The 52619-nt window shown below is 36.1% G+C and overlaps 4 protein-coding genes across 4 annotated transcripts; 1 reads left to right on the plus strand and 3 right to left on the minus strand.

The window, feature by feature from the left end:
- Window positions 1–12906: 12906 nt before the first annotated feature.
- On the plus strand, window positions 12907–14496 carry LOC143532723 (F-box protein At5g07610-like). Its single transcript, XM_077027693.1, has 3 exons — window positions 12907–13060; window positions 13094–13889; window positions 13927–14496. The coding sequence occupies exons 1-3, from the start codon at window positions 13058–13060 to the stop codon at window positions 14223–14225; spliced, it is 1098 nt and encodes a 365-aa protein (XP_076883808.1). The 5' UTR covers window positions 12907–13057; the 3' UTR covers window positions 14226–14496.
- A 7836-nt stretch (window positions 14497–22332) lies between these two features.
- On the minus strand, window positions 22333–28422 carry LOC143532742 (subtilisin-like protease SBT2.2). Its single transcript, XM_077027705.1, has 10 exons — window positions 28163–28422; window positions 26777–26960; window positions 25927–26324; window positions 25760–25855; window positions 25464–25536; window positions 25098–25380; window positions 24603–24925; window positions 24084–24354; window positions 23538–23819; window positions 22333–22948 (listed from the first exon to the last, which is right to left on the minus strand). Exons 1-10 carry the CDS (start codon window positions 28405–28407, stop codon window positions 22545–22547), a joined length of 2559 nt encoding a protein of 852 aa, XP_076883820.1. The 5' UTR covers window positions 28408–28422; the 3' UTR covers window positions 22333–22544.
- Window positions 28423–34629: 6207 nt separating this feature from the next.
- On the minus strand, window positions 34630–46715 carry LOC143532701 (uncharacterized). Its single transcript, XM_077027678.1, has 20 exons — window positions 46673–46715; window positions 46428–46538; window positions 45409–45471; window positions 44985–45047; window positions 44824–44874; window positions 44551–44613; window positions 43363–43413; window positions 43110–43172; window positions 42739–42789; window positions 42511–42573; window positions 41938–42022; window positions 41786–41861; window positions 41538–41701; window positions 41246–41458; window positions 41126–41183; window positions 39749–40072; window positions 39287–39697; window positions 35370–35486; window positions 35197–35292; window positions 34630–35101 (listed from the first exon to the last, which is right to left on the minus strand). Exons 1-20 carry the CDS (start codon window positions 46713–46715, stop codon window positions 34850–34852), a joined length of 2418 nt encoding a protein of 805 aa, XP_076883793.1. The 3' UTR covers window positions 34630–34849.
- Window positions 36180–40126, minus strand: LOC143532743 (uncharacterized). The gene is made up of 2 exons (XM_077027706.1): window positions 39287–40126; window positions 36180–37094 (listed from the first exon to the last, which is right to left on the minus strand). The coding sequence occupies exon 2, from the start codon at window positions 37039–37041 to the stop codon at window positions 36298–36300; it is 744 nt and encodes a 247-aa protein (XP_076883821.1). The 5' UTR covers window positions 37042–37094; window positions 39287–40126; the 3' UTR covers window positions 36180–36297.
- Window positions 46716–52619: the final 5904 nt, after the last annotated feature.

Below are 52619 nucleotides of genomic sequence, written 5' to 3' on the forward strand. Positions count from 1 at the left end.
ACAAACTGACTGACTTATTATAAAACCTCTAAATAAGCAAACTAACATACATACTGATTTCATATTTTTTTTCTTTTTTTTTTCTTTTTTTTTTACATAAACGAACTACTGAATACATAACTGAATATAAACATACATCTTTTTGGCTTTTTCCTCAAGTTTTTTTTAAGCATAATAACGTGATGCTTAATAATGGAACAAATACAAATACAAATACAAAAACAAATACAATTACAAAAGAACCTAGTAAGCCGGATCGTCTCGTAACATAATGTCGGGGTTAAATAAATGAAGAATAAGTCCAAGAAAGGTTTTCTAAGGGACCGAACCCCCCGCCCCTCACATTAACCATCCTCATATGTATAATGTATGAGGTCCCAACCCCCTAGTACCCACACTCACTCTCATCCAGACGAGGCTTAACCTAATTGCCTCTATCATTTTTGCATTTTGCCAACTACGATCCCGTAATCCATGAACATCAATGAAAGCACTCAAATGACATGTGTGTACTATATATTATATGTGTATTATATATATTTGGGTCAACTCAAACACGTACCGGAGGAATAGGGTTAACGATATAAACTTGTGTACATGTCCCCATGATTCGTTATCCCCGCCTAAACGACCCAATTTTCAACTTCTCGTTATAAAAACATTTGTGAGTAAGACTAATGAGAAGCTGACAAACCAACCATGACCAGAAACTTATGACTTGGCATTAATGGCAATAATTAACAGTTAACAACTTTGGTTTCTGAACACTCTTCGAGGTACTATCGGGCAAAAATTTTTCAAATTTCCCCAATCCCCACACTTGAGGTTTACATTGTCTTCAATGTAAGAATACTTAACATTGTCCTCAAAGTTAAAATTGATAAAACGAGACATTTGAGGTACGGGGTTGAAATTGACTTTTTGACTAATAAGCAATTTTAAAATTCGGGGCTCAAATGTGGCGGTTCAGCTAACAATTATACAATTACACTTTTAGCGATTAAGTAATAAAAACAAAATATTATGAAACTGAAATCACCTGATATTATCGTGACTGGAGAAGGACCAATCGGCTCGTGAACTCTCAGAAACACTCGTATACTCTCGTCTCATCCAATTACCAACTGACAATCGAACCTGCAAACTCTCGAGATGTGTAGAAGCAAGCTTCTCACAAGTGTAAGACATAGGTCTTTTACGAGTTATGAAAATGAATTTTTGTTAATTTTATTAAAACAAATACCGAGCCAAATTAAATCATTCATAATAAATTTTGTTAAACAAGTTAAAACATTAAAAGACCTAACTCACTTTCGTAGGAATCACGATTGCATTTAGCATATGCAACAAGCCCTTTAAACCCCGGGCTACCCGGGAGGACGAGTGAGGTCTCATGAGGGTTTATAGTGAACTACACCCACAAAGTTCGGTTACAACATAATATACACGCACCTGAATTAACCACAGCAAAATGAACATGAAAGCACTCTGGGTCGCTTAACTGAAACCCCATTTTCGGAAGGAAAAAAAAACTTACCGAAAGCATCAAATTCCCAACTTTTCTTGTGGTGCGGTATACCCACACTTAGATTTTGCTATGATGGTACGCTTAAAATACAATTAGTAATATAAAACCTAAAACAAAATAGAAATTAAAAAAAAAATATACAAAATGTACAATTACCACCCTTTTAAAACTTATATGGCATTCAAGGTGGGCGTCTGGCCCGCTCCCGTGCAACCTTCTCATTATAAGCACGCGTTTCTTCAATCGTTTGTTGCCAGTCTTCCGATAGTCCAGGATCTAGCCCGAACATCCCCAATCTCCACTCTCGATCATTTTGGTGGGGTGGATGCCTAACCTTCTTCTTCCTTGGTCGGCTACCTTTCTCTTCCACCTTCTCACTATGTTGTTTCTCAAATCCCTTCTTATCTATCCTGCCAATCACAAAACATTCCTCTTTTGTGTGATCCTTGTCCAAGGATACACACTTGTCAACAAAAGGGTTAATAGCATTTTCAAACAATAATAACCGTTTATCACGGTCTCCACTCTTAATTCCCAAAACCCCATTAGCACAGTCAATTACCGCATGTGCTGTGGCAAGGAATGGCCTACCCAATATGACTTGTGGTTGTGCATTATTGACACGTTTAGCATAGTCAAGTACAAGAAAGTCAACTGGGTAGAAAAATTCATCCACCTGAACCATTACATTAGTCACCATGCCCCGAGGAAGTGTATGAGTTTGGTCCGCCAACACCACGGTGGTGTTTACCCTATCTAACGGGCCAAATTCAAACTGATCATATAAACTACCGGGCATGATACTAACACATGCTCTAAGATCTAGAAGTGCCCGATCAGTTTTAAATTTCCCAATTTGGATTGATAAAAGTGGCACTCCCGGGTCTTGGAGTTTACTTGAGATGGTATTATTCTCCACCTCCTCGTCTCTCATGTTGGTCAATTTACCATTTAAACATTTTTCACATGTGCAATTTTCACAAAAAGACATTTCATTTGTTTTTAGTTTTGATTCATTTTGGAAAATTGATTCATTTTGACCGACACGATCACTCTCATCACTAACATCTTCCACCACCCCCTCAACAAACTGTGGAGGTGAATCAACTTCAATACCAGAAATTTCAAAATGAGGTAAAAGACTTACAACATTGATGTGCACATTGTTTCCCTTCTTGGAGCTTGAGCAGTAATGGTTCGGGTTGACTGTAGTATCACTTGGGAGCTGACCTGCACTCTTTTTCAACTTTGCCATATCTGTTGCGAGCTGACCAATTTGCTTTGGCATTGCCCCTGCTGACTTATCATGTAACTCAAACTGTTTCTTCGTTTCAGCCTTATGATCTGTCACAAACTTCATCAATGCATCCAACTTTGAGTGCACCGACTCATCCGAATTTCCCGAGGACCCCCTCTGCGGGTCCTGATTACCCGATGAATTTCCACCTTGGTTACCGTCTCTGTTATACCCTCGATTCTGATCATATGAACCTTGCTGCTGCTGATAACCGCCCTGGCGGTAATTACCCTGCAATCTGTTCTGGCTCGACCCTGAAAGTTCGGGTTCAAATGAGAAGACGCGTTCCCGTAACGAAAGTTCGGGTGGTTCCTCAGGCCCGGGTGATATGTGTTCGAATTGAACCCTTGGCCTTTGGAATCTTCGTAAGCATAATTAACTTCCTCGGTGTCATCCTCCTCATCATCATAATACTCGGGGCAATTTTCTGCCTTATGCCCGAATTCACCACAATCTTCACAAACCGGGAATTTAACACCAACTTTCCCGACCTCTTTTTTCTTACCCTTTTTCAACTCAGCCAGTTCACGTTCCAACTCAGTAATTATTTCAGACTCACCCGCAACTGACTTAACTGACCTTGATGAATTACCACGTCTTCGTCTTTCAGCTGTTGCTTCAGATTTCGAGTCTTCACACATAAACTCTAGAAAATCCCAATCATCTTCCTCAGGTTGATTCAGCAACTGACCATTACACGAGGCCTTGAGATGCTTTCGGTCCTCGTATGTCAACCCATCAACAAAACACTTTACCAGTTCCCACAGTTCGATTTGGTAATGCGGGCAGATCATGTCTTTATACCTGGTAAAGGCTTCATGAAATAACTCACTAGATAACTGTGAACAATTGCGAATGTCTGAACGGGCCTCGGCTAACCGGAATACCACGAACTCTTTCGGGCCGTTCCGCCCGATTCACCCTGTCTCGACCCCTTCCGTTTATGTTAACTGGTTCAGCCCGTCCTCGATTAACCGGCTCTTCTACCTCTTCATCCCAATTATCACAACCCACATCTTCCTGCTCTAAACCCTCATTCTCGGACTCAACAGCCCGATTACCTCTAACCCATCTGTCTACCTCATTATCGATCTCCAAACCTTCGTTTCCATTATTATTTTCCCCCTCGTCTTCGTCTTCTGTCGGAACACTCGATTGAACATCATCGATATTTATCCGAACTCGGCGGTTGGGGTTATTATTTGGAGTGGATGGTCCAGCTTGGTCAAAGTTGAAGGTTAAATTTCTGTTAAGGTTTCGGTTTCGGTTTTGATTTCGGGTTCTGGATGCACGAGCTGAGTGATTTGATTATTTTGGTTATTGAAGTTTGGTGGGTCAGGTATGTTATCTGGGTGAAACATGTTGGTTTATGGAAGTGGATCTTGGTTTTGGTTATCGTTCTGGTTCTGGTTTTGGTTCTGGATCTGATCTTCCATCTCTAAGTTTCTATTTTGTAGTCGGTTCTGCTGAACTAACCTCTCAATTTCGGGCTTGTAAATTAACAGAGACTGTCGGCGCGAATGGCGGGTACGCATAAACCTGTAATCTGCACAAATAACACAACCCGCGTAAAATATAGAAAAATAAAACTAAAATTAAAACTAAAGTAAACAAAAAAATCAATTAACACAAAAGGCACTAAGCGCACTAACTCCCCGGCAACGGCGCCATTTTGATGACCGTCGTTTGAGTCAATCAAAAACCTAGTTAACCTAAGTATATACGGTAAATAAGGTATCGTATCCACCAGGAGTATGTGGTCAATGTAATCGTGTAATAAATTTAAAATATTATGAAGTAGCAGATTTTAGTGCTGATCACACAAGCAATTAGTTTTAATTTAGAATTAAGCAACGAACAAGTGAACAAGTTTCAATCAATTAATAAAAGCAAATCACAACCGGGACTTCAAGTAGGTAACTTACAGTAATCTCATGCAACCTAACAGATTAATCATTAACGGTTAACTACAGACTGATCAACTAGACAAAACCTTAGACATCAATAATCGCTTTACACATGGAACTGGTTATCAAACAGTCCCTGCCAGTGTGACTCAGTTAAGGGAAATCATATGTTTTATCGTATTCAACCAAATCAAGCAGTCCTATGATCAATTATTATAGTAACTGGTAACTAATCGTTCAGATCAACGTAAACCTAAATCGATTGAACACACAGAAATACTAAACATCAATAATCATAGATTAACCATAAACAATTATACATAAACGTTCTTAGTTACATGAGAAAACTGAAAATAATACAAACTTTACATCCCGGGTATGATTCGGAGAAGTTAGCCGAGCATCGACATCATGGAATCTTCAATTATGATGATATGGAACATGTATGTGATCTCGGTATGATTCGGAATTGTGGAATCGCCCTCTTGTAGCTCTGTAAACTGCTAGCCAGTAGTCTCTAATGAAACCCTAACTTTATCCTTATATAGGGTTTTAAAATAGCGACTCCTGGAGTTTTAATTTGGTCCAGCATGTGATACTCTAGCTTCAGCAAATGGTATATCTCAGCAAATGATACTCTAACTTTAGAGTATGATACTCTATTTCAGCATACCATACTTAAAAGACATCTGATGTACGCTTCCTCTTATGCTCAGCATATGATACTCTGTTTTCAGCAAATGATACGCTAAGCCAACTTTTACCCAGATTCAACAGTTTTGATCATACACTATCACACATCATCCTGGGTCTTCATCTCGTGCTCGTATAGGTCTAAATTAGGTACTTTACCGTCTATGACCTGAAATACAATAAACACGTATGAAGTATCGAAGTTCCCACAATAAACAGTTAAAACTAATAAATAAACGAATTTAATTATATACAAATTAACCAACCATCAGTAGACGGACCCGGTGTCAAACCCGGTTGTCACCTGCTCCGGTTCGGGTTCAATAGCACCTGACAATAAACTCGGTCCATTCTGGACCCTTTTCGCCCTCTTTTTTGTCAAGATCAGCCCACGCGTACCTTTTACACTCGTCAAACTTGACATCTCGCGTCACGTGTACTCGCCTTTTGATCGGATCAAACATACGGTAGGCTTTTGTTCCAGATTGAGTACCTACGTGAATCATCAAAATGCTTCGGTCGTCCAACTTCTTTTGACCGGTACAACGGACTTTTACAAACCACGTGCATCCGAACACTTTAATGTGTGAAAGGTTCGGTTTTCTTCCTTTAAAACGCTCGTATGGAGTCGAATCCTCCAACGATTTTGTTGGTGACTGGTTTAGTATGTCAAGCGAGTGATGAACCGCTTCTCCCCATAGGTCTTGTGGTAGTGACATCGCCTTTAACAAACTTCGAGTCGTACCAAGAATGGTTCGGTTTCTTCTTTCAACCACCCTGTTTTGATTTGGGGTGTACGGGGCCGTAAACTGATGTGCCACACCTATACTTGAAAAGTAATCTTCCAACACATGTGATGTAAACTCACCCCCGTTGTAGGTTCATATGGTTTTGAGTTTCTTGTCCGTTTTGCTATCCACCTTTTTCACGAATATGTGTAAGCCTACAACTTGGTCTTTCGTCTTTTTTGTGAAAACCCACATATAGCGGGTGTAGTCGTAAACAACTAGTAAAAAGTATCGGTTGCCACCATGTGTCTCAGGAGTAATCGTGCCACAAACATCGGCATAAACGAGCTCGAGCGGTACCTTTGCACGATAATTAGATTCTTTCGGGAAATTTGCATCGGGTGTTCGATTCTTGGCACTCCATCCGCGAGTTTCGAGAGACCTCGAAGGGAATCGAAATTCAAATGCCCCGATCGAGCATGCCATATCCATGCAAGATTTTGCAAATTGACTTGTACGCAAACCAGAGAAACAACCTTTAAATTAATTTTATAAACCCGGTTAAAGGAACGCGGTACCTTGATTAGAAGTCTTCCATGTTGTTTGAATATTCATAAGATACCGTCTTGGACCCCGATCTTGCATCCTCCTTCGTCTAATTACCCGAGACTTATAATATTATTTTTAAGAGATGGAATAAAATAAACGTCACTCAAGGCTCGTTGTTCTCCCCTTTGACCTTCTACTACTATCGTGCCCTGACCTTCGATTTCAACACTCAAACCATCACCGAAACTTACTTTACCGGTCTTGTTACGATCGATGTTGGAAAACCATTCCGGATTTCCCGTCATGTGGTCACTCGCCCCGTTATCAAGAATCCACGTGTTTTTATCACATGGGGTTGAAGCATATTGCTTTGGATCAACCCGGTCTTCTTTTAGAAAAAACGACATCTTCCTTACTCCGAGCTACCATCATCATGTTTAGCATCGGTCCGCCATCTTGAGCGAGGTTACTTTAATCGTTCGTCTCCTTGTTTCGGTTAGGACATGACGTGGTAAAGTGTCCTAGTTCATAACACCGATAATATTTAATCTTTGATTGATCCTTCTTATCTCGGGGTTCTTTCTTTTCCTGATCCACAACCTTACCCTTTCCCTGGTTCTTTTGACTTGATTCGTTTCCCAACTTGCCTTTCCCATAATGCCTTTCTTGATTGCTTTTAGCTTTCCATTCTTCATATGTATATAGGAGTTGTTCTTACTTACCAGACACGGATTTGTATTCATCTCCAGATCGTTCCTCAAACGCTTTTAGGCATCCAACGACTTCATGGAACGTCATGGTCTTTATATCGGCAAACTGTTCAGTAGTAGCAACAATCGCTATATACCTCTTTCTCGGAACGGACTTCAAAAAACTTTCTCACAATGGTCTTTTCTTCAAACGGTTCTCCAAGATTGTTTGATTTGGAAGCTATTTGGTTTATCTTGGTCGAGAAGTCATCAATCGTATCCGTTTCTTTCATCTTGAGTACATCGAACTCATGTTGAAGAGACTCAATACGTGCTTCCCGAACCCTATCAACCCCAACAAAACGAGTCTTTAGTGCATACCAAATCTCTTTAGCGGTGGAAAGGTGAGCCACTTGCATCACCAAAGCCTCCGGAATGGCTTGATAGAGATACACAATCGTCAACCCATCTATCTTTGGATCAACAACCGTTCTCGTTCTTGGTTCGATAGCCTCCAACAACCCTTAAACCTTGAAGATAGCCTTGATTTTTACCGTCCAAACAGTGTAATTGGTAGACGTAAGAATCGGAAACTGAATCGAGAGGGAACTCGGTTCTTTGGGAAAACCGACTTGATTACTTGGCATGTCTCCCATCTTTCTTCTTATCGTTGGTACTTCTTTTAAAATCTTGAATCGATTTCTTTTAACAAAACTTTATTGTCGAATAACTTGAGATCTTGTATACAAAAAGAACCTTAAATTCTTTCAAATATAAGAAATAATTATTTCTTTCTTTTTCGTAACCTTATGTGAGAAAAAGACTCCACAAGAAAACAACTTGATTGTAAACTTTACTTTTGTAGTTTTGTGGCCAAATAGAATAAACTAATTATAGAAAAACTTTCATGCTACGTTTTTGCTTTCCGCCGACAAACAAAACACTATTGCCGTAACCGGGGTTTTTTTTCACAACCGGCTTCACGTTCAAGATACTGTGATGTGCTCAAAACAATCAATTAAATATTAACTAAATTAAAAAAGTAATAAAAACTAGACCTAAGACTCAACTAAACAAAACACCGGCAAGTGAATCGGTCAATTGTACTAAAGCTAAGTAAGTCCGGAATATAGAACCCACATGACTCTATAAATTACGTAAATTAACTAATTAGACTCGACTTACGACACGACTATTTATTATTAATGTTTTAAGGGGGTTTTTAAACTAATATTAAACTAAGAAAATAAATAAACAAGTAAACAAGAAGCAAGCAACCAAACACAAGATCGAAACCAATAAGAGAAGGAATCTACCTAGGTAAGAATCCCATGCATCAACAATCATCAAGCAATGGACAAATAACATGATATGGAAACTGATTTCTAGAAATATTTATCTAACAAACCCTGAAGGACCCTTGACCGAATCAAACGAAATCCCAAAGAAAAGTTATTAGATTATTAAGCAATCAGTTGAATTGATTTCCTTACAGTCATCAATTAGGGTTAATTAATAGTATCTAAAGCAAGCAATCTCACAAAACACTAAACCCTAGATAACTTGATAAACTAAACACGACATCATGAACAAGGATCAACACAATAAGGAAGAATATTGTCACCAATCTATCCTAGCATGCAATTGACCAAGACACATGAACAACTCCTCACCTTACAGCTATTGAAATTTAGCAAAACATTCAAAATCCTAATCAACAATTAACAAGCTTCTATGATCTAATAGGCCTATTCAACCATAATAATCAAAACACTTAGTAATTGATTAAACATAAACCCTAAATCTAAAGAACACAATCAAAAGATAAAAGATCTATGTGAAGCAATAGTTAATAATCAACCAAGATACTAAACACTCATATGCATCATGAAAGCAAAATCAAGTCTTTTACTATTAATATAATGAAACCATAATCAAATCATTATCCAAAGCAAGAATCAAATCAACACGTGTTCATCAAACCTAGGTAGATATGGATTCTAGTAGAATCATTATTAAAAACAATCCTAAACAAGTATTAAAAACAAAGAAGAAAGACATGATAAATAATGAACAAGGAACGAAAGTTAGAGCGATAAAACCCTTTGCAATTGATTCTTGAACACTTGTATGAAAAAACTCTCGATCCCCCTTGGTTCCTAGCTTCAAAACACCTTCAAAACCTTGGTTCTCTCTTGAAATCGGCTGCCAATGAGTTTCGAATCGGCTAGGTTTGCAATCCCCTTTATATAAATCGATAACCGGGCTTGGGCTTTGCAAAAATTGGTTGAACAGTGGACCTAGGCGCCGCGTGACCGGGCCTGAACACCCCTGTCGTGCGGCGCGGCGTGCTCCTGGAGTGCATTCTGAGTTTTTGCTTGTTATTTGTTGCTTAATCATCTTAGATATCTTTCTTGAACTCCAAGTAACGCATATAAACTTCTAGACCTTCTTTTCCTTGACTTTCAAACCACCATCTACATGCAAACAAATCAAAACACTAAGTGGAATAATCATGTAATCATTAACAATCAAAACGAACTTAAACTTTTCATGAAAAGATAGAAAGAATTAAGTTTAACATGCAAGACACCAAAAGATATAAAACACGATAAACATATAAACTACTTGACTCAAAACCTTAATTAATAAAAGATCAATGAAACACGAACTAAACCGAACTCAAAACATTAAATAAACATAACTTTACAAGGGATTCAAAATGTATAAATAGATGTATATCATACCGAAACAGGTTTCTTGAAACCTACTGAATATTTTGTGTTCACCGGAGGTCGACGCGAACCGCAATAATTGCTCGCCGCCAATTAAACCTTGGTCGCCGGAATCTTGTTCTTCTATCACCGCTTCTTGATTTCCGATCGCAGCTGTCGCAAGCTCTTGCGGTTTTCACCGTCCTTACTTGCCTGACCTTCGTTGATCGGTAATCCTCTCTGGTGATTATTGAACCTCAACCGTGGCTCTTGATACCAATTGAAGACAATAAGGTTCAAGTCTAAACCTTTATTGTATTGATTATTAAGTTGTGAATACTTTATTACAAATAAACCCTATTTATAACCATACATTTACTTGTTAGACAAGAATAGGAGAAAAACTAACTCAAAAACCCCTAGGTTTGTAAGTACGACAACTAGGTCCCCGCACTTACGCAAGATTACACTAACAATATTAACAAAGCCTTTCCTCGCTTTTCTAAAAAGAAGTGAAACAAAAATGTTATGGTTTGCTTCAAAGAAAACAAAACGTATTCTAAGTTTCTAACTCCATCTTCTTTCTCAGGCTCAGATTCCCTTAAACAAAACCAAAAAAATTAAAAAAAAAAAACAAATTGGTTTACATCAAGAAAACGCCTGAGTTTTATCAATCGGGAGGAGGAATAAAACGTTAGTAGCGACGAGGCTAGGTTAAGAAGAACATATTTGAGAATTGGGGGCTAGTTCGACGTTGTTCCAGCCTTAATAAAATCGTCGAACAAATCGTCTCCGGCGTCAAGATCCGGGAAGACGTCAGCGATGGTGAGAACATGGTGTCAAATACGGCAACTCGGCTTTGACATTAACAATAACGTGGATAACATGTCGCCAGAGATGAGGTGGGTTGTAGAACACGTCGTGGACGACTTAATCTAGACAAGCGTTTTTGTCTGATTGGTTGAACCAACACGTCGCCTACATTCCCAACACATCATCAACGACGCAATAAGTATTTGGAATTTTTTCTCTAAATGGGTCATTTTGGGAATTTCCCCTTAAAAAAATAACCAAACATGTTTCAATCTGTCCTATTAAGAGGAATATTAAAGACCATGTGAACAACAACATATGTTGTTTCTAAACCCAACAAACAAAACTTATATAAAGAGCAACCAAAAGATAGCACATTTTTGTGGCACCGACATCTAAACATTTATCTATATCAGGCCCGGCTCCGAGAACGGTTAAAAATTTCTGGGCTGAAGACGAAAATATTTTTGGGCCTTAATAAAAAAAGGGTATCTTGTTGGGTTTACGATTTAATTTTTTTAAAAAGCCTTAATTTTTGGGCCTTATGACTTGGTTGTGTAAAAAAAAGTTTTATATAAAAATATAGTCAAAATGTCTTAAGTGAGGTTGGAACCCACAACCTTTTGGTTGAAAGTCATACCCATTTGCCACTAAACCAAGCTAGTGGTTGTGATATTAAGTTTAAACATTCTATATACATATTGTTTTTCATAAAAATATATATATAATTTTTAAAAAAAAAAATCCGGGCCTATCGAGGTGTCGGGCCGGGGTCCGTCGACCACCCGACCCTCCCTTATAGCCGGGCCTGATCTATATGGGTAATGGATTTTAACTCAATGGCAACAAGCGACATTTGAGGGGTGCAATGCAAATCGTCTATCGTAGACCAAAAGTGCACAAAATTGTCGAATAATTTAGTACTTTACTTTTAAAAATGTCACTTTCAAAAAATGGTTTTTAGTTTTCACACTAAGGTTATGGGGTATACTTTAACCCCTCTTAACTCTACATAAGCACCATATCACTTATTTTTCTTTCTTTCACTCCATCTCACCCAAAGGAAATTGTTTAATCCTTTTAACTTCATCTCACTCCTATTAATTGTTAATTTAATAAATTGTTCTTTGCCTTTTAATTCGTTAAAAACATAATCCATTGCCCCTTTAACAAGTATAACACAAGTGAGGATTGGTTTAATACATCTTTAAAGTGACATATCATCTTAATTTATGTTGGGGTTAGTGTATATCTCATGGCCTAACATGATTGCCACGTAATTCATGTTACATACTTAGGTTGCGTGTAGTGGAGGGGTTACAAATTGGACGATTTGTGTGTCATGTGGCGTCCATATAGTAAATGAGGGATTTTTATGTTAAGGGTGTAGTGGTGTTGTAGCCATGTGTGTGTGTGTGTGTGTGTGTGTGTGTGTGTATCACATACTGTTATAATGGGAAAATTCCCATAATGTCCCACTTTTAGAGAGAGATTCAAAATACGTCCCTCTAAAATTCAAATCCCCCATTTGTCCCTTTACTAACTCGTCTTCGTCTCTACGTTGGAAAATCGAGATGACATGTTTCTTAACTCGTCGCATCCCCTCCACATTAGCTCATAACCCTTCGCCTCCCCCGCCATGTTAGCTCAAAACTCATCGTCTCACCGTTGTGTTAGCTAAAAAATAATCTTACCTTATCTTTACTAAAACCATGTATCCAAAACTTAATTAAAAAATATTTGAATATTTTAAATTTTATTGGTTTTTAAGTTCTTGTATTTGAATTTTGGATATGGTTTAGAAAACTCATGCATATCATCAAATCATTTTATGTGTACCTTATTTAGATATAGTTTTTTAGATAACAAGATTTAAGTTTTTAGCTAACATAGCAGAGAAGCGATGAGTTTTAGCTAGCATGGAGATACGATGGGTTTCGAGCTAACATGACGAGGATACGACGAGTTATGAGCTAATTTCGCTAAGCTTAATCCCAAACTAAAAATAACTCAATAGAATGGCTAATCGATCAGGTCTTTAGGTTTCGGACTGGCAGGGCCCACTTTCTCTTCTTGATCAATTGACGAATATAATATGTCCCTAAATTGTATGTGCAGTTTGGCTTGGAAACCCTAATAATGGTGAGTGCAACAGACAAAACCTGCTTCTCGCAGGTTTCCACGGACCAACAGTCCTTGTCGGGAGCAATGGTGGGGTCCAGTGATGACCTTTTAACCGAAATCCTTGTCCGCCTCCCAGTTGCCTCCGTCCTTCGTTTCAAATCCGTATCTAAACACTGGCATTTGCTTTTGAGTCACAGGCAATTTACCCACCGGTATGATAAGCAGTTTTCGAATTCTCCTGGTATTTTTGCCCACAATATATATGTTCCATTTCATGTTAATGACCGAAGCCCTCCTCCGTTTACTAGTACGGATTCCCGCTTAAATAGTACTGCGTGTAGTGATAGAATCGGGCAATCGTGTAATGGGTTACTGAGTTGCAGTAGCCATTGGGGTAACAACGGTCGTCTTGAATATTATGTTTTTAATCCCACAACCAAGCAATTGTCATTCATCCTACCGGTCCCGGGAGGTCAGGTAGGTAACAGACGGATGGCTCTAGCATTTCATCAAACAGACTGTGTTCACTACAAAGTCGTTTGTATTCTTGTTTTGGATCCTCGTGAGGATCGGTTTCAGGTTCAAATCTACTCGTCTGAAACAAGGGAATGGAAGATTTCTATCGAATCATTCTCCGCACATAAACTTGTTTTCCGTGACCCGGTTTACTGGAATGGAGCTGTTCATTGGGCTCCCTTTCATGACAAACAATTGTACTTTAAAATAGACGATGAAACATTGCAAACATTGCCCTTTCCGGAGGGGGTGATGTGTTCTGAAGTATGGACGATGTATTTTGGGGAATTCAGAGGTCATCTACATTTAATATTACACACAAAGAAACCTCGTATTCTGAATCCGGAAGAAAATGGTTTGCATCTGAGTGTTTGAGATGTTGAGGGATCATAAGGGGTGGTTTGTCAAGTATCAAGTAGAGCTTGATGAGCTTCCGGATGCTTACCCTTGGATGTTCGATTATGAAAGTCGCTTTAATTCCAAAGTCATCGATTTGGTTAGAGGTCGAGAAGAAGAAGATACATTCATGGTGCTGAAAGTTGGCGAAAAGATTATAAAATACAATCTTGTTGACAAGAGTTTTAACCAGATATTTACTCTCCCCAGCGACTTCCATGAAGATGTGCCATGTTTTCATCGTTACATTGAAACCTTAACTTCTTTATGAAAGGAAATTAGGTTTGTTTATGTTTTTCATTATTTCAGTGTGTGATTTAAAAAATATTTGTCTATGACTTATGCAATTTACATCTAATTGTCTAAACATAACCAAATGCTATAATATCTGAGCAACCTAGATATATATAGTACGCTGCAAGCACTCCTTTAGAAGATGAAATGTCTAAAATTGTAACTTGTAATTTAGATTCACTAGAAAGGTTACTACAGATCCTTGTTTTCTTGCTGCATGGAATTGTGAAGCTGCTTGCTTTATCAGAGGCATGTGAACTTACCAACATCATACCTGTCAAAAGTTTATATATATTTGGTACTAAATTTAGGATTAAACTGGAGGATAAGTTAAGTTTTGTTTATCGACAAATTGAAAGTCATTTACTTGCAAATTTATATTTTGGCTTGTTTAATTGGATCCTGTATGTGGCGCATGTTAGTTTGTGTTTATTTGGAACGTCATGGTTTTTATATCGGCAAACTGTTCAATGGTAGCAACAATCGCTATATACCTCTTTCTTGGAACGAGCTTCAAAAGCTTTCTCACAAGGGTCTTTTCTTCAAACGGGTCTCCAAGATTGCTTGCTTTGGAAGCTATTTGGCTTATCTTGGTCGAGAAGTCATCAATCGCTCTGATACCAATTCAAGTCCCAGATCGATAATCAAACACCAACTAAACGAATAACTATTGTTTATATTAATCAGAAAATATAACTCAAAATACTGATTACAACTCTATCAAACCCTAACTCGGTTTGACTCTTGATGAACCCTAACTCGGTTGCATCTAAATGAACCCTAACTCAGTTACATCTCGTGTGTGTCTCTTAGATGAACCCTAACTCGGTTACACCTCTCACCACACTCTAATGTCTAACATAACTTGGTTTATATAGACCAATATAACTTGTTACCCAAGACATTACCTATTCTAATTACAATACAATTATGAAACATAACGTAATTAGGAAACATAACCAACTATGACCTACTTGTCATTATTGGTCCCTCAAGTTCACCAATTTGTAATTTGGAGTCTGAAATTACTTCCAACAATCACCCCCCTAATTTCTGACTCGAAATAGGTGGCTTTTCAACTCCAAGCATGTCTCTTTTGCCCTGTTGTTTTATTTGACCCATGATTTTGACCTTCTCGGCTTTCACAACCCTCTTGGTCCATGACTGTGTTCTTTCGGCTCTCCCGAACTCGACTACCTTTGTGACCATTCACTCGGCCGTATGAAAACGCATAACCACTCCTTTGGCTGCGATTCCGATCATCTAATTGAGCGAACATTAATATTCCTTGATCTTCTTTTGTTCCCGAATCAAAACACGAACACATATTTCAAATCCTTGATCAATACATAACTCGTTCAACCCCGTATAAAACCACACTCCGATTTAAAACTTGAACTTTGAATTGAACCAACTTGTCCAACCCTACCCAACCTAATATGATGTTCCGAACCATTTTCAAAACTAACCCCGTTTGCTCAAATAAACCGGTTATCGAATACCTCTTCAAAGAAAACCAACTTTGTGCAAAATCTTTAAATTAATGCAACAAAAATAATTATTGTTCTTTTCTTTTGTATCCTTCAAGCAAGATGTTCACAGAAGAATGTACTTCGGACTTTTATGACTTTTTCAACTTCCTTTAATTACAAAAACCAAGAACAGTATAAACCTGAAACACGATCAAAAAACCCTTCGCTGCCTCCGAACAATAAAGAACGTCGATCAACGGAATCTTCTGGTTTTTTTCGATCGCTAGTACTGGACGAGAACAAATTGCCACCACAGATCTGGGTCCTGCTGACCCGTTTGTGAAAAGAATCGTACTCCAATTTGGAAACCTTACTCGGTTCTGATATACGTGAATGATAGCTTCTCCTCAAGCTCTGATACTAATTGAAGACAATAAGATTTCAAGTCTAAACCTTTATTGTATTGATTGATAAGTTGTGAATAATTGATTACAAATACACTATTTATAACCATGCAATTATTTGTTAGACAAGAAAGGGAGAAAAACTAACTCAAAACCCCTTATGTTTGTAAGTACCACAACTAGGTCCCCGCACTTACGTAAGATTACACTAACAATATTGACCTGCACAAGAAAGTATCACATGTTTAAAGCAAATATAAAACAGGATCTCACAATATGTAAAAATCAGGGTCTTCAAATGAACCTATTGTACCAACATATACACCAATAATTCGTACACAAATATTTTAACGAGTACAAAAGTGCAAACATACGTAAAACATGGATTTACGCACAATGTCATGTATTTCGAAGAATGCAGAAACCTATCAAGCAAGTATGCACAATGTGAATATAAGCCAAAAAGTAAGTTAATTTAGTAGTGAATAACTTAATAGTTAATATACAAACATGGTTAATATAACTACATATAGCTTCATAATTACCTCACTCTTTGGCTTGAATAGTTGACAAAGCCATTCAAACCGCTCATCAGGAATATTGGCACGAGCCTCGTGAGGCATGTTGAGCCTTGACGAGCTACTATAGCTCAGATTGATAGCCTGCTTGAAATAAGCCGAGCTTTTTCCAGCTCGGGCCCATAAAAAAAGCTCGCTTAGTTATTGAACATGGGCACAAGCCTAGTGTATTTTTAAGTTTTACCTCTTTTGGACTTCTGCGTATTAGTTTTACACTGTACAGCCTAGCTCGAGCCAAGCTAGGCTCGTTTAAGGTTTTTCTCAAAATATATTTATATAATAAAAAACGCATATAAATTAATTAATAAATAATAAGCTAGCCGAGCCTAAGTTTGAAAAAAAAACAACTCACAAGCCGACCTTGAGCTCGATCTCTGACAAGTCAAAACAAGCTAAGCTCAGCTAGAATAGCTTACAAAACAAGCTATTCTAAACAAGCTATCTTTGATAAACAAGCTAAATGGGAGAAACTAAGCTCAGCTAGAAAATTCACAACTTCCGGGCCCGGGAAACCAAAGGTAAATGGGAGAAACACGTGTTGATTCTCGAAACAAGCTATCTTGTGTTTATCAACTTAACCTAATTCCGCATTCAATGCAGCTTGGCCCGCAACAAACTCATGGTTCCTAAGCCCAACAAAAAGGAGCACTCCCGTAAATTTCGCAAAAGTGTGCTCCCCCCTACCCACCCATTTTGTTATCTTTTATTATTTTTATATTTAGAAGAAACTTTTAAAATAAAACATATTTTCTTATTTAAAATAAACATATTTATTAATTAAAAATAAGTTTTTTTCTATAATTATTTGATTTTTCTCAAGAGTGTTTTTCAAGTAGTTTTTGAAGACAGTAACTTTTTAAACAAAATTTATATTATTTGTTAATTAGAAAAAAGGAAAAGAAAAAAAGAAAAAGAAATAGTGTATTTACGTACCAAGTTTTATGAATTGTGAATAAAATATCTAATGTTATGTGATACTTAATACTTTAACATAGAAATAGTGTTAAAATGGAGTAATATGTCAAATAAAATTGTTAAAGGAATTGAAAGTTCTCGGAAGAAAGTATGACAATGGAGGAGGCTACGTTTAGCTTAATTAACCTCAACCAAAATTGGTATCATCGGAAATTATTTCATCAGGCACGCTATTAATTCCGTTCGCAAAAAAAGGGTGACCTATTAATTTCTTTTTAACGTATTTAATGACGGAGTAAATAAGACATGTATGGATGAGATTAGTACCGTACATGTACATGTACCGAAAGTATCCATACATAAAACCACCGTATCAAATTTTCTGGTACGGTACGGGTGTTTCGATACGATACCGGATTTGTGACCACTTTACTTTTTTTCCCTCAAAATCTTTAATGATATTGGTACCGGCATTTAATAAAGCATAATACCAAAACCGTAATACAACACTAAAGCATAATACCAAAACCAATAAAACATAATATCAATATCAAATCCATTTGTAATCAAGTAACATAATACCAAAACATACAATACAACCTATACATATTATAAATGAGTTCAAAATGTTGAAATAACTGTATCGATACTGTTAGTACTGAATATTGAAAACCTGAAACTTTGGTTCCCCTAAAACTTTAGTACCGATACTTGTACCGAACAGTCTAAATTGGTACGAGTACGAGTATTTGGAAAAAAATTCCAACCTATTGTCATGTTTAGAGTGAATTAAGTGGAGTATTTTTTTTCCATTACCTAGTGGTGTAGTGATATGTTGTTTGCCCGGGTTCAAATCCTTGATAGTGTGGTACGTGGGTGTAAAAGAATTAACGTTAATGAAAAAAAAAGTGATGGAGTTTTTCAGTCACAGACGTGTTAGCTTACCAAAATTTTATTTCTGGAACTCGTGTTAAATCATTGGGCTATTTATGGCACTCGGCGCATAACCGATGATGTGTTAGCTTACCACAAATTTATTTCTGGGTCATGTTGAACCGTTGGGCTATTTATGGCACTCGGAGCATAACTAGCCAAATGGTGCAGTATGTTCATAAAATTCACGTTTTCAGTGCACGCGTCATTTTTTTATTAACAAAAGAATAACAAACCAAGTGATGACCCATATCCACAAACCAAACATTTTTTGGACTTTTTCGTAAAATTATGCAACTACGGACGAAATCTGATGGTTTTAGATCGAAAACATGATATTTCCTCATTTAGAGTGAGATGTCATATTCTGGCCAGTCGTATACATAAACGACTAAACGTGTACCTATTTCGAAAATAACATAACTAGTTGAGTAAAGTTTTTATTCAGATATATCGTTTACATTACAAATATCTCACTATTCATGCATGCAGAAAACACTAGTACCTTAACTAGGCAATAAAAAGTTGTAAAATTGTGTTAGCAAATGAAATTAACCTATTTTTTGTATGTTTTATCTTTAACGGGTCAACTTGGTTTTTCTAAAAGATTTGACAAAGGGATTAATCAAAAATGAAGAATATCTTAACAGCAGCCTCGCTTCCAAGCTCTTTAAGATCCTCAAACTACAAGACCTGCGTATTCTCGAGTAAGTTTTCAGAGCTTTAAAACTCTTTAGTCCCTAACTTATCAATTATTAGTTGATACTTTGTAAAATATTAAATTGAGGACATTTTGAAGGGGGGGGGGGACACAATAATTTAGTTAAACTGGAAGTTCGTTTATACTCGTTTATTTAATTAACGACCGAACACAAACAACATTTTTGTTTGACTTAGTTAAATGAACGAACATGAACACATGTCTAGTTCATTCATTTATGTTCGTGAATGCTCATTTGTTTACCTTCGTTTATGTTCGGTAGTTTGTATATCCATTAAAATTTAGTCTAGTTTTAAGAAATACATAAAACTAAAATATCATCCATTACGAATTAGTATATTTTTATTAAATTTTTAGGTGCAATAGATTAATGTTCATGCTTACTTTTAATGGTGCACCGTTTGCTCAATTATGTCCATTCGTTTACCTTCGTGAACCATTCGTCTATGTTGTTAACAAACGAACATAAGCGAACATGACCACAATCATTTCCTTCATGAACATGAACAAGAACACTATGTTCATTTAAATGTTCATGTTCGATTGTTTGTTTGGCTAAACTCAAACAAACGAACATGAACATGCCTCGTTCGTGTTACATGTTGAGTAAAGAAATCATACCAAGCATGAATCTTTGGAAGAAACTTGTTCTTGTTTCTCTGATAATCTTTCTCGCTCATATTTGAAGACAATAAGATTTCAAGTCTAAACCTTTATTGTATTGATTGATAAGTTGTGAATACTTGATTACAAATAAACACTATTTATAACCATACAATTACTTGTTAGACAAGAATAGGAGAAAAACTAACTCAAAAACCCCTAGGTTTGTAAGTACGACAACTAGGTCCCCGCACTTAAGCAAGATTACACTAACAATCACCCCCTAATCTTGTGACACCGATGAAGTTTCACATCTCGTTAAACTTCAACCGTGGAAACGCTTTTGTAAGGATGTCTGCTCTTTGTAAATCTCCACTGACATGCTCCACCTTGATTTGTTCTCTCTCGATGCACTCCCGAATGAAATGGTACCGTGTGTTGATGTGCTTGCTTCTACCATGAAAAACCGGGTTCTTCATCAAGGCAATAGCCGATGAATTATCCACCTTCAACGTCACGATCTCCTCCTTTTCTCCAGTCATCTCTGACAACAAACCCCGAAGCAATAAGACATGATATGCAGCCGATGTAGCTGCCATAAATTCAGCCTCACGTGATGATAACACCACTGTTCTTTGTTTCTGAGAAACCCATGATATCGGTGATGTACCATAGTAGAAAATTAGACCTGAGGTGCTCCGACCATCATCCATATCCACCGCATGACTATTATCACTATACCCGTGCAACATAATGTTTCCGCCTCTCGAGCAAGTAATACCAAAGTCTAGTGTACCTCTTAAATATCGGAGAATATATTTAACTGCTTGAGCATGAGCTTGAGTTGGTGATTGCATGAACCGACTTGCATAACCAACCGAGTAGCTCAAATCAGGTCTCGTATAAGTTAAATACCTTAAGCTTCCGATTATTTTTCTATAACCAGTCGGATCTACCTTCGGATTTTCATCTTCCTTTGACAACTTTAAGCCCATTCCATAGGAAATTGAGTCGAGTTGCAATCCCAAAGACTTGCTTCTTTTAGGATCTTCGTTGCATAACCGCTTTGCTTTAACGTTATCCCACGATCGCTTTGCTTCACTTCTATCCCGAGATAGTAATGCAACAACCCGAGGTCACTCGTCTCGAACCTTGACTCCATTTGTCTTTTGAAATTTGAAATTTGTTGCACACTTGTACCCGTGACTATCGAATCATCAACGTAAACTCCAACGAGTAGTAGCCTTTGACCGGGACACCGTTTGTAAACCGCTTGTTCTTGTTTACATCGAGTGAAACCGAGTTCCTTTAATGACCCGTCTAATTTAGTATTCCACGCCCTTGGAGCTTGGCGTAGACCGTATAACGCTTTAGCCAACTTGTACACTTTTCTTTCTTGACCTTTCTTAACGAACCCATCCGGTTGAAACACGTACACCTCTTCTTTCAAATCACCATGAAGAAACGCGGATTTTACATCCAAGTGATGAACTTCCCAACCTCGGTTTGCTGCTAGCACGAGTAAAATTCGAACGGTTTCGATTCTTGCCACTGGTGCGAACACCTCTTCGAAATCAATCCCATATTTCTGAACATACCCCTTAGCTACGAGTCGGGCCTTCTACTTGGTTATTTTCTCGGTTTCATCTCTTTTGATTTTATAGACCCACGTTAAACCTATCGGTTTTACTTTGGGTGGTGCTTCGACTAACCGCCATGTCTTGTTTCTTTCAATCGAGTCAAGCTATCTTGTGTTTATCAACTTAACCTAATTCCGCATTCTATGGAGAAATTTGAATATGTATATTGACTTTCAAGACAGAAAGTTGAATATGTATATTGATTTATGGATAGCATAGAATCAAAATCCTCATTTTCATCTTATGATTTAGTAATGAAAATCTAGCAAAAGCTTAACGGCTATCATTTCATATTGTACTCCAGTCATCTATATCTTGTAAGAAAACAAAAAAATTCATGTTTGCTCTCACCATTAGTCCCAAATAGTATTTTTCTCTTTTTTTTTTGTCTTTTAACATTCTCTTCTTTTCAATTAAGTAATGCAGAGTATGAGTATTTTTTCTTTATCTTTCACTCACAATCATATTCAAATATACATTAAAAAATTAACGAGAGTGAACAATGTCTTCCAAAATATCAAATAAACAACACTTTCACTGTCCTGCACTCACAACCACTCCCTACATAAACGTTCTTAACTTATTCACAAAACCTCAGCAGATACAACACATAATAACCCAAGATCCTGGCTCTGATTCCTCTGAAAGTGACTCCACACTCACATGTTAATTGTTTCCATCCCATTTCCTTTTGTTTTCTACTAAAACAAACATTAAAAGTTAAAACATACAACAGTTAATAACCATTTTTACTTAGTAACCTATTATAATGTTCATTAAAATTTAAAACTTCTAAATATTAACTTAAAGAAGATTAGTTGGACCAAATTAAAGTCTTTATATTCATCCCAAAATCAAAGGTCAAAGGTCAAAAGTCAAACAACTTTTAATCAAACTCTTACAAATGGATTAGCCTCATACCAATACACTACATAATTTACACACCAAAAACTAGACATACAATGGATCACAAAACCACCAAAAACCAAAACAATCATATAAAAAACCCTCAACTACCACTACTCATATTTTACGCGATTTTAACAATGACCGACAAATGAATGTTAACCGCATGACTCTTGTCACCAAACAGTTCGATTCTTCCAAAGCTTGCAACACTGCTGTTTAACGTTGAGTTCAGTAACACATTCAAAACTTGTTTTTGACCGTTAGCAATAAAAAAGTGGGTTGGGGACACCTTCATGGAAACCCCATAAGGTGCGCTCCAACCGACACTGTAGGACTCGTTCGCGCCAATGTTGGTCACGGTTCGTTGGATGGTTCGGGTCCGGTTCAGGTTTGCGATTGTGATGGAAGGGAGGTTCAGGTCTGCGCCATTAACCTTTGCGGGCCCACAATTTGTGCCTGTGTAGTTTAGGACCACGGGTTCTGACCCGTTTATGCCACAAAGGAATGACATGTAGTCTTCATAGCCTGCATATACACATGATATGACTCAGATTTAATCCTAGCCGTTCGTTGGATTTATTTAGGGGCAACAAGAAGACACAACTCAAAATACGACACAAAGTAATCAGAATTCGGATTAACAAGTATAACTTCTTTAAGAAAACGGGCCGTGTCCGGGTTGACCCGTTAACCTGTTTAGGTCTAAAAATTTTATTTTTTACTTTCTAAGTTTCAAAATTTTATTTTATTTTAAATTTTACTTTTTAATTAAATTTTAAAAATTTTTATAAATGAATTAACTTATCATTAAAGTTTTTTATTTTTTTTACTTTTTAAAGTTTTTGCACACTTCAAAAACAAAAACTTGATAAAAATGAAATTATCTATATTAAAAAATATAGGGTAATTGGGTTTGAATGAAAAGTTTAGATTCAGGTAACGGGTCATGCTTGGGTTGACCCGAATTTATGTATATGAGTATATCCGAGTTAGAGTTGAAATTTTCGAAACGAAAAAAAATACGGGCCATGTTTTGTTTTGGTTTCACAATTCAACCCGCCAACCCGCCCCAACTAACACCCCTAAATCGCCATCAATGAGAAGTTTGACATACCTAAATCAAGAATCAGTCCCGGGTCTAATGCTGCAGTGGCATTTACAAAACCACTTCCCATGTCAAAAGGTGTTGCAGGAGACTGGTTTAGATCAGGGTTAGCGTAGGCCCGTTGGGCCATTATGGGCCCGCCGTCTTTATCGTGTTGAGAAGCGGTTGTTGATAATGCAGACCCGATTGCTGAAGGAGTAAAATACGGGAATTTTTGTTTGATTAATGCTGCAAGCCCGGCAATATGTGGAGCTGCCATGCTCGTTCCCGACATCATTGCAAAGCTCTCACCTTATATACATCAAAAGAAACCTAAAATCAGCATACGCCTTTGACCCGTTTACAGGTCAATTTTAATTATTAACTAGAAAAAAGTCAAACGGGTCGACTGGGTCAAACGGGTTGTTGCAGATGGTTACAACCACCTAAGTTGGTTAACTTAAAAAGTAGATTATATTTTAAATATCAGGTGTAAATAAAATAATAAAAAATAAAATAAGTGGTAAGACTGTTTGACTCGATCTAATTTGGTCTCACCGAAAAATAAACAGTTACCTAGAAATTCAAGTGATTCGGTTCCACCAGAACTCCAAGCACCCCAAATAGAATTTCCAGGTGCAACCAAATTCGGTTTCAATATTTCAGCATCTTGAAAAGAATTATCTTCCGGGTCCGGTCCTCTAGCTGAATAATACATTATTTTTGGAGCACTGTTACTAAAGTTTGCTTCTACTCCTCCTGCAATGCATGCACATGCCTCGGATTTGATCATCTTTTTTGAAACCGGATCTCGTGTTAATGAAGAATTGTAGTAGTCAGGTAAGATCTGCAGATACATTCAAAATGATAGTGAATACCAAGTGCAATAATATGCAAATGGGTCGACTTGGGCTACGTTTTATCTCTTAACAGGTCAAGTCATGTGGAATGTATTCAAATGTATAAAACCTTAAAAATATATTCTTTATTAAAATTTTGTATATAATGGATTAAGCCCACATGTCTTGAGCATGCCTATGGCCCGTTAACAGAAACCTTTAAAGAAAGTAATTATATAAAATCATAAACACTCACCTTTGAATCATTAGAAGACGGGATAATAATACCGGGCAAACTCATCGGAACAGGATTAAGCTGAAAACCAATAATAAACGGATCCATTGTGAACACGATTCCAGCTGCACTCAAATTCCTAGCTGTCTCTATAGCATTACTTATAGTAGATTGCCCCAAAACAAACTTTATAGAATAACTACAGATTAAAAGATTCCCTTCAACAACGGTCTGGTTTAAGCTACTAGAATCTTGGCATTCGTTCACATATTCATCATTTGGTGTTTCTGAATCATTCAGTGCGTCGTTTGCAGATACCAAAGAGTAACTGTCGTTCGTTCCCGCTGAGAAAATAGACAAACACAACATGTTATGGTTTGACTCGAACGGTCAAATGGGCCAAACTTAGAAAGTACTTATACATATTATAACTGTTAGAATCTTGTACATGGAAAAGTTATATTATTTTTATCAAAATTATATATATTCAAAAAAATAACTAATAATGAAACATACGTGCAAGTCCGACTCCGGTTATGGTAATGTTGCTCCCGAGTAAAATAGAGTTGCTGTACTTGCGATCATGTGCAGCCGCACCCACAGTAAAGATCCATGGACTGAAGGAAGAAACACTTTTAGGTGACGGGCCCGTGTTGCCTGCTGCTTGTACCACAAAGATTCCGCTTTTAAACGCTGAGAATAATGCCATGTCGATAGGATTAAAAAACGTTGCAATTCCAGGAGGACGTCTGTTTGGAGTAATCGACAAACTTATCACATCTACTCCATCTTGTGCCGCCTGTATATTATTACAATATTAATTAATTAACGTATAGATTAAGTAAACAATGAAATGTTCTAAGGGGTATTAATGCCATTTACCTGATCAATGGCGGCAACCACATCAGCAGCAAAGCCACCGAAGCTTTTGTACAATGCTTTGTAAACCGCGATGCTGAAAAGTAATAAATAAGAATATTATAAATGACAAAGGAATTAAATCTCAATATTGAGATAAGTTCAATGTTAGATAGTAATTAGTGATAAATTTTACAACTTTAACTATGATTTGCAATGTTGACTTTGACATCGAAGTATGTTGACTTTTTAACAAAGACTTTGAGTTTTCTTGAAATTAAATCAATAAATCAAGATTGTTTGAAATCAAATTTACTCACTGCGCACGAGGGGCCATTCCGCTTGCATTCCCGAAATAATGTCCCGCTACAACAACTGGTATACCATGGTTTCCTGCAGCGATAGAAGCTGTGTGCCTGCAATATACATTTTATAATATTATAAGTTATTAATGAAACTAAAAATGAAACATTAACAAATTACTCACGTCCCGTGACCATCACCATCAAACGGTGAAGCATAATCTTGAGACGCGTTAAAAATCCCGCGTGTAATAGCAGACGCTGCGAAATGGCGGGCCCCAACAAGTTTTCGGTTGCAAGACCCTGATGGGAAATCTCGAGTGACCTCACAAACACCCGTGAACCTTTCGGGAACCGGGTAACTGTTTTCAGAAAGACCATCTGCAAAGCTTACATGGGTCGGGTCAATACCCGTGTCAACAAACCCGATTACAACCCCTTCGCCAGCTGTTTCATAACCACCCTCTTGGGCCCACGCTCCTTGAGGTAAACCCAAGAATTGTGGGGTGTGTGTGGTTGCGGTTCTGACCGAGAAATCGGGGACCACATTTGCTACCTCTTTTCGACCCGATAACTTTTGTGCCTTCATGTTTAAAAAAAAATCAAAATACGTTAATAAAATGAGTTGAAACGAGGTTTAGTTTGTCTTTAACGGATCATATTTAAAGGGTTAGGTAAATTAAGAAGTAGTTGAGCGGGTCAAACGGGTTAAAAGCCATAAAACATACATAAAACCTATTGTATTATCTGAAAACTAGATTAAACTTGTATAATATAGTTTTTTAAGCATATTTAAAATATTAATAAATAATCACTTATAAAACTCGGAAAGCACTCAACTTAAAAATACAAAAATAAATAAATAAAAATTTATTTATTTATTTGTGTGTGCGTGTGGGGGCGGGGAGGGGGTGTTACTTTTCTACAAGTGTATTCTGTAGATTGATCATCATAAATTCATTATATTTATGATATTTCTATTCTAGTAGTCAACTCATGACTAAAAATAGTGCATGCAAAGATTAAATAATATACCTGTTCAGGAGTAACAAGAACAGCAAATCCATTAATTAAGTAATGGTAGCTGTATAGTTTCAAATATTTTTCCCCTTTTAGAACGCGTCTCAATAATGAATCGTGAACTCGTGCAATTCGGGAACCAAAACGGTGGTGGCCCGAACCAAAACGGTGGTGGCCCTTTTTCGTGAGGTTACCAAAACTACAATAGGAAAATGAAACAACATAAGTAGCAAACAAAATATTAATTTCCAAACTTGGCTTTCTTGATTTTCTTTACTATAATTCAAAAAACTAACTGGAACAATAAATTTACACAACAAAATGTTACAACCAACATCAGTAGTAACTAGCAAAGATGAAAAGTAATTAACTTTGGTGAAAGTGCATACCAATTCATATAAAGTTATGAACTTTCCTATATTGACATAATGACTATCACAACACAATTATTTTGTCATCATAAATGGTGGTCAAGTAGGAACCACCAAAAAGATAAATCCCAACCAAATATTGCATATAACCTTTTTTTACCAAGTAGGTGCACTTTTAAGTTTTAGGGAAACGATCATTAGAAAACTAAAAAAAGACACGAGAAAACCGAGAAAAGAACCACTAACCAATAAAAAAATTAATTTTTCCATTTCTTTTTGTTATAAGGTTAGAAATATTAAAGAAAAATTTTAAAAATGTGTAGCTCACGGAGTTACATATATGTAACTTGTACGCTACATTTATGTACCTCGTACGAGATACGTATATGTAATTTCGTGAGCTACATATATCTACCACGTATGAGATACGTATTATTTAACTTTGTGAGATAAAATTATAAAAACTGAATAACTGGCAGTAATTTTCTTGGTTTTCATGTTTTTTTCATGAACTCTTCCCTTAAGTTTTAACCCCCCCTAAAATTTGTAAGCAAGAATCAAAAACCTAAATTTAATGCAATTAGCAACAAAACCAGCAAAAACCCATAACCAATTTCACTAAAAATCACAACTTTAATGATTTCACCTTAGGTTAAAAAAAATAATATAAAAAAATTGACAGGTTGGCAGTAGTTTTCTTGATTTTTCCATAACTCTTCCCTTAACTTTTAACCCTAAAATTTCATGTAAATATTAACATTAATGCAATTAGCAAGAAACCCATTTAAAACCCATATCCAATTTCACTAACCACATACTAAAAATCAAAACTTTAATAACTTTACCTTAGGTTAAAAATTTTATTTAAAACTTTACAGAAAAAAAATGATTAGTTGGCATTAGTTTTCTTGATTTTTCCATAAAACTTCATGTAAATATTATAATTAATGCACTTTGCAACAAAACCAGCAAAAGCCCATATCCAATTTCACTAACCACATACTAAAAATCAAAACTTTAATAACCTCACCTTGGATTCTCAAATGTATTAGCTCCACCAGTAGTCAAAGCAAAAGGGTGTGTAACATTTGTGGTGGTTTTCTTCTTGTTGGGTGTGTAATTGTTAAAAGCAGCAGAAGGAGGTTGTTTAAGAGTAATCATATACACGGCTGCATCTGTATTATTATTATTATCATTATCAATATCTTGACACCTACAGCACACAATTAAAACCCCAAAGAGAATGAAAGTAATTAGCTTCACAATGCCCTCCATTTGCCTTATCTTTTTCAGCCAGTTTTGAGTTAAAGCAGCAGCAGCTTTTAGTAGTAAAACTGAAGTGGAAATTGGGTGCAAATGGAGGTTGTAAAGGGTCTGAGATGAAGGCAGTGTGAGGCCATGGAAGAGGTGAAAGTGAGGATGAGAATAAGAGGAAGAAACAAAGCTTTTTGAGGAGAGAGGATGTAAAAGCAGAGTTTTGTGTCGGGTGCTGTGCACATGAACGTTTTAATTTGTTTACATTATGTGAAACTAGTTTTATTGAGTTGGGGAGAATATAAAATGTGACGTTTTATGACACGTGACAAAAGGTTAAAAGGTGGGTGACAAAAGGTTAAAAGGTTGTGTTCTCGTTTGCAAATCGCATCACTCTTCAATCGGTAATCAATGATCATCACGTCATCATCATCATCTCTTTACCTGGCGACAAATTATTGCCGCCTCATCCACTTATCGCCCCTTTATCGCCTAGGGGGTGTTCTCGCCCTCGTCTCCCACTTATGTGATTTGTGAACGGGGTACGAGAGTTTAACTAAAAAGTAAAAAACATTTTGTAACGAGATGTATATAAGTTTGACTAGGTTCGGACTAAGCTTGTTTCAATTTACGAGAGCTAGAGCTCAAACTCAACTTGTGAATTGTTCTTTCAAGTTTGGCTCGGCTAGTATATATATATATATATATATATATATATATATATATATATATATATATATATATATATATATATATATATATATATATATATTAATTATTTTTATATATTTTGAGAAAACTTAAACAAGCATATGCTTAGCTCCAGCTTCCGATAAACAACTTGAGCTCGGGCTCAATAACTAACCGGAATTTATGTAATGCTCGGGCTAGACGCGAGCTTGAAAAAGCTCGGTTCGTTTTGAGCTTTTTTATCAATTCGAGCTCGAATAGCTTTAGAGTAGCTTGGCTTGTTTGCGCCCCTAAGTGTCATGTAGGTATGTGAGATTTCGCTAATTTTTCTCTCAAAAGCACGTCATGATTTAATTAAAAACACAATTATTAATTATTATATTATCACTTTTTATATAAAAATGTGATTTTTTGGATTAAACATGTTGGCCCACCTCTTAAACCCCTTGCCTGTTATCCGGTTAGCACCATTGGTGCCCTTTGCATAGTGGTTTTTGGCGGAGGAGTGGATGGTAAGAGACGGTGAGCCGGTGAGGTGGCTTGGAACGCCACTCAGTTACAACCATCTTAAACTAGCCAAATCAAGCACGGGCGTAAAGTTTTTCAGTTTCGATATATTCAATATAGTTGTAATGTAAACAAAAGGGTATCAAAACATGTTCGTTTTGTTGTTTTTTATATTATGTAACGTCTAAACTCGCGCTATCAAATTTGCGTGATAATCCGTGTACCCAACTAAAGGTAATAAAATTTAAAAGATATAGCGTGTTTGATTAAATGGTTAGGTAAATACGTGAGTTAATAAAGAAAAATACAAAAGAAATAAGAAAAAGAATTACAAAAATAAAAAAGTAGTAAAAAGGAGAAAAAGAAAACAAAATTAGAGCAATTAAATAAAATAAGTTATGTTTTATTTAATATAGTATATATATATATATAATAATATAATATTGTGTGTAAAGTGCAAGACGATAACATGATGATAGCATTTAGCTTTTGACTGTTGTTGGATTTGAAGCCCTACACCGCCTTCTTCCCACTAACTTTTTGAATGTAACAGTTTCAATAATGTATCAACTCATAAAATGATAAAAATAGTCAAATTCCTTTTTGTATTATATCCGTTATGTTGTGTCACAAATAGAAAAAGGCTAATGTATCATCATCGATTTTTGTTGCTATGTCAAAACAAATATAAACAAGCCATGTTGTCACCATGTATTCTTCAATTTGAAATCACACATGAGTTAAACATCTAATTGATAATTTGATATCAATACAAGAGAATCTAAATTGTCACTCAAATCAAGTGGTGGGCATATTTTTTTAGATACATGATAAAATTTCATAAATGTCCAATTTAAAAAGAGATTCATGAAATATCTCTTTCAAATACGTTATCGGTGACATGTTATTTAGGTCGGATGATGAGCTTTTGTCCAACTAGAAGATGACATATGTCACCAAAAAGGTCAACTCGACGTGTTTGCCAAATATTTGGTTGGGTGGCATATTTTTTATCCAATATATAATGACACATAGGTTTTTCGAATTTTTGGTCAGGATGCATAGACTTCTTTTCAAATTTCCAGTCAGGATGCATAGATTTTGATGATAAGTGTCACATAAGTTTCGAATCTTATACTTCTTAGCTTATTTTATTTCGTTTTATGGTTACACACTAAATACAAGACAAAAGAAACAATTGTTGTGTAGTAGAAATTTGAACTCTAGGCCTCTAGTATAGAATAAAAAGACATTGGATACAACTAATTGAGCTATCAACTAGTTGTGTTAAGCTAGTAGTTAATACTCCATCCGTCTCATTATAAGTGTCTAGGTTTGAAAAACACAAAATTTAAGGTTGATTGAATGATTACTTTTTTTTCTTACCAGATGACAATAATTCTCTTGAAAAGTGGGTCCATCAATATTGTTTATTAATATTAGTTGTGTGTGTTTAAAGGTAAACTTGAAAATTGGCTAATAAATTTTCAAAGTAGACACTTATAATGAGACAAATAAAAAAGGAAATGTAAACACTTATAATGAGACGGAGGGAGTAATAAATTAGACTTGCATGCATATTACTTTCTTTTCAAACATAATTCGAAAGCGTTATAAACAATTCTTTTCAAACTAAAATTTTAAATTGGAATGACCTTCAGAACATCGTATGAACCAAACCAATTCGAAAACCATATACTTCCATTCAAAAATCCAAGAAAATCCCTTCGTCAACCCGACCCAATAAAAAACCATCTTGATGGACATACGAAGATTGCAAAACTTATGACTTGGTAAATCATATAGTTGTGTAAGTAAAATATACAATTTTAACAATTATTTTGAATCATTGACGAACCACCAGCTTACCCGTTAGTTTTCACTTCTTAAATTTAAATGACATACAACTATACACTCAAGACTGCATAATTCATAAAGAACAGACGAGTATGTAAACTAAATGCACAAAGTCTTGTATTTAGACTATTATTATACTTATTTATATTCACATGAAACAACTGTGTAACCAAACCTTATTGTCAGTGTGTGGTAGTCCTAGATTACAACTGTCTTCACATAAAGGCTCAAGACTATGTAAATTAAATACATATAGTGGTGCATTTTAGGAGTAACGTGTGTTAATCATTATTTTAATTTATTTTATAAACTTTTCAGCCTAAAATCTCGTGGTATTAGTGTCTTTTCAGCATTCCATAAACCTCACTTTTAACACTTTTATGGATCTACGTGGCACATTTAGATAGGCCCATTATTTAATCATTATCATAGCATTTGTTCATACTTTTTAAATTTTTATCTCAAGTTCTAATTCTATTGTAACATTCGTTCATGTCTTTTTAAATGTTCAATTTGTTAATAAGTTATAATATACATTCATGCTACAAAATTTATATCTATACAGATTGAAAGAGTCAATAAATTTTAACTGAGTTTTCAAAGTAACTTTTCAAACATACTTCAAACTGCCTGTTATGGGTGGTATGAAATTTAAGAATTCACCATGTAGGTGGCATATAAGAATTTGATGATTTCACATTTTCCATCAAGAACATGTGTTGTGGTATGGTGAATATGACATTGAGTGAGTGTTAATTTCCAAATTTTCCACCAATTTCACCATTATTTAATTTTTTTACCATCATTCAACTTTCAAGTTTGTTTCATGATTCATTCTCTTAATACACTACTAGTAGTGGTAAATAAACATATTTAATCAGTAATGAAGACGTTCTACTAATCCCACACAACCAGCCCCATTGCTGAGTTCGTTATCAAACCGTCCTTTAATTACATGTGACTTGTGGGACCAGAAAAGGATTTGGAATTGCAAGTAAAGATAATTAAATGGTTAGAGATAATTATCAAATTTGAATTAATTATCTAAAAGGATATTCGTTTTTATTACTCTCAACTTTCACCCGTTGGATGATAACACTCCCGACTTTCAATTTGTTATCCACCACCCCAACTTTCACATTGTTTGTTTTTGTCACTCCCTAGCTAACGGAACACTAACGACGTTAGTGTTCATGCTGACGTGGTTTTCTTTTTTCTTTTTTTTTTTTTTTTTTTTATTTTCTCCATCCTAATAACAAACAACAACCATATATACGAAAATTGGTGCCGTGATTTCTCTCCAACAATCGATGCAATTGAAGAATAAACCCTACACCTTACCTGACGAACACATGTTTCCGGCATGGTATAAACTTGTCACCGGAGAGTTGACTGAGCTGTTGTCGGTATTAGTAGTAGTGCTGCTTGTGCTGGTAGTATTAATAGTTCCTGTCACTATTTCACTACCAACATATATCAATGAAGCTATGGTGGAATGCGATCTCTGGTGACCTAGTTTCCGATCAACGAGGTGAAATTGGGGATGCTGGTAGCATTAAGCTCGCTGGAATGAGATCTATTAGAACTTCTACCAAGAAAAAAAGCTTGATTTTGCACAAGCAATTCGTCGAACACCTTGTGTACATGCTCGGTTACTGAAAATTGAAGTAATTGGTTCCACCAAGAGGTTGATTTGTGTCGTATGATATGGAAATTGAAGTAGTGTGTGTGCATCTAGTGTAAAAATGAAGAATTTGAGGAGATGAATTTACATATGAAAAAAAGTGAAGAAGATGAAGATGGTGATCTTAGATGTGTATCTATTCTACTGTTTAAATTATTAATATAAGAAGCCATGTCAGCATAAAAAAACAGGCAGATCAATTAAAAGAAAGCCACGTCAGCATGAACACTAACGTTGTTAGTGTTCCGTTAGCTAGGGAGTGACAAAAACAAACAAGGTGAAAGTTGAGAGTGTTGGGTAGCAAATCGAAAATTGGGAGTGTTATCATCCAACAAGTAAAAGTTGAGTGTATTAAAAACCAATATCCCTTATCTAAATTGCTTTTATTACTTACTACTTAGAGTTTGAGTAATATTAGCAATCCTAGTTATAATCTAATGAGTCTAGATTAGGTTATAAATATCGAGTTATGATATGGGTTTTAATCTAAGTTTTTGAGTTTTTTTTCTTGGACAAATAAAATCATTGGATTTATTCCAAAACATACAATCAATAATAAGCCGTTATATCAACCCACCTACGTGACCCATTTGATGATCATATAAGTGTAACACGTCTCACACAAGGTTATAAGGCGATAGTTCATAAAGTTAGACACACAACCACTCACATGAGTAGTACGTTATCCATACATTACGAACCAACCACAACTCAACGAGCAATCACTGATCATTTGATTCGAAATAAGTGGCTTCCATGTTTGAATCACTCCATCACCAACCAATCCTCCATAGGCCATAGTCCCATACAATACGATCTCTCTATACATGTTTAAATGAATGGTGTTACGCTAATGTAAAGTTATACTCAATATATGGCGGTGTATCGTTTTAAGTAGATATTAATGGAAATATAGACCGATACAAGAAAGTAATGTATTTCATGATGGAATTGTACATCCACCAAAAACTATCATATTTATGATTTTATACTTTATGTATGGGTTAATACGTCTATTAATCAATTCTTAATTAATTCTTTGTAGTTAACATGTTGTCAATAAATAATGAAAAGAGGTAATAAGCATGCATGAGGGTAATAAATTCACACTTTTTGCACAAAAAGAATCAAACTTTACATTTTTTGCATGATAAGAAACACTAAGATTGTTCCCCTCTTTTATGTTTAGGTGCTTTCTTAAATATCTTGGGAAAAATAATATCTTAGTTTATTAATTACATAGCATTAGCATAAGATTAACTACAAAGCATAAATGTGACTTGAAAAACTCTTTATATATACTCATACAGGATCAAAATGACCATCAAGGTTTGGTATTATACCACTGTTTCATTTGGGTGCAATTTGTTTGTTTTTTAAGTGGTAAAATGTATGCAGTCAACGAACAACATCTGCAGACCTCTGGATAATAAAATGTAGACCAAAGGTCTGCAATCTGGAATAAGAAGACTGTTTGTTTTTCTGCATAATAAGATGCAGACCAAAGGTCTGCAATCTGTAATAAGAAGGCTGTTTGTTTTTCAAGTAATGGCTTCATGCATGCAAATATCAACTTGCTTTATGTTCATCATCACTACACATAATACCATTTTTCATCCACTTTAGACCAACAAATTTCAACAACCCGTAAACATAATAACGATTCACAAATCACAATAAGCGTGTTTAGTTATGATACAAAAAAATTGCGTATAAGATGTAGCGTTATTGGGTAAGTGGAACACATTCAAGCTCGATTTGCAGCACACCCTTTTCGACATTTTGAAGTTTAAGAGCGATTTCTTGTTTCACAATTCCTTTTGCAACCGTGACAAAACCATCTTTGCTAGGTTGCTGACTTGACTCGTCAACTTCAGTATTCTCGGATGCTTTGGCAACAGAAACCAACGGTTGGATATCGATCTCAGCATCTCCCATAAAATCATCAGCTTTGAATGTATCCCTATCATAAACAATCTGCAACATGACATAATATTATCAATACATAAGTATTTAACTTATATTAAAATATTTAATATGAATTATGAAGTTGTAGAATAAATTTGACTTACTACTTTTAAAGGAGGCATAGTGTTGGGAATTGATAACATTAGTTTTTCATTCCACACAGGATTAAGATTGCTCTTTATAACGCGTGTCTTAACCGACTTCATAAAATGTTACAATTAATATCGTTACTTTGATTAATATTATTATCGAAATAACTGTCTAATTTGAGGCTTACTTGGTTTCCTAATGAGAGGATAACATAAGGATCACTTGTCATCATGTCTCGGACGGCTAGATTAGTGCCTTTGACCACACGGACCTTGATTAGACCAATAAATTCAACCATACCTGCCTATACACAAGATATAAGACATACACATTAATAATGTTTTGGTTACTTTTGCAGTATTGACACATCGTATCATAATATCATCAATAAGTCCATATGGGTACTATCTAATCTCAAACGGGTCAAATTTAGCTAAAACGAAAACAAGTCAAAGATGTCAAATTTAGTCAAAATATTGTTTTTATAGTCTAAATTACTGCATTATCTGTTATAGAATTAAGCTCGATCTTCGTCGTCCGAAATTGAAACCTTCAACACTTTGGAGTCACTATGATTTTATTTTTTAACCTTTGTCGCCCTTGACACTAACTATATAAGATTTTTCTGTTAAGTAGAAGGGCAATTTAATCATTTTACACTTAAAGGACTAGTTACGTAAATTACTTAAGAGTGTTTAGTAGTTGGGGGCTATATGTGTAATTTATTTAAATATTCTTAGTAAGTACACAAATAAGAGTGATTACATAACCAATCTCTTAGGTGTATATTGTTAAACCTTAGACAAGTGAATCAAGAACACCAAACACGACTTTGCATAAAACGTTTATGTGACTCTTTTCATTAATAGAAAACAAGAACGGAATACTTTCTACTATTCTCTACTCTACCAAAAGAAAACTAATGATTGGTTTATATAACACCCACAATTCTAATCCTACTCAAACGAGGAAACATAATTAAACTAGGCTTCTAATTTATTTAATAATAAATAAAAGAAAACTATGACACCAAGTTATTCAACTTGGTCCATGAACTTTGGATCTCCACCAGACCGCCCCTTGAGATCTTCCGTACCACCCTTATACTTTTCGTATTAACCATTCGGGTCCTTTAAGTTGGGATTGCTCCAAGTTTTACACTCCCTCTCAATACCAACTTTCATTGTTCCTCCAAGATCTTTCACACCTTGTAACGCTCTCACCTCTTTAAGCTTGATTCTTGGATTCGACTTCATAACCCTACCTCCAGGTTTCTTTTTCCTGGTTACAAATGAGCTAGTTTCGAGATTTCCATTGTTTAAAACTGCATCACCCGGTTTTAGATAGGAAACAACTTTTGCTTTCTCAACTTCATAACCAACTATCATGGTACTTAAAGCAATTCTTCCATCCTCGCTCGATGCATGCTCCCTCTCGAACTCAACTCCTCTATTCGTTCGTTCATTCAGATCACCCGAACTTTGCATGAACTTCATGCGAACTCCAACATCAACTTTGTTGGTTTGTTGAGCTTCAACGTTTTGTATTCCATCATGACAACCCGTAACATGAGACGGAGCTACCTCCTCGTGCACTTCTTCCAACACGGTTTCTCTCTCGTCTTGTTCGGTTACTGTCACGGTTACGTTTTGATCAACCGTACTTTCTTCTTCAACCAAGATTTCCTTGTCATCTAGATTCAAAATAACAATAGATGATTCCAATGTTACCTTTAACGGATTCGACTTTGGCACTACCTCCTGACTTGTCCACCAACAGGAGCCTTCTTCAAACCATTCATCTACCAGATTCGGTTTGAATTCGGTATCAACTGTGTATTTTCCTTGAACCTCAGCCATATTAGCCTCCACATCCCACGATTCTTTTCTCTAACAACAGCTGCATTACCTTCCTCCTTTGTAACATCCTAAAATTTATAATGTTGAATAAAGAAAGTTATGTTAGTGATTTCGCGTTTTTAATTATTAATATCGGGGAGGAGCGAATCAGGGACTTGGATTAATTGAGATGGGTTAAATAAGAATGGGATTTCAGGGATATAAATACCCCCAAAATCCCAAAAATATCTTCATTTACATCTATTTCTTCACACACTCAAAACACACACATTCTAACCGATCAAGATTCGAAGCCGAGACCCGAGATTTTGTTGATAGATCTGAGTTGGTAAGGTAAGAACAAATCCAACAAAGCTAATATTACTGAAAATGGTTAGGATTGGATGGGTTAACCGGACCCGAAACCCAAACTGCCCAAATCGGACCCCTAAAACGTCGATTTTAGGCCGATTTGATGGTTGGGATTTGTAGGCGCCGATCATACGATTCCGTGGGTACCAAAATCGAGTTATTTGGCTAAGAAACGAAGGATTTATGGGCAAACAGATCTGCAGCGCGATAACTTCGCCTGCAAGAATAAGTTCGCCTGATGAACTTCGCCTTCAAGCGTAACTTCGCCTTCAAGTGTAACTTCGCCTAAGGATAACTTCGCCTACGGCCAAGTTCGCCTAAGATTTAACTTCGCCTGAAGCCAAGTTCGCCTAAGGTTTAACTTCGCCTGAAGCCAAGTTCGCCCGAGATTTAACTTCGCCTGAAGCCAAGTTCGCCCGAGATTTAACTTCGCCTGAAGCCAAGTTCGCCCGAGATTTAACTTCGCCTGAAGCCAAGTTCGCCCGAGATTTAACTTCGCCTGAAGCCAAGTTCGCCCGAGATTTAACTTCGCCTGAAGCCAAGTTCGCCCGAGATTTAACTTCGCCTGAAGTGAAGTTCGTTTAGAAAATAAATTAAAAACCTAATGGAAAATGTGTTAAGGCAGTTATCGAAAATAAAATTTTTCCAAGCTGACCTGGCAGCTTAACCCCAGCCAGGGGCTCTGCCCCTTGGACCCTGCTAGGGGCTGCCGCCTCTAGACCCCGCTGCCAGGGGCGCTGCCCCCGGACCCCCGTTCGTTGTGGGTAGTAATTAAGACTAGAAAGATGTTATAAGTAGTGATAGTTAAATTGATATGTATACTTGTTATACAGTCAGCCGTGCACAACTGAAGAAAGGGATTACGATCAACGGAGAACGTAACCGTGTTCAGGTGAGTTTCTAGCCCCATTTATGTGTTATGTTTTCGGGGCTGTGTGCATACTCAACATGTTTGTTAATACACTTATCCTAAGAGATAAGTGTATGCCTTATGTGGATAATGTGAAATGTATGAATGATTGCTTGATGGTACGTGAACGATCTTCGGATATTGCACGTACTGTCAGGTTGTAACGCTATGTATAAGGTAAGTATGTTATGTATGTTTATGTGTATGAACATGATAGAGATAATAGAAGAAAGAAATGATAATGTATGGTTGTATGGTTACGAAAAGGGTACCGAGCCCTAATAATACTCGAGGTATGATGTATGGTTGTATGGTAACGAAGAGGGAATCGAACCCTACTAATATTCGAGAACTAGGGAACCGAACCCTACTAATATTCGAGGAAGAAGGGTACCGAGCCCTAATAATACTCGAGGAAAGAGGGTACCGAGCCCTAATAATACTCGAGGAAAGAGGGTACCGAGCCCTAATAATACTCGAGGAAAGAGGGTACCGAGCCCTAATAATACTCGAGGAAAGAGGGTACCGAGCCCTAATAATACTCGAGGAATGTAGGGCGTAATGCTCTTTATAACATAAGATATGAAAGTAAGAATGTATGAATGTAAGAAAGTATGAAAGTATGAAAGTATAAAAGTATGAATGAAAGAATATAATGTTATGTGAATGGTATGATTATGTGATTATCTAGAACTCACTCAGCGTAGCTGACTTTTAGTATGCACGCAGGTGAGTAGGATGAGGCGGCTCGCTTGAGGAGACACATGGCACTGAACAAGAATCTGGCATCTGAAGACCCATGATGTGTTAATTTTAATGCTTTAATGTGAAAGACAATAAATGTTTTGAGACAAGTTATGAATTATGTAAAGTTTTATGAAAGTTTTATTTTCCGCGTAAATGTTTTAATTAACTCTGATATTTAGAACTGTGTTTATGAGTAAATCCAACACGAAAGTAGGGTTACCGGTAACGGGGCCTTACATCCTTAGGTTCTCGACAGTATTTTGCCATATGCCCTTTTTGTCCACATTTATAGCACCTAAAAGGAAACTGTTTTGGTTGGTACCTTGATTCCTTGTCTCGGTTCTCTTCATTCGATGAATCTTCTTCACTGTTTTCAACCCGATCCTTCCGGTTCCATTCTCTATTCTTGAGTCGGTCACGTTTCTCGTTCTCCCGATATTTACTCTTACCTTTCTCGCCATAACGGTTATGATTTTTACTAAACCGATGCTTCTCCTTCCTTCCGACATACAAGGCTTCGCTCTCGGTTTTAATCGACACACCGGCTAACTGTTTTGCCAAGGCTTCTTGTCCTGCAAGAATATTCTCGAACTCGGTAATACTCGGTTGGGTCGCCCACCCTTGAATAGCGGTAACGAAGCTACGATACTACGGTCTTAAATCGTGGATGAGTATCCGCTTCATGCAAGCATCGCTAACCCGAGACTGTGGATCGAGTTCTCCAATCTCGCGACACAAATTCTTAACTTTACGAAAATCTTGTGTGATCAGAAGATCTCCTTGGGAAACCGTCATCAACTCACCTTCGACTAGTTGCAATCGAGCATCGTTCTTCTTCGTAAATAAGGTCTCCAGCGTATCCCACGCTAGCTTTGGGTATTCGAGATCTTGAATGTGATCAAGAACATCATCATCTACCGTTGTCTTGATGATAAATATCGCCCGACCCGCTTTCACCTGCCACTTCCCAATACTACCGTTAATATCGTTCGCGGGTTGTCTCGTCTCGGTACCGTTCGTTACCTGCCAAAGATCTTGACCTTGAAGATACGACTTAATACATATCGACTATTGTTTGTAGTTACTTTGGTTTAGTTTCTTGATTCCTCCTACCATCTCTAACTCGGCCAGTTTCTTTCTTAATTGATCGAGATGGGTGCTTAAAATTAGCAAAGGAGTATAATTGCTTCGACTTCTTTTATTTTCCCTTTAACCTGCTTGCTCTCTAATTCCACCGAATTTTGCTCCTTCAAGAATGGTTGACTTTTGAACTTCACAATCACAATTCCCAAACTACTACGACAACAATTTTCTCTCCACACAACACACAAATTATATATTTGCAAACAATATATATTATATAATGCAATACGAACTCCTTTATGGACTTCTGTGGCGGCGGTGGCACTATTTTCCACCAACAATACTCCTGCTCGTTCGAACAAACAACCTGATGGACGGATCTTTTTGGAAGCTTCCGAATTCTTTCTCTTACTTTAACACCTTCGACCGAAACTTTCCCGTGACCGGTGTCTTGGCCTTTTATGTCTTTGATTGGAACTACTACCGCAATCAAGACTTGCCATCAATCGGAAACACGAGTCTGGATCGTTAGGCTCTGATATCACTTGTTAAACCTTAGACAAGTGAATCAAGAACACCAAACACGATTTTGCATAAAACGTTTATGTGACTCTTTTCATTAATAGAAAACAAGAACGGAATACTTTCTACTCTTCTCTACTCTACCAAAAGAAAACTAATGATGAGTTTATATAATACCCATAATTTTAATCCTACTCAAACTAGGAAACATAATTAAACTAGACTTTTAATTTATTTAATAATAAATAAAAGATAACTATGACACCAAATTATTCAACTTGGTCCCTGAACTTTGGATCTCCACCAGACCATCCCTTGAGATCTTCCGTACCACCCTTATACTTTTCGTATTAACCATTCGGGTCCTTTAAGTTGGGATTGCTCCAAGTTTTACATATATGACTAAATTGTCCTTCTACTTAACTGAAAAATGTAACAAGTCTCAAGAACGAAAAAGGGTAAAAATGAAACTGTAGCGACACGAAATGTTGATAGTTTCAACTTTGTACTGAGTGAACGAAAACCGAACCTATTTTTTTTTGACACATTTACCTAGTCAACTACAAGACAGTGAGCGCACAAAGAAATTACCATGGAAGTACTTTTTTAGTAGTTTTATTTTCATTTTTTTTTTTCTTCCGGCTGTTGCGAAACGCTTGACCAATACTATGCACACGAACATTATTTGCGTTCTTTTTATCCATAAGTGCACCAACAAAGTTTGTTGTAGCACATTGCACCGTTGGATGCCCGAGACTCATTTCTTTATGGGAGTCTAAAAATTCATGCACCTCATATTTTCTCCTGGTTATACATAAAGCGGTTTACTCTTTAGTAATTAGTAATTACTTAAGTTACGATTAGTCAAACGAGATTAACTTACCTGATAAAGTCAAGCCGTTCCTCTATCGAAGAATCTGATTTTGGTTTTTTACATATTTCAGGAACCATGGCTTCAAATTTTGCATTAACCATCTCATTTCCGCCACTATTTATCACGGTATTCACTTCTTCATGTGTCCAGTCATCTAAATTCACTGATAACACCTGTATGCAAACACACAAACTGACTAGAGTTCATTTCATGATTTTTTTAAACTCACTTTTAAATATAAAATATATAATATGTACCTTTGATATATGAACACCGAGGCTTCTATGTGCTCCTGAACATTTGATGCAGATAAATGATCCAAAGCTTACAGATCTGCTCAAATTATAATATTATATGTTAGATGAAGCTAAAAAAATGCATTAATAAGAGTAACTTGATGAACACTTACACCCATTTTGGATCTGGAGTTCCACAATCTGCGCATACCATATTACTCGATTCGGATATAAAACCGGCCAGCTTTTCTTGAGGGCCTAATAAGCGAAAAGAGTCATATTGCATTACGAATATATAACCAACTAGTTAACTATAGTATGATAACTATTGTCTTTCACGAAAAACACGTATACATACACGATTGAATATTTACACAAGTCATTTGCAAGCAAATGATAATATATGGTGGACAAAAGTTGCCAGTGAGTTTGGAAGGGTGTGATTAAACATACTGTAGGGTCGAGTTTGTCCACACAAGCGGCTCCAATTTTCTCTATTTTCTAAACATAAGAGGTCATAGAGGGACGGTCCTGAGACGATAGTCATACCATTTAGCATTAAAGACAGTCCATTAGATAATGATTTGAAACCATTTTTGAGTTAGAAACAAATCCCATTATTATCTTTTCGAAACATCAAGTTCGCCTTAATTCTTGTGAAAACACCAAAGGAACATAATAGTTTGCAAGAAAGAGTAACTTTATACAATAATGAAAATGTTTAGTGCAAAAGGAAACAATCATACTTGGTGAGTTTTGGCAGCTTTCCTTGTTGTCTCCGCGTTCAGAGTTTTTCCCCTTTGCGTTTGCTATTAAAAGCCATAAATCGATAACTAAGCACAACCTCTTTGGAATTTGGATCATAGCATAATATAAATTTCAAGAGAACCATAACATGGCCCCAAACATCACATACACAACAATTAAATAAACAACAATAAATAAATAGACAACACTGAGAACTCGATCATTACCTGATACATTTTCGGAATCCTTTTTCTTCTCCGTTGAAGACGCTTGTGCCTCTGAAATCGAATAGCAACAACATATTAATGAACTACCTATGCGTATGCATTTCATTTGTGCCTTAATAATCATGACAACCAGACATAAGTGGTCAGCCAGATACCATTTAGCATTACATCAAGGTGAAGATGTATGTATATCTTAGTTTGTTCCATAGTTTGCCTTTTTTATTATTAACCTTTGAAGCATCATATTCGGTTTTTTGTTTCAAACAATACAACTTCTTGTATAATCGCCAAAAGAAAGACAAGAATTTGCAAGGATTATGAGCAACTTTATACAATAATAAAAATGTAAGTGCCAAAGGAAACAATCATACTTGGTAAATTTTGGCAGCTTTCCTTGTTGTCTCCACGTTCGGGATTTTTCCCCTTCGCGTTTGCTATTAAAAGCGATGATTGAAAATGGTCAAAACTAAATCTAAGTGTTAAAGGTGACACATATCACATCAATAACAAAGCACAACTTCTTTGGCATTTGGATAATAGCATATTTTGAAAGTATTGAACTTGCAAACATATATAAACAATCAGCAAATACATAAATAGATAACATGACGACTCGATCGTTACCTGATACATTTTCAGAATCCCTTTTCTTCTCCGTTGTAGTCGTTTGTGCCTCTGAAATCGAAAAGCAACGAATTAATAAACTACCTATGCATAAACATTTCATCCATTATATTAATCATTATATCCAAAGTACTATTAGACTAGTTATATAGTTATCGTATCTAGAAGGTATACAAGTGTAATACTATTCTGTATATATAAAGCTCCTATGTAACCTTAATATTCTTCTTGGTTTATCTTAAAGAGAGTCTATAGTGTATGCAAAACAATCAGATCAGAATGCATGCAAAAGCAGTAGTGAAAACAAAATACATAATTTAATTACTTTTTGAAGAAAAGAACAAAGATCAAAAGGTACTAAATTACAAGAAAAATTGTATGCTAATTTATAAGCAAAAAAAAAAAAAAACACGGTTTCAATCATTACCAAGAATAGAGTTTCCTCAATAAAAAAACTTGTCATTCCTAAAATAAGAGATCTTGCAGCCCAAGATTTATTGGTAAATAAATTCAAAAAATAAATGAAAGAAATTTTCTTTATCCAAATGAATATTGTGAAAAGTTTTCATAATATTATGAAATTTTCATTGAAAACCTTTATGGACTTAAACCAACCAAAAATCTGATCACTAACTATTTGAAACATCGCATTCGTTTTTTCGTTGTAAGCCAACGTTAATTCTTGTGAAATCACAAAAAAGGACACAATTAATTGCAAGAATGAGCAACTTAACAATAATGAAATTGTAAGTGCAAAAGACAGCAATCATACTTGGTAAACTTTGGGAGCTTTCCTTGTTGTCTCCATGTTCAGAATTTTTCCCCTTCGCGTTTGCTGCTAAAAGCGATAATTCAAAATGGTCAAAACTTATTCGGCTGTTTAAAATGCTACATTTCACATCAATAACAAAGCATAACTTCTTTGGAATTTGGAGTATCACTTATACGCACAGTCCATTAATTACGTTGGGAAGTCAAATGATATGTGTTCTTGTCAAGATGAAACTATTTTAACCATTTTAGAGTTATAATCCATAATTCTCATTATTAACTTTCTGAAACATCATATTCGGTTTGTATTGCTAACCAACCTTAATTCTTGTGAAATCACCAAAAGGAACATGATACTTTGCAAGAATTAGTAACTTTATTGAATAATATATATGCAAGTGAATAAAAAAATCATACTTGTTACATTTTGGCTGCTTTCCTTGTTGTCTCCAAGTTGAGTGCTTTTGCCCTTTGTGTTTGCTATGAAAAGCCATAATTCAAAATGGTTAAAACTTATTCTGACTATTAAAACACCACATTTCACATCAATGACATCTTTGAAATTTGGTTCATCATAGCTTATTTTCAAAGCATGGAACTTACCAACATTGATTTCATAAAACCGAAAACATTATATAAACAACGATTAGAAAATAAAAAAATAGATAACAAGGAGGACTCGATCATTACCTGGTGCATTTTCGGAATCCTTTTTCTTCTCTGTCGTAGACATTTGTGCCTCTGAAAAGGAAATGCAGCAACATGTTAAAAAAAAGAGAGAACAATAATTCGCAAGAACGAGCAACTTTATACAATAATGAAAATGTAAGTGCACAAGAAAACAGTCTTACTTGTTAAATTCTGGCTGCTTTCCTTGTTTTCTCCACGTCCGGAGTTGTTTCCCTTCGTGTTTCCTATTAGAAGCCACAATTCATAATTGTCAAAACTTATTCCGACTCTTAAAAAATGTGACATTGCACATCAATAACAAAGCACAACTTCTATGGAATTTGGATGATTGGATCATAACATATTTTGAAAGCATTGAACTTGCACACAATTTTATGAAATAAGATATCATGGCTATATAAATAATCAAGAAATAAATAAATAGAAAACATTGAGGAATCGTTCATCACCTGACACATTTTCGGAATCCCTTTTCTTGTCTGTCGTAGATACTTGTGCCTCTGAAATCGAAATGCAACAACGAATTAACAGACTACCTATGCAATGACGAAAATGTGAAGATCGAGCTAAAGAAAACAGACATACTTGATGAATTTTGGCAGCTTTCCTTATTGTCTCCACGTTCAGAGTTTTTCGCCTTAGTGTTCGCTATCAAAAGCCATAACTTAAAATGGTCAAAACTTATTCCGAATGTTAAAAACGCCACAATTCACATCTATAAAAAAACCCGACTTCTTGGGCCAAAACATTATATAAACACATTTAAAAGCATTGAAAACTTGCACACATTAATGTCATTAAAGAAGCATATCATGAGCCAAAACATTATATAAACAACAATCAGCAAATAAGTAAGTAGATAACACGAAAGACTTAATCATTACCTGATACATTTTCGGAATCCTTTTTCTTGTCCGTCGTAGACATTTGTGCCTCTGAAATCAAAATGCGGTAACGAGTTAATAAACTACCTATGTATATGCATTTCATCAATCATGATATCCAAAAGCATTAGTGACATCAATAAGCATTTTTCTTTATTTTCAAAACATAAGATGTTATAGAAGGAAGAAGATCCTGAGATGCTAGTTATACCATTGAGCATTACATCAAGGTGAATATGTATAATTAGGAATTAAGGAGTGCTATCATAAGTATGAGTTACTTACATTGCTTACTATTTCTTATAAATCACAATGATATTATTATAACCTTTTTGGACTAAACAAACCAAAAAATCTGCTTATTAACTTTTTACGCGTCAAAATAACCTTAATTCTTGTGAAATCACCAAAAGAAACAGAATAACTTGCAAGAGTGAGCAACTTTAGACAATAATGAAAATGATACTACAAAAGAAAACAATCATACTTGTTAAATTTTGGCTGCTTTCCTTGTTATCTCCACGTCCGGAGTTGTTCCCCTTCGTGTTCGCTATTAGAAACCATAATTCAAAATGATCAAAACTTATTATAACTACTAAAAACACCACATTAACACATCTTTAGAATTTTATCAATTATATCACAAAAAAACAAGCCATAGCCCCAAACATCATATAACACAACAATATATCAACAAAATAAATCAATAGCATGGACGACTAGCTCGATCATCACCTGATACATTTCCAGAATCCTTCTTCTTATCCGTCGTAGACATTTGTGCCTCTAAAATCCAAATGCAGGCAACAAATGAATAAACTATCAACGCGTCTGCATTTTACATCATGATATCCATAAGTTTGCCAACATCAATGACATAAATATCTAAATAAGCATTTTCTAACCCTAGCATCAAACAAAACCATAATATTATTCAAAAACAACATCTAGGACACGAATGTTACCTGATGCATGTTTGGAATTCGATTTTTTATGAGTCGTAGACATTAATCGAAATGACGCAATGAATTAAAAATCAAGCGCATTTCATCGCCACTCGAACGTGATCTCGTACATTGATTTCATATAGAATTGAATTTTGTTGATCATATTGGCAATGTGAAGGAAAGAAAGAGCTTTGCGGATTTCAATCAGACAACATTAACGATATAACTGATGAAGTTATTTACATATTTGGTCCCTTGTGTTTTCACAAACTGCCACTTTGGTCTGTTTAAAATAATATTTGCTCTTTGGTGGTCTAATTTAGTTTGTTTAACATTATTGGTCTCTATTATGGCATGCATGACTCGACTAAATTACCGAAGTAATTTTAGTCGGTTTAAAGTTTTGGACCTGTTGGTTATATATGATTTGGTTATTGGAAAAATGTTGGTTAATTAGTTGTTGGTTATTAATTAGTGTCATTTCAAACTCATATTATTTAGTAAATCTCATCTGAACGGATTTTAGATCATATAAAAAAGTTATGGTAGTTAATATAAAAAGAGAATGATGGAGCAAAGAATATGTTGTTTTTATAAAGATGTTATAATATTTTATTTATAAATAATAAAATATAATAATAGTTAGTTATAAAGGTTCGGTTTAATTATTTCGGTTATTTATACATGATATAACCATAATTAAACCATAAAACTTGGCTATTGAAAATTAAACATAAGCAAATCATCCTTTACACACTTATATATACACAATCTAGTAATAATATTGATTTTGTTGCAATCATTCATAATGAAACACCTAAAATCGCTAGTCAAATCAATACTTGTTCGTGTTAACTCATTCATAGCCAAAAAAATGTCTCCCTTCCATATAATTCATTCGACCTCATTGTTGCACACGGGTGAAACACCCAAAAATGCCTAAGAATGTCACATGGGCTCAAAAGGGCCTTTAAACACACATTTTGGATTTTAAGCTGAGTATCCATCATGGAAAGTCTAAAGCATCATATCACGTCACCACTTGAGGTACCCATCTCACAAGTCACGGTAAAAAACACAACAAAAAAAGGTTTCTTCTCCCTCTCTCCTTCATCTCACACATTTGTCTATCCACATCCTTATAAACGGGTAAGGCACTCAAAACTGCCCAACAAGGATGCCACATGAGTTAAAAAATGCTCTAAGGGAATATATGTATGCATATTTATTTAGATATGGCTGTCCACTTCCTTGAATTGTACATAGGCGAGGCACTCAAAAACGTCCCATGAGAATGCCGGATGAGTTAAAATTTATGTTTGCTAAAATCATCGTTATGAATACTCTAAGGGTATATATGTGTTCGTATTTATTTTAGGCGTAATATGTTACTATTGTATATATGTATGTTGAACCAAGATCATTTTCCGTATATTACATAAAGAGTTAGAATACTATATAGCACATAAAGAAAACACTTTGTTGTCGCTGAATCCCGATACCCAATGCTCATGTCCACCCCTCGCTTTACACGGTAACATCAAAATGATCATTTGATTTCTATAAATTAAACAATCATCAACAAAACAATTCAATACAGTAGAATATTATGCCACGATACCATAATAAAAGGATAGCTATTTCAAATATAAACATCTAAACACCAGTAATTATATTAGTTATTCATGGGACAGGCTTGAGTTTGCCAATATTTTTCTGACTTAAAAATAAAAAAGAATTTAAAACATCAATATAAGTCTTAAATCAAATTAAAGGGACTAAAAATGCAATTCACTCCATATATTTTTTAAGGGAAAGAGAAAAAAAAACTTGTGGAAGAAGTTTGACTATAGAATCAAAGTTTTAAAGGAAATTAGCATAAATTTTGACCTTTTTAGTTGTTTTCGGATTATTCCACGACATAGCATTGCAAACAAAACTTTCAAAAAGCATAAGAAATTTTAAAACAAATAAAATAATTCAAGGGTATCGAATAATAGAGCTTTGTTAGTTGGAGGGATGTATGTTTGTGGGACCCATTAAGATTTAGAGAGTTTTTATAAGAAAACCCCTTTTCTAATCTGAAGTAGAATACTTGATCAAGCAAAAACTGTTTTTTTTCTTGTCAATCTATCATCATATATTCTCTATAAGGGAAGGGGTGATTTCATTTCCATTACTCATCACACCTAATACGATGATGACACACTGACATCTCACCCCATCCAAATCCATCACATGTGATAAAATTTAGTAGGGGTGGTGGTGTGGTGTGGTGTGGTGTGGTGTGGTGTGGTGTGGTATGATAGATTTTTGTTTTTGTTTTTCTTTTTTTTGCAACTTAATAAATAAAAACAATATTTTACTAGAACATAATACAACTTAAAAATTAGAATTAAAAAATAAAAGTTACAATAAACGTCTACTTCTCGTCTGAATCCGGAAATTCCAAACCTAAAGAACTTGTAAGTTCAACTAGATCCCATCTCAACCAATGGTGAATATTGTCATCCCGCAAGTCTAATTGCACATCATCGGGAATGGAAACTTGAGTAGAAGGATCCGGTACCCAATCTGGAGAAATTGCATGTCCATATTCTTTTATTAACATATTGTGTAATATGATGCATGCATATACGCAGCTAGAGATCGTGGGTTTTTTCATTGCACGAACCGGTCGACTGAGTATACACCATCTACCCTTTAAGACACCGAAAGCTCGCTCGACTTCTTTTCTTGCCGATTCTTGCAACTTCTTGAATGCTTTTTCATTGTCCTCGACAGGAAACGAAAAGGCTTTCACAAAAACAGATCATTGCGGGTAGATACCATCGACACGATAGTAGCCACGTCTGTAATATCTCCCGTTGACAAAATACGGACAGAAAGGTGCGGTACTATTTGTTATGCTCTGAAACAACGGTGATATGTAGAGAACAGTGATGTCGTTGTTTGAGCCAAGAACACCAAAATAAGAATGCCAAAACCATAAATCATTTGACGCAACCGCTTCAAGTGAGATGGTCGGTCGTTTGATATCACCCCTAACATACGCCCCTCGAAACTCCCGTGGACAATTCCTCCATTCGATATGTGTACTATCTATGCTACCGAGCATTCCTGGAAAATGACATCTAGCCTCGATCATGCGCGGCGTAAAGACGTGTAATGTCGTATCTTGTTGGTTTTTGTAGAAACTCTTTGCCATACAATTTAATAATCGCGTTACAAAAGAATTATAGACATTCACGTGAAGTTCTCTCGGGCAATTGTAAGTATTCATCGAATTGGTCGGGTGGGTTACCTGTCGCTAATTGACGAATAGCAGATGTGCATTTTTGAAGCGCCGTAAAATTTCGTTTGCCCCTCGCGTCGTAATAATATTGAAACCATTCTTCGCTTGCTTCGACGTCGGCTACAATATTTAAAAATAAAGATTTCGGCAAACGAAAGCGTTCCCTAAACGTCTCGTCACTGTATTCCGGCTTCTCCACAAAATAGTTGTTCATTAGCACTTCGTGGGCATGTTTACGATCACGATCCACCATTTTTTTCTTTGGACGGCTCGGGCCTTCAAGTTCGTTATATAACAACGGGAACCATTCGACAATGTTATCTTCCGAAAACGAAGAGCTATCGGTGTCTAAGGGAACCTAGTTGTTCGGAAATTCCATATTTTTTTTGTTTTGAATGAAGTGAAAGATTGAGAGTGTTTTGAGTTGGATTGAAATGATTGTTTATTTATATTGTTTATTTTTTTATCTAAATCCCCCCCCCCCCCCAACGGTCAAAACCCACCCCAACGGTAATATTCTTGGGTTTCCAACGCGTGATGGCCACCACGCTAACCCTCTCATCACGTGTGATGAGAGGGCCGACGACGGTGTTTGCCAAGCCATCACCCATCACGCGTGATGGCTGGCCACCACGCTCCACCCCGTCCGCTCTAACATCAATTTAGAAACCACACATGCATTTGATAATTTCAACCTATCAATTTTGCTTTCTGCTTCAAAATATATAAAAGTGATAGTGTTTGTAGGGTAGTCCAAAAATCGAACAAAATGCATGTTTAAAACAAGAAAGAAACTATAACGAGTTAATCATTTACCAAAAAGAGTTGAACAAATTAATTAAGCATATATATTTTACAATGCAACTATCTATTAATTAAGTATATTTTATCTTAGACATTTAACTCGATGATATCTGGATGTGTAATAGATGCTTTGTCTTTTTTGGAGGTTGAGGTTTCATACCTCACAACATCGACGAGTTAGATGGATTTAAAAGTAGAGTATCAACTTAAAAAGGATTTCCTACATTTTCGGCTACAACCAATATATCTTGGCCTCTTCTCAACTAGAATACCTTAGGCAACTCATTAAGCCCCAAAATACTTGCCATTTCTAAATTCGTTGCTACCATCTTGACCAATATATTCAAGTACGTTCATAGTTGATAAGAAACTCGTGATAAAACAAATTAAAGTATTATAATTCATAGTGATCAACCCCATTTTGCAACACGTGGTCGATGGAGACCTCATTCTTGGTTCAATCCATGACCATTTGTTAGCTCAACATTTTTCTAGTCTCTTAATAAATACGTAGATTTATCAACATTGAGTATGTTTGTAGAAAATGTAACGATGCAAATGTAGTTTCATTCTTTGCCTATGTCTAAGGCAAAGCTAAAGTGGTTCGTACGCCTACTTTTCCTACTTGACGAAAGGGAACGGACTTAGTTTCGTTTCCGGGTTTATGTATTGGATTCATTCAGCCTCACTCCTTCCTTTTTATGTCACCGTTACTCGATCCGAACAGGAACTGACCTGGAACCGAACTACCACACTATGTCCTGCTGCTTCCCCGGTCTGACTGGAACTATTACTAAATGAAATTTCCTGGACCACGTTGATGGTACCAGCTTGAGTGAAGGAAGTTGGAGTAGAAAGAAGAAGGCCTCGTTGCCCAACCAATCAGATCAGTCACCAGGGAAAAACGTGGCAAGTCTCTTTCTTTCCATTACGAACGACACGCTTCGCCTGCTCCCTCCCCGTGTCCACAAGCGTTCATGTCCAGAGCGAAGAGAAGGCGAAACGCCGCCGAAGCAACATAAGCAGGCTTCTCTTGCTACGTAACAATAGAGCAGGATAGCCTTTTGCGCCCACATGTTTGAATTTGAGGGTACCTTTTTCTTTCTAAGGGACGGGGTTGGGGTGTATAATAACCTTTTTTTTAGTATGCCCGGGAACAACTCCTACGGAAATTCAGGAAAAAATGTTGGAACCTCATGGCTGAGGATAAGGTAATGGAATTGATAGAGAAATTATCGTTTTATTTGAAAGGGGAAAAAAGAAATATGGGGTTCCAAACCTAAATAAACATCCGAATCACCCATGAATCTCAATGACCAAGAATTGGCAATTGACGCGGGAAGGAACTATTTAATACCTGGAATCTCACAGAAAGATTCATCATCTGTTACATCTACTCATCCCACGATTCCGAATCAACAGACCCCGTTACCGAGATAAGGCAACTCTTTTTGAAAGTCATAGTAAAAAGAACTGATATGGAGTTTGTTGAGAGGACTTGCACCCTCTGCTCGTAGGAAGCTAGGCACAAGACGCAGACGATCAGATGAAAAATGAGATGATACCTATTCCCTGGTCGAATTCAAGGATTCCAATCAGCTCAAGGATTAGAATAAGTTCAACACTGCAGTCCATGTGAGGCTAGATCTTCAAAAAGGGTCATCTATGGCTAGCGCTCAAAATCGATTCAATTCCATTCAAAATCTCGAGTATCGAGCAGATCATGAAAACCACCCTTATAATCAGAAGCACATGCCTGAAAAGGGCCTCGAACACTCATTTTAAGCAACTCTTGCCTGAGACAGCTAAACCTGGATTGGGCTCTTTTAACCTCTCTTCTTCAAAGGCCTTCCAGAAACCCGTAAT

The sequence above is a fragment of the Bidens hawaiensis genome, unplaced genomic scaffold, assembly GCF_021521415.1.
Source record: "Bidens hawaiensis isolate Kalapana, Puna unplaced genomic scaffold, B.hawaiensis_p1.1 tig00009541_1, whole genome shotgun sequence".
Classification (NCBI taxonomy): domain Eukaryota; kingdom Viridiplantae; phylum Streptophyta; class Magnoliopsida; order Asterales; family Asteraceae; genus Bidens; species Bidens hawaiensis.

Bases quoted from the DNA above. Each gene is read 5' to 3' on its own strand.
- LOC143532723 (XM_077027693.1), top strand. The intron at 13,890-13,926 runs GTATTCTGAATC...TTTGCATCTGAG, and splicing joins ATTACACACAAAGAAACCTC to TGTTTGAGATGTTGAGGGAT.
- LOC143532742 (XM_077027705.1), bottom strand. From the start codon at position 28,407: ATGGAGGGCATTGTGAAGCTAATTACTTTCATTCTCTTTGGGGTTTTA. The intron at 25,856-25,926 runs GTGAGTAATTTG...TGTATATTGCAG, and splicing joins GATGGTGATGGTCACGGGAC to GCACACAGCTTCTATCGCTG. The intron at 25,381-25,463 runs GTAAATGGCATT...AATAATATACAG, and splicing joins TGGTTGCCGCCATTGATCAG to GCGGCACAAGATGGAGTAGA.
- LOC143532743 (XM_077027706.1), bottom strand. From the start codon at position 37,041: ATGGCTGAGGTTCAAGGAAAATACACAGTTGATACCGAATTCAAACCG.
- LOC143532701 (XM_077027678.1), bottom strand. From the start codon at position 46,715: ATGTCTACGACTCATAAAAAATCGAATTCCAAACATGCATCAG. The intron at 44,614-44,823 runs GTAATGATCGAG...GGCTTTTCATAG, and splicing joins GGATTCCGAAAATGCACCAG to CAAACACAAAGGGCAAAAGC. The intron at 41,184-41,245 runs GTAATTTCTTTG...AAAAAAAAATAG, and splicing joins ACTAAAAAAGTACTTCCATG to GTTCGGTTTTCGTTCACTCA.